At 51.7% G+C, this 72089-nt stretch overlaps 1 protein-coding gene across 1 annotated transcript; it reads right to left on the reverse strand.

The window, feature by feature from the left end:
- Nucleotides 1–3661: 3661 nt before the first annotated feature.
- LOC119449223 (uncharacterized) lies at nucleotides 3662–52856 on the reverse strand. The gene is made up of 5 exons (XM_037712402.1): nucleotides 52503–52856; nucleotides 52037–52391; nucleotides 49118–49894; nucleotides 47654–47896; nucleotides 3662–3729 (listed from the first exon to the last, which is right to left on the reverse strand). The coding sequence occupies exons 1-5, from the start codon at nucleotides 52854–52856 to the stop codon at nucleotides 3662–3664; spliced, it is 1797 nt and encodes a 598-aa protein (XP_037568330.1).
- Between the last annotated feature and the right edge of the window lie 19233 nt (nucleotides 52857–72089).

A 72089-nucleotide genomic window follows, 5' to 3' on the forward strand; every position in this document is an offset into this window, starting at 1 on the left:
ATGCTCCAAAACGACTCTCTGTCTTTCTTCCGCATCACTGCGCACTAGCGAAAGTGCCGAGCAGTCCCAAACACTACAGTACGTTAAATTCATATAAGCCGTCAGGTGTTACAAAAGCTGTCATTGGCCGATCGGCGTCAGCCATGGGTACTTGCCAATACCCTAAGCGCAGATCTAAAGATGAAAATAATTCTGCGCTTTGTAGACTGCCAATGACGTCGTCTATGCGCGGGAGAGGGTAGACGTTCTTGTGTGTGATCTTGTTGAGGCGCCGGTAGTCGACACAGAATCACACAGAACCATCTTTCTTCGTAACGAGGACCACAGGGGATGCCCATGGACTGTTGGAAGGTCGTATCACCTCGCGGCGAAAAATGTCGTCGACTTGTTCGTTGATTATACGACGCTCTGCAGGAGATACACGATACGGGCGTTGCCGCAATGGCGGTTGGGGCCAGTGTCGATGCGGTGAATAACAGTTGATGTCCGGCCTAGGGAAGATTGCCCGACATCGAAAGAAGAACGAAATTCTTTTAAGAGGCACACTAGTTGAGATCGCTGGACCGGCGTAAGGTCACGGCAATTGAAGAACCAAACACATCACTGGACGGCCCCTCACAGGCAGACATAGCAGTGATCGCATTAGAACTAGCACAGTAATTTTCGTTGGGCACGTCCATAACTTGCACGTCTTCAATCGCTTCGACATTGCCTAGACATTCCCCTCGGAGCAGCATGACAGGATATGGGTACGGGTTGCAAACGAAAATGGTGCTGTAGCCCTGCTTGATGTCCACTGTCGCAAAAGGTAGCAGCAGGCCTGTCCGAGTAAGGAAGCGGTCAGATGGAGACAGCAGCGCAACAGCGTCTGAGATTCCGCTGCAGTACATGGGCACGACTGCTGACGCGCGGGGAGGAACGTGGGTGTCGTCGTTGGCAATTAGCTTCCTCGACAGGGAAGTATTGTCGGTGAACGGCAAATCTAACAGCGGCGAGAGTTCCATCTCGGCCCGTGCGCAATGGATAACGGCATTGTGGCGCGAGAGGAAATCCCAGCCGAGGATAACATCGTGAGAACACGAGGTGAGGATGATGGATTCTATGGCGTACAGAACGTCATCATAACAACACGAGCAGTGCAAGCCGCTAAGGGGAGAATATGCTGAGCACTGGCTGTGCGGAGGGACAGTCCAGAAAGGGTCGTCGTGACTGTCCGAAGTAGGCGGCAAAGCTTTGCGTCCATAACACATACGGCGGCTCCTGTGTCCACGAGTGCAGATGCGCGAACACCGTCAAGAAACACTTCGATCACATCTGAAGGACTGCGTTGAGGACTTTCACGTTTCAACGGCGCCACAGCCCTTGCTCCTCGGAATGCGACGATTAGTTTTCCTCGTCCCGAGTTACGGGACGGGGTCGCATCGGTGACACTGAGCGACGGCGTGGAGACGGTGAACTGTGGGTGGTTGGCTTCGGGCGCAAAGTCGGTGACATAGCCGAATGGGGGTCGTAATATGGACGGTTGAACTAGCTTGTCACGGCTGATGCGGCGCCAGGCGGCTGAGCGCGATCACAATAACGAGCGACGTGACCGCCATAGCCACACGCAAAACGTATCGGCCGGTTGTCGAGAGTCCGCCATCGGTTCGCTGGGGCAGGTGCAATTCATGTAAGAGGTCGCGTTGTACAGGACTGATGCTGGTATGACGGCATGGCGTACTGCGGTCGGGGCCTAGCCGCAACGTCGCCATAACGGAGAGGCACACTCGGAGAGAGTGGCTGAGTCCTCGCGACGACTTCAGCGTAGCTGAGTGGTGCAACCGTCGGGACATGTTGGGGCGTCGCGACGACATCGGCGTAGTTTAGTGGAGCGACCGCAGGACGATGTTGATGCTGGTCTGGCAAGACCTCGGCGATTTCCTGCTCGATCACGGAACGGAGCGTGGGCATAACATTCGTTGTGGGCTGGTGCACATGCGGCGGCTGAGCGAAGGTTAGCAAGGAGAGCTGGCGTGCAACTTCCTCCCGAACGAACGCTTTCACTTCTGTCAGCAGTGCTGTCTGGTCGGAGATGGTGGCCAAACCAGCAATGTGTTCGTCACGCGATGAAGGGCGACGTGTCAAGGAGCGCTGCCTTCGTAGCTCCTCGTAGCTTTCGCATAGAGTTACGATGTCTGTCACGGACTGAGGATTTTTCGCAATTAGCATGTTGAACGCATCGTCTTCAATCCCTTTCATCACATTTCTTATTTTGTCGGATTCTGACATCGTCACGTTGACTCGTTTGCACAAGTCCAGAACATCTTCAATGTAGCTGGTAAATGATTCACCCGGCTGCTGTGCACGTTCTCGCAAACACGATTCTGCTCGCAGCTTGCGCACCGCAGGGCGACCAAACACCACCACCAAAGAAGTCTTGAACGAGGACCACGTCGGAAAATCGGTCTCATGGTTGCTGTGCCAGACTACACCCGCGAGATAGAAGATAACATTGCTTAGCTTTGATGGGGCGTCCCATTTGTTGTGACCGCTTACCCTCTCATACGTTGTCAGCCAGTCCTCTACATCGGTTTCGTTCGCACCGCTGAAGATGGCAGGGTCCCTGTGGCGAGGCACACCAGGGCACATGACAGACTGAGGAGGGGCTTGCTGGGATGGGGTAGGTGGCACTTGCTGGGATGCGTCTTCTGGCATGGTTGAGCGAAGGGTACGGGATCGAAGCTCCAGGATTCACGCTGTAGGCAGAAGCACTCTCCACCACTTGTAAATGCGTTTATTAGGCACCAGCCTTTTGAACCAACCGTTAGTTCAAGGCCTGAGCTCTCAGCACGAGCGGCATTTCTCGAGAGAGCGCAGGAGGGATCGACCCACTAGAAAGGGCTGGAGAGCATGACCCACTATAGCGTTCGTATCTTTCGCTACATCACAAACAACTGGTGCCGCCGGATATCATCGCACTGCAAAAGACAGGGACACTCCCCACACTTCCAGGATATGAGGTTTTTGATGGCCCGGAGGAAGGGAAGGTGGCCATTCTTGTAAACAAGACTCTAACAGTCATTGGCTATGGCACTATACCTAATACCAATGTTGACCATGTTATTCACGAGCTGCTCCTGCAAGGAAACAAGAAAATAAACACCAAGCACAGCATGTCCGTGCTGAATGTCCACAGCCGGCCTAGGCAATGGAACATGGATCTTCAGACTATCATTAGCGAAGCCTGCCGTATCACACGCGACAACCAAATCGTCATACTAGGCGACTTCAACGCACACCATGACAAGTGGGGCTAAAGGAAAATATATGCCAAAGGCAGGCAATTAGCGACGGCTATAGATGATTTTCAGTTAGACTTGCCTAATGACCCGCTAGCACCCACGCGACTCGGAAACAGCATATGCCAAGACACCAGTCCCGACCTCACTCTAGTTCGGGGCAAGGCGACGTACAATTGGGAAAACATGCAAGAGACACTGGGCAGCGACCACTACATCATCAGAACGCAACTCACGGAGTGCGCCAAATGTCGCCCCATCGGGCACGCAAGGATCACAGACTGGAACGCCTTTCGCAAAGAAAGAACCTTGACTCTCGAACGATTTGGACTGCACAACTTACACAACTGAGAGACAAGTGGACCAATAGCATAGCCAGAACATTACAGAATCCAGAAGTTGACGGCCATCTTCTTCACCTTTGGGAGGCACGTCGGAGCCTCATCAAGAGCTGGAAGACCCAGAAGCACAATCGCACGTTAAAGCTTAATATCGCCGGTCTCAAAATCGAGGCGGAAAACTATGCGGTGCAACTTACCCGCCTTAATTGGGCTCAATTTAGCGACACTACAAAAATCGCTGGGCATGGCCTGGACCTGGCATATCCTTAAGTCACTCATCGACCCCACAAGAACGAAAAATGAAACGAACAAAGCAGTAGTAAGACTCATCCACACCTACCCAGGCACTGAAGATGAACTCCTGGAGCAAATTCGATGCAAATGCTTTGGCTCCACCACCCCTCCTCCCTATCATGGTTCGTACAAGGGGTGCCCAAATCACACCCTCGACAGCCCCATTACGGTTGATGATGTCTATGCCGCTATCCGCAATTGCACTCGCAACACGGCCACCGGTGCTGATCATGTCAACTATGGCCTCGTCAGGAACCTCAGCGATGCAGCAGTGCAGGACCTCACAACGTTCCTCAACGCACACTGGGAACAAGGTACCGTCCCGCCCGAATCGAAGTATGCAGACATTCTTATCCCGAAACCAGGCAAGGCTCTTCAGATCGAGAATATTCGACCTATCTCTCTGACCTCGTACCTCGGCAAACTTTATGAGAGAGTGATTACCACCCGCCTCCAGAACTACTTAGAAGACCAATCACTCCTTCCTAATACCATGTTTCGTTTCCAAGCGCGCTTATCAACCCAAGATGTTCTTCTCCAAATCAAAGAGGAAGTCATCGAGACAATACCCCAACACGGGGCACACATCCTCTTGACCCTGAACGTAAAAGGCGCTTTTGACAATGTTAGTCATCAGGCTGTCCTCGACGGACTCGCTGAACTCAACTGCGGCCATCGAACCTGCGAATGCGTGAAGACCTTCCTTTCCAATCGCACTGCGCCAATAGGGCTGGGCGCACTTCGATCTGCCTCACTAAGCGTCCCAAACAAAAGAACCCCGCAGGGGTCTGTCATCTCCCCGCTTCTTTCAAATCGCATTGCGACAATAGGGCTGGGCACACTTCGATCTGCCTCACTAAGCGTCCCCAACAAAGGAACCCCGCAGGGGTGTATCATCTCCCCGCTGCTTTTCAATGTAGCTATATGCCTAGCATGGTAACTCCAACAATTTGAGGGAGTCCACCATGCGCTTTATGCGGATGACATCACGCTATGGACTACACAAGGCTTCCTCGGAGAAAAAGAAGCCAAGCTGCAACAAGCTGCCACATGCGTGGAGGACTATGTATGTAAATTTGGCCCGGCCTGCTCCACAGAGAAGTCGGAGCTCATTTGCATCTGGCACAGAAAGAGCAACAAACCCAACACCCAAGATCCCGGGCCTCGACTACGAATTATACTGGCCGGACAAGAAATACCGGAGAAAGCTCTCGTTCGCATCCTGGGCATGTGGGTGCAATCGTACCGTCAAAACAACCACACCCTCACCACCCTTCGCACCACCGCTCTAAAGGTCGCTCGTATGATTGCGCGCGTCACCAACCGTCGCTATGGCATGCGAGAGGAGGATACGCTGAAACTCGCCCGCAGCCTCGTGGTCAGCAGAGTGACTTACAGCCTCCCCGATCAGCACGTCACAAAAGGGGAAAAAGATCAGGTAGACGATTTGCTACGACGGGCGTACAAGGCAGCCCTTAAGCTCCCTCTAGGAACCCCCAACAACAAACTCTTATGCCTTGGCGTCCATAACACGTTTGAAGATTTACGGGAAGAACAACTAGCCACTCAACTCTCCCGACTCAGATAAACTACCACCGGGAGCGACCTGCTGCGGCGCCTTGGGCATGTGGGCCCCCTTCTAGACATTGCTGAACAACATTGTATTCCACTTAACCTCCGGGCCAGTTACAAGGTATCCCCCGTACCCCGTAATATGGACCCGCAACATCATCATGGGCGATGGGAGGCCCGAGTTGAAGCTCTTCGTAAAGACTACTCAAATAGGATCAACACAACATATCTAGATGCAGCGGTGTATATATGGAAATCACAATAGAGCTGTAGCCGCAGTGGTCGACCATCGTCTTCGCGAAATCACCAGTGCATCCATTCACTGCACCTCCATCGATGGAGGCTGAAGAAACGGCCATCGCATTAGACATTGCCCACGGAGACAACCAGAGACGGTCGCTGAACATCCTTACGGATTCCCAGGCGGCCTGCCGAAATTTCCTGCATAGGCGAGTCGACCGAACAACAATGAGTATTCTCTTTGGCACTTCAGATCCTACCGACCCCTTAGATACACGAAATCCCCCCATCCGGCATAGCATAGTATGGACGCCGGGTCACGTGGGACTGGAAAGGAACCGGGAGGCAGACAGGGTGGCTCGAGGATACACAACAGACCGAGCACTCCATGATCCTGCCCCGGAGGAGCCTACACCGGTACCGTGCGACTATGCGGCCATTTGGAATTACTACAAGGGACTCAGGCGGATATACTCCCCTCATAAAAAACTAACAAAGGAGAAAGCTGTCAGCTGACGCTTAATCCGGACTGGCACGTACCCCAACTTACACATTCTTAACAAAATGCACCCAGCGGCATACTCCGCGCGTAGCCCATGGTGCTCTGAGAAGCGAACGCTTTTACACACCACCTGGACATGCCGGGCCATCCCCGGACTGCCCCCTATAGACAAAGTGAGTGTGGAGCGGTGGATGGAGCTGCTGGCCAGTGACAGCCTTGACGATCAACTCGGTTTGACCGACAGGGCGCGCAGAGCGGCAACTGCCTGTGGCGCCCTGGACTGAACGCAGCCACCTCCGCTTGAATGGGTCCCATGAACCAAGTGGGCCCCACACGACTAACCCCATTTATTCCGTCAAATAAATGTTTTTCTCCTCCTCATCCCGCTTTCGACGGGAGTTTCTCGAGTGGCACTTTGGCTTCGGCTGCGACGAAACGTCCACGTTGAAATCGCGAAGTGGAACGCAAGCGCCAATGGCGGGCGGATGCTGCTAATCATGACACCGAGCTAACTCGAGATATCGAACGCATATATATGCGACAACGGCGATCCGAGGAGCCGGCGTTGCGAGCAGTGCAGGTACGACGCAGAGAATGACGTCACTAACGGCGCTGCCAATGGCGCGCGCGCTTGGGTGCGACGAAGAAAACGACGTAACTGTAGGCGCAGCCAATGGAGACGTTTAGCGAAACATGGGACGAACCGTTTTTCGTTTCGCCTAGCCATATACAGTTTTCGCTGTGAAAACTTTATAGTGTAGCCAATAATTAGCCAGTTGCACCCGGAACTATATATCGCTGCGCAAGGATATTGCCTGTGTACGCCTTGTAAGCTTCAGCAGTGCTGACAACAGCTTGTGAGATGGAGTATAGTAACGATTCTGCGTTTTCGCAGCGTCTTCTGCACTTCGAAAACTATACATTGCCCGGAAATTTACGACAATGAAGGCATATTGACACGGGACCGTTACCCGAGCGCGCGCACGAGGACGCAACGAAAGGAAGACGATGAAGGCGCGCCTTGGCTCGTGTGTGGATTTCACCATATTGCCTGTTGTACGGGTGTATAGGCTCTTGTAGATACATATTTTACCTCACGCTTTCCTTGTTACATTTTGGTGGAGGTGCTGGGTAACACCACGACAACACGGAACTCCACAATGGACTCCTCGTGCGACCGAAGGCAATGGCGACGCAGACTGGACTACTGGATAGTCAACGTGAGTCATCTGCAGTTGCTTCGCCATCTGCAACAGCGTCGGTCATCTTAGCGCAAGTTCATGACCCCGGTACGTTTACCGGAACTGGCAATGTCGACGATGACGACTGGTTGAACTGTTACGAACGCGTCAGTGCCTCCAACCGCTTGGACCCGACGTTGATGCTGGCAAACCTTGTATTCTACCTGCAATGCACAGCTCGCGTGTGATACGGCACGGACGAAGCGGAGCTCACAAGCTGGGAACTTTGCACACAGAAGCTTCGGGATTTTTTCGGGCAGCCAGATGGTCGTCAGCGCGCCGCGAAATGAGAACTCGACTCTCTAGTGCACATTACTGCCGAATCCTACATCACCTACATTCAGGATATTTGGCCCTTTGTCGGAAGGTCGATGACAAGATGTCGGAAACGGACAAGATTGGCAACATATTGAAAGGAATCTCTGACGATGCTTTTAATTTATTCGTCTTCAGGAGCTGCACCGTAGTGGCTGACGTTAATGCAGAGTGTCGGCGGTTTGAGCAAAGCCAAGAGTCGCCGCATCCAGTCGAGGTTCGTCGGCGGGCACCTAACACCGCTGCTACTTCCTGCGAGGACTTCCCGCTGCCTCGCCAAGCTGCTCTAACAGGAGACGCAGTGCGCATCATTCGACGCGAGATAGAGGCCGCTTCACCTACTCTATTTCATAGCCGCAACTAGAGCACTGCAGACAGACAGACAGACAGACAGACAGACAATTAACTTTATTAAAAGTCCTGAGGAGCACCGCCCCGTTCGCGGCGGCAGCACAGCGGGCCGCTCCTACGTGGGGACGAGGGGTCGAGCCTCACCACCGCGTCGTGGGCCCTCTGGACGGCCCTTAGCTGGTGCAGTAGATCGGGGCTCCCTAGCTCGGAGATCCACTCTTCCTCGGTGATGCGTTGAGGGCCACGTAATGAGGGACACCGCCAGATCCTGTGCCCTAAATTCCTACGTTCGCCACAATCGGGGCATTCCGGTTCAAAAGCGTCCGTGTAAGAGCTGATAATTGATAGACTGGGATAAGACCTGGTTTGCAACATTCGGAGCATTGCTACCTGCGGCCTGGAGAGTTTCTCGTGCGGAAGAGAAAACGTTCGCCTGCCCAGCTGATAGTGCTTAGTTACCTCGTTGAATGTGAATAAAGCGTCTCTATAGACCTCGCGACCAGTCTCCGAGGTACCACGTCCGTCCAACCTGGCGCACGGGGGTGTGCGCGACCTCGTTGAGGTTAGTTACAGAGGACAAGTGCGACCCGAGGTGAGCGGGAAATCGGGTGATTGTCTGTGAGGAAATGGCCTTATCGCCTAGGATGCGAACGACTTCAGGCAAAACGGAACCTGACGCAAAGGCCCTGATGGCCGCGCGAGGATTGGTGTAAATTTGATGTCTACTGTGGTCAAGTGAAGCGAGAGCCACCGCGGCCTGCTCGGATCTAGCCGGGGTGGTATACCTGAAAGATGCAGAGTTTTGAACTGCGCCACTGTGATACACCATGACGGCCGAGATGTTTGCCGATCGGCCGTACTGCGCGGCGTCCACGAAGCACGCAGAGTGCGGGTCGTCGCGAACTTGTTTTAGTAAGGCCTTGCCTCTGGCCCTTCGCCTGCCCGCATTAGAAGACAGCCTGGCAGTCTCAGCCGTGTGCTGCGCCTCGATGATTTCCTCTAACGTGTTGTGAACTCCAAGCTGCATGAGCCTCTCTGTGCTGGAATTCATCGGAATGCCCAGCACGCGCTTGATGCTTTTGCGAATTAGAGGACTGCACGGGCCGATTTTACGTTAGCGTGACCGCCCGAGCCTGACGAAAAGCTTTAGGGCGTGACCCGGGCGCAGCTCGGACCCGCACGCGTATTTCCAATTGCTAGTAGGTACAGCGTTTGACCGCTGGCGCCACGCTGCGCCGCTCGCGCGTACCATGTTTCTAGCCGCCGCCGTTGGGACGGAGGAGGCGTTGACGGAGAAAACGCTGGGCTGGTGGTGACTAGCCTGCTGTTGGGATCGGTGGTATTATTGCGATAGCAATTATATGGACACTCAAAAGCAGATTTCTGCCGTCGGCGTCGCCGTCGCCGTGAGGTTCCGTATGACGTCAATGGAGATGAAATCGTCGCCGCGCGCCGAACGCTGTATGCGCGAGTGAAAGGGCGCGAGGGACGCGCTTTCACGGGGAGTGAACGCACAGCGGAGAACAAACGCGCGTTCTGCGCTGTGCTCCCTTAAGGGCTGCAGAATTAGGCGTCTCTTTCCTCCTCTACAATCACCATATATGTAGAGCAAACGTGCCTTCTTCCGACGCACGAAAGGCCGTGGGGGGGGGGGAGGGGGAGGGAAGGGAGGCGACGTTTACCTGCGGCACCAAGTGCCTATTTATATCAGAGGCTCCGACAACAGTCACCAACGCCGCACGCATTTTGAGCGAACGCGGTCAAAACGCCGACGGCGTCGACAACAGTTCTGCGTGTTGCCGGTGCTGCTGCATGTCCAAGTTTATACAGCTGATAAAGCTGCTATCATTACTCCGTATAGCTAGCTCTCTTCAAATTTGCTATCGCAATTGATGCTTCGCCTTTCAGGTGAAACTGCGACAACTTTTTATAAACGCATCACTGTTTTGATGATCCAAATATAATCTCACTATCAGGGAGGGAGCTGTCTACCTGACTGGAGCAGTATTTTTTTAATTGGGTGTTGCTACGCTGCGCTCCGCAACACCCCAACGACCGCCGCTTCGCGTCGGTGCCCGGCTCCACGGCTGCCGCCGTGGCACCGGGGTTCAAGCGACCGCGCTGGCAAACAGAGAGGAAAAAAAGAAAAGCGTGATATTAAGAAAAACAATTCTAGCCCAGGCGGGATTCTAACCGGCGTACGCATGATCCCAAAGCGAGCGCCCTAGCCACTCAGCCATACAGCCACGCTTCCAAGGGTTGCATTCATGCGAACCATATGATTGCGTTCGAGCGCCCTCGGCGAAAGAAACCACCTAGAAACGTGGTACGCGCGAGCGGCGCAGCGTGGCGCCAGCGGTCAAACGCTGTACCTACTAGCAATCCCTACCTACGGACGTAGTCTACGTTATCCGCCCAGCCCGGCCCGCCACCCCTTTGCCTTAGGCCCGATCCCGTCCCGAACCCGGCCCGAGACCGAAAAAGACATGTTTTTCAGAGTCGAGACGCGCGATGATAACTCGCTACACGTTACATGCACACTACCAGAAAGTCCGAGCCCGGCCCGGGCCCCAGGTAAAAAAGCACATGCCGTGCCCGAGCCCGACCCGAGCCCGTGAAAAAACTGCCCTACATGGACGGGCCGGGCCGGGCCCAGGCTTTCGGGTAAGCCCGAGCCCGTGCAGTGCTCTAGCCGCAACCACGAATCACGACCAAGCATTGCGCTAATTCAAGCGATTGTGCGCCAGGAGTTGGAGGACGCTGGTGTTAGGTCTGTTTGTGCATTCAGTCGTGCGGTCCGTGGACCGATCGCCCATTCGACCCCGGGAGCCCACTTATCGCCGATATCGCGACCCAGCAAAGTGGCGTATTGTGACGTCACAGTAAGGGCGGACCTTTATTGAGCCCGAGAGACGACATGGCGAAGAAGGGCGGCCTCCACAACCAGCCTGAACAGCCTTCGATACAGTCCACGCTGATAATGACACACCCGCACGCGCGATGAAGATGAGGGGCACCCGCATGATGATGATAATGTACAGATTATGAAGAAGTGCACAATAAATGTCCACACTAATTTCCCTCGCGCGAAAGCGGCCATCCTGTCCGCTGCCCAAAGGTACGGGAAACGCCGCGTGAAGGGCTTCATACGAGAAACGTGGACCACTTCGGTAGAGCGGCAACGGCGGTCAGTTGAGGAAACAACAGGGGTCACTCGATAATTAACTGGGGAAGTCAGTTCTAGGACCGTGTAGGGGCCAATAAACTGACACTGAAACTTCTCGCACAACCCAGGAGTGCGAACTGGTGTCCAGAGCAGCACTTCATCGCCAGGCTGGTAAAATACTACGCGATGATATGCGTCATAATGATCCTTGCGGTCCCGCTGTCTGGCTGCGGTGTTGACGCGGGCACGCTGGCGACAATGGACGAGACGGGAAACATATTCTTCGCAGGAAGATCGAGATGAACTGACAGGGGCAGAGAAGAAAGAAACATCGAGAAAGGAACTGGGTGAACGGCCATAAACAAGGTAGAATGGCGAGTAACCGGTTGTGCGTTGAACGGCGGTGTTATACGCGAAGGTGACGAATGGCAAAATTGTGTCCCAGTTTCTCTGAACGGGTTGAATATAGGCCGCTATCATGTCAGAGAGCGTACGATGAAACCGCTCAGTAAGCCGTTGGTCTGAGGATGATAACTTGATGTAGTCTTGTGAGTGGTGCCAGAGGCTTTGAGCACTTCGCCTACCAGTTGGGAAAGGAATGTCTTTCCGCGGTCGCTCAGAAGGACACGAGGGGCGCCGTGGCGCAGGATTATGGATTGAAGAATGAAGGCAGCGACTTCGGAAGCCGATGTTGAACTTACACAAACTGTTTCGGCATAGCGCGTCAGGTGGTCGACGGCTGTCACTATCCATCGACTACCGGCGGGAGTCATGGGAAGTGGCCCATAGAGATCGATGCCAACAACCTCAAATGGTTCCGCAGGACATGAGACTGGTAGTAGTTGCCCGGCAGGAGCTGATGTTGGACGTTTGCGACGCTGACAAATGGCGCAGGAAGCGACGTATCTCGCCACACTGGTAGACAGGCCAGGGCAGTAGAAGCTACTTCTTATGCGGTCGTAAGTTTTCTGGATGCCAAGGTGGCCAGCAGTCAAATCGTCATGAAAGGCCTGAAGGACACGCGCACGAAGGCAACGAGGTAGCACGGGCAACCAGCGTCGTCCATCAGGATGGTGGATATGGCGGTATAGCACGGAGTTTTCCAACTTAAATAGTGTCAGCTCTCGACGAAGCCGGGCGTTAGGCGGGCGCGAAGCTCCACGAAGGTGGTCTATAATACGGCGACAGTACGAGTCAGCGAGTTGTTGAGACGAAAATGATTCATGGTCGTGCGAAGTGAGATGATCAAGAGTGGCGAAGGACAAAACCGCCGTAGAAGAGACGTCAGTGAGTGCGTTACTGGAGGTGGTGGCGGAACCATTGACGAGTGCGGCTGTAGGAAGCGGGCAGCGAGAAAGAGCGTCTGCGTCTTGGTGCTTCTTACCAGACTTGTAGATTATTTCAAAGTCATATTCTTGCAGACGAAGAATCCAGCGATCAAGACGCCCTGACAAGTTCTTGAGTGTGGAAAGCCAGCATAAGGCGTGGTGATCCGTCACGATGGTAAAATGGCGACTGTAAAGACAAGGGCGAAATTTCTGGACGGACCAAACGACAGTGAGGCACTCCTGCTCGGTGATGGTATAGTTCTTCTCGGCAGGTGTGAGCACGCGGCTGGCATACGCAACGACTCTCTCACGCGAAGAGTTGTCTCACTGGAGGAGCACAGCACCGATGCCATGGCCGCTAGCATCCGTGTGCAAGAGTGTGGGTGCAGTCTCATCAAAATGACACAGGACAGGATCAGATGTGAGGGCGCCCTTTAGCTGGTCAAAGTCAGATTCACATTCAGGTGACCACACGAAGGGAGCACCAGAATGAAGAAAGTGGTGTAAAGGTGCAGCTATAGAGGCGAAATCGCGAATAAATCGGCGAAAATAGGAAGTGATGCCGAGGAAACTGCGTAGGTCCTTGGTCTTTCCTGGACGAGGAAAGTGAAGCACCGCCGAAATCTTGTCAGGATCAGGTTGAATACCATCCTTGCTTACAATATGACCTAAGACCTTGATCATCTTGCTTGCAAAATGACACTTTTTGGTGCTGAGCTGAAGACCAGCGTTTGCTATGCACGTGAGAACCTCGTCGAGACGTTGCAGGTGCTGTGCAAATGTCGACGAGAAAATAACGATATCATCCAGATAGCACAAGCAGGTCTTCCACTTCAGGCCACGCAGAACGGTGTCAATCATGCGCTCAAAAGTTGCGGGAGCATTGCAGAGGCCGAAGGGCATGACGTTGAACTCGTAAAGACCATCTGGGGTTGCAAACGCTGTTTTTCTTTGTCGGCTTCGTGCATCGAAATTTACCAGTAACCTGAACGCAGATGAAGACTGGAGAAGTACTCGGCACCTTGCAGGGAATCGAGGGCATCGTCAATGCGAGGCATGGGGTACACATCCTTGCGCGTGATCTTGTTGAGCGCTCAGTAATCTACACAGAAACGCACGCAGCCATCTTTTTTTCGGACCAAAACAATAGGAGACGACCAAGGGCTAGCAGAGGGGCGAATTATCTCACGCTGCAGCATGTCGGCGACGTTTTGCTGAATAATTTTGCGCTCAGCTAGAGACGCGATACGGCCGGCGACGCACGATGGATCTGCCGTCTGTCTCAATCCGATGCACTGTGACGGTCGTCTGTCCCAATGTCGAAGAATGGGCGTCAAATGAACCTTCATGCTTCTTCAACAAGGCAAGGAGCTGTTGCGTCTGCGAAGGGGTCAAGTCCAAACTTATTACAGCAGCAAGAGCGGAGGTAGAGGCAGAATGTCCAGCAGGAGGGATTTCAGAGGGAGCAGCCTTGAGGGGAACGACAGAGAGAGGCTCTGAATCAGCAACGCAAGCCAAAGTGGTGCCTTTAGGAAGTAGAATTTTCTAAGGTGTTGTGTTCCTTGCTGAGAGAAGCGCAAAACCATTATCAAACCTAACTAGGCCTGAAACAATGGCTATCCCTTTTGTGAGCCAACGCGCACAAGGTGACATTACCACATGGCCATGGTCGATGACGTCGGACGTGATGGTCAGAATTTGCTGACAGCCTGGAGGTAGCTCGGTATCTTTTGCAGCGAGTAGACGAAGTGGCTGGTACGGTTCATCGCCGAGCGAATAGTCGGTGTCGGTCATATGTACGACACCTTGCCCACAACATAAAGCAGCAGAAGCAGAGGCAAGGAAATCCCATCCTAAAATGAGCTGGTGGGAGCAGGGCGACAGCACAGCAAATTGTATGTAGTGGACTCCGCCATCGATGAATACACGCACTGTACAAAACGCGGAAGGGCGGATTGTTTTCCCTTGAACTGCAACGAGCGCGGGTCCATCATAAGGCGTCGTAACTTTCCTGAGACGCCTACACAAATCGGAATGCATAACAGATAAAGTCGCACCGGTGTCCACCAAAGCTTCAACGTGCACACGTTCAACAAACACGGACATCATATTACAAGGTCGCGCTGGAGGAATTGTAGTCCTATCGGTGAATTCAGTTTTTCCTCCGAAAACTGCATTACTTAGTTTTCCGGGCGGCGGTCAGAGGTGAATGGGGCAGGCCGAAGCGGTGACGAGGAGTGGCGGAAGGGCGAAGGTGATCGGCGTCTGGTGCTGCGGTAACCATTCGGCGTTTTGGTCGTTGGGGGCGAAGATGGGGAACGGCGCGGAGGGGAAGCGTAACGACGGCTTTGGTAAGAGGCCCCACCAGAATACGCATCGCGTTCACACAGGTCGTACCCGCGACGCTCATCTTGCTGGCGCTTGCGGCAAAAGCGTGATATATGGCCGCGATAACCACAGTAATAACAGGTAGGACGAGACGGTCGCCAAGGCGGGTAGTAAGGGGCGCTCGGTGCGCTGTGAGATAGTGCGGTCAGATGGGGCGATGATGGCTCAAGTGGTCATGAGGGGGCATTGGCCGGAGGAGCGACACAAACCTGCGCGTATGTGGGTAGGGGCAACGTTGGACGTACACTAGTTGGAGGCGCGGAAGCAACCTGCGCGTATGTTGGTAAGGTGCGAGGGGCCGGAGGGTCCACATTCGCAGAGCAGGTCATTGACGAAAGTTCCTTTCTGATGACGTCGCGCAATGCTGCACCAGAAGGCTGAGCAGGAATCAATGCTGCACCAGAAGGCTGAGCAGGAATCAACGGAGATGACAAGCCAAGTGAGTGCAGTTCTTCGCGTATGATCGCCCGGATCATCATACGCAAGTCAGGGTCTGCCGCAGAACGGTGTTCGCTGAAGTCCGGCTTCAAGCGTACGGACTCGAGCTCGTCGAGGCGCTGGCACGTCAAGACGATGTCAGCGACGGTAGCCGGGTTCTTGACGGCGAGAGCGTTGAAGGCCACAGTCCCAATACCTTTAATAATGTGGTGTATCCTGTCTGACTCAGCCATGGCAACATTGACACGGCGACAGAGTGCAAGCACATCCTCGATGTACGATGTGTAGGACTCGCCGGAGTGTTGTTTGCGAGCATGCAGAGTTTTCTTCGCAAGGGCGGAGCGAACCGCCGGCGTTCCAAAAACTTGCCGAAGCTGCTGCTTGAAGTTTATCCAATCGGTGAAATCAATCTCATGGTTCAAAAACCAGGTCTTCGCCACACTGGTCAGGTAGAACGAGACATGGCGGAGCTTGTGGGGATCATCCCACCCATTAGCAGAGCTTACGCGCTCGTAATCATCCAGCCAGACCAGCGAACAGATGGGGATCACGCTGGTGGCCGCTGATGATCACAGAAGGTGCGGCTGGTGGAGGCGGGATGGTTAGGGTAGAAGCGCCAGGCTGCTCGTCCTGCGACATGCTGACGGACAGTGGGCACAAGCGGCGAACCGAACGGAGCTCCAGGGAGTAGGCCAGGGGCGTAGAGGACGAGGAACCAAGAAGCATCTCCACCACTTGTGACGTCACAGTAAGAGCGGACCTTTATTGAGCCCGAGAGACGACACAGCGAAGAAGGGCGGCGTCCACAACCAGCCTGAACAGCCTTCGACACAGTCCACGCTGATGATGACGCGCCCGCACGCGCGATGAAGATAAGGGGCACACGCATGATGATGATAATGTACAGATGATGAAGAAGTGCACAATAAATGTCCACAGTATACATGATGACAGGGCTATCCGCTTCAACTGCAGAGGGATTGGCCACATTGCTCGCCACTGCCGCAATAGGACATATCCACCGCGTCGGTCCTTCCTGGCCAACAGCCGCCAGGATTCCAGACACCCAACATTTGGGGAGGGCTCTCAAGTGCATCATAATGACGCAACCTTGCCCGCACGGAGTTCCAGCCGTTCCCCGTCGCCACGTAATCGTCGGTCACGCCCCCCAGGGCCCCCACTACTTCGTCGGTCCCCATCGCCCAATTCCGCTGGATGCTTCTCGGCAAACTAAAACATGCAGCACCCGGAGTTGCCTCTGCATCGTCTGTCCGACCTGCAAATCCTCTTTTGACCGTCCCCACAACTGGAAACCTCTTGGACGTTGAAGTAGACGGTGTGAAAGTGTTGGCGCTAATTGACACAGGCGCACATATATAACTAATGAGGTTGTAACGAATAAGTGCCGGTTAGCCAGGTGCATCTCCGGTGTATGAAGCACGACGAAGAAGTGCCAATCAGTCAGGCGCATCACCAGCGCTTTTACGCACGGGGCTTGTCCTGACTGCTCGCAGGGTTTTGACTGCCGCACCGAGTTCGACCTCTCAATCCTGTCAATAAACACCTTGACATTTGGTGGACGTGCAGGCTACGACTCCATCAACGCTGGAACTTCGAAGCCGAACCCTTCAATCATCTCGGCCAATGCCGGACGATCCAGCCCAGCCTTCTCGAACCATGCCTGACGATCCTGCAGTCACGGCACCAACTGTCATCTGTCCTGGCGTGCAGCGTCAGCGGGATCCTGCGATTTTTGCGGGTACCGGTGATCAGGACGTTGAGGACTGGCTCGCCTCGTACGACAAAGTCAGCAGGCACAACCACTGGGACGATAGGGAAAAGCTCAACAACGTAATTTTCTACTTGAGCAACGTTGCACATTCGTGGTATCGTAACCACGAATCCGACATCTCGACATGGTTGGCGTTCAAGACCAACTTCACTGAACTCTTTGGTCGTCCTGCTGTACGTAAACTTCAGGCCGAACAACGCCTGCGCCGAAGCGCCCAGCAACCAGGGGAGAATTTCACCAGCTATATCAAAGACGTCGTTAATCTGTGCAACAGAGTCGACGCAACGATGCCAGACGCCAATAAGATCCGGCGTATCCTCAAGGGAATTGAGGACGACGCCTTCCAGATGTTGGTCGCCCGGAACCCGACCACAGTGTCTGTCGTCATTGCGCTGGGTCAAAGTTACGCCGAACTTCGAAGGCAGCGAGTTGTCACACGACATCCGCCTTCAGAATTCGCCCCTGTCTCAGGTCTGACGCTAGGTGCTGACGAGTCGCCTCTAGTGCACCAGATAGAGGAGTTCGTGCGAGAAGAAGTTGCTGGGCAGCTTTCTATGGTGCCCTTTACGAACGCGCAACCATACTCCCCACTGACAGAGCTAGGGGTTACAGACCGTCATGAAGGAGCAAGTCGCTGAGTTCCTGCCAGCTGCTATTCAACCGCCTCCAGTCGCGGCGCCCTTGACATACGCTGACATCGTTGCAAGGCCGCCGTTCGCTCCACGTCCACCCCTCCAAGCTGTTGCGCGACCGCCCCCGATTTCCTCCTCGCCGCCTGCACCATGGCTACTACGCCAGCCAAATCCTTGGCGCACAGCCGACAACCTCCCAATTTGCTACCATTCTGGTATTCCGGGACACGTTGCCCGCTTTTGTCGACGCCTTTTGCAGCCTACGTATGATTACCGCCGACCCATGAACAGTTACGCCCCTCGACAACTGCAATCCCCTGTGCCGCCAGATGAAACCCCTGTTCCCTACACTACTCGTCGTTCGCCATCCCCACGCCGCCGTTCCATCTCACCGATGAGACGCCGGCCAAGCTCTCTGCCTCAGGGAAACTAAGTGTCGCTGTTCCCGAGGCGAGAACTGCGTCCCCTTCGCTTTGCCCAAGGCCTCGAAATCACCCCTGCAACGTAATTGAGGTATACGTCGAAGGGATTCCAACATTCGCACTGGTCGATACGGGCGCAGCAATCTCGGTGTTACGTGCAGGACTTTGCCGACGAATAGAAAAAGTAACAACGTCGCTTTCCGGACTGTATTTGAGTACTCCGAGCGCATAGCCTGTCGAACCTTTGGGAGCCTGCACTTCACGTGTTGTAATCGTGGAGTCTCTCCACGTCATTGAGTTCGTTGTCCTGCCTTCCTGCTCCCACGATGTCATTCTAGGCTGGGATTTCCTTTCTTCTAACAATGCCATCATTGACTGCACCCGCGCCGAAGTGGAGTTGTCTTTTCCTTCCGCTGCAGCCATGGACCCAGATCCTGTGACGCCTACAAAAATGCTTGTGGCCGAAGTTACCGATATCCCTTTTCAGTCCGCCGCCGTCGTCTCTCTATCTTGCGTATCTGCACGTGACGCAACCGTCTTATTCACGCCATGTGACTTGTTCGCCCGTCGTCATTCCCTTCCGTTGCCCTTTGCCGTCATCGCCATCAGTGCTGGCCATGGTGTGATGTGTGTGTGCAATGTGTCTTTCCTGCCGGTTACTTTGCATCGCGGGGAGTGCCTCGGTTACGCTCAAATTGTCGATTCTTTAATGCTCTTCGATGCTCCCGACGCCGCGCTCGACAATGCGACTAGACCGCCGTTGGAGTGCTTCCATCCGCAATCTCCGGTGATTTGACAACCACACAACGCGCGAAACTTGTCAGCCTGCTACGCGAATTTACCGCCTCCTTCGACTTCCATCAACATTCTCTCGGCCGCACCACCACAGTGTCGCACAGCATCGATACCGGTTCGCACGCCCCACTCCGGCAGCGTCCTTACCTTGTCTCAGCTTCTGAACGCCGCTTCATTGACGAAGAAGTGAGCGATATGCTTCGGCGTGGCGTGATTCAGCCGTCCCATAGCCCGTGGGCATCGCCTATTGTCCTCGTAAAAAAGAAAGATGGTTCTATTCGCTTCTGCGTTGATTACAGACGTCTTAACAAAATTACGCGCAAAGACGTATATCCCCTACCGCGTATAGACGATGCTCTTGACTGTTTGCAAGGTGCCGAGTTCTGTTCCTCTTTGGACTTGCGGTCTGGATATTGGCAAGTCCCCATGGCAGAGGCTGACCGCTCCAAAACCGCCTTCGTTGCACCGGACGGATTATACGAATTTAATGTCATGCCATTCGGCCTATGTAATGCGCCCGCTACGTTCGAGCGTATGATGGACAGTATCTTCCGCGGTCTGAAGTGGCACAGGTGTTTGTGCTACCTAGATAATGTCGTTGTCTTCTCACCTGATTTCTCGACTCACCTCAAACGACTAAGAGAGGTATTAAGCTGTCTGACTAAGGCTGGCCTGCAACTTAACATCAAAAAAGATTCTTTGCTGCTCGTAAGATTACCATCTTAGGCCACGTCCTATCCAAAGAAGGCGTGCTTCCGGATCCTGCAAAACTCCGTGCAGTTGCCGAGTTCCCCAAGCCCACTAATCTGAGGACACTACGCAGTTTCGTCGGCCTCTGCTCCTATTTTCGCCGCTTTATGAAGAACTTCGCCATGATAATCGCCCCTTTGACTCAACTGCTGGCTGGAGACAACGCCCTATCCGCCTGGTCGAAAGCATACGATGACGCGTTCACGACCCTTCGCCATCTGCTCACCTCTCCTCCTATTCTGCGGCATTTTGACCCCCAACTGAAGTCCATACAGATGCTAGTGGAGTCGGCCTTGGGGCGGTTCTTGCCCAACGCAAAAGTGGTCTCGAGGAATACGTCGTTGCTTATGCTAGCCGCACGCTGACAAAGTCGGAGCTAAACTACTCTGTTAGAGAAAAGGAGTGTTTAGCCATACTCAGGGCCCTTACGAAATTTCGACCTTATTTATACGGCCGCCAATTTGATGTCGTAACGGACCACCATGCGCTGTGCTGGCTCTCCTCATTAAAAGACCCCTCTGGCCGCCTCGCACGCTGGGCACTCCGTTTACAAGAGTACGACATCCGGGTTGTGTACCTCTCTGGACGCAAGCACACCGATGCCGACGCTCTCTCCCGCTCGCCCATATTACCTGACCCTGATCCTGACAGTCTTTGCCCACTCAACTTTGTCCTCTCAGCACTTGCCATCGATGACATGCGCTATGAGCAGAGCAAAGACCCGTGGATTTCTTCGCTTTTGGAGTTTCTCTCTGATCCTACCAATGTTACGGCGTCTAGGACTCTACGGCGGCAGGCGCATCACTTTGTTATTCGCGACCAACTCCTCTACCGTCGCAATTATCTCCCCGAGGGTCGGCAATGGCTCCTAGTAATACCGCGTCATCTTCGGGCTGATTTATGCGCATCGTTTCACACTGATCCCCAATGTGCACACGGTGGCGTGTTAAAGACCTACACCCGCCTTAGGCTCCGGTATTGGCATGTACAAGTTCGTTCGCAGGTACGTCCGCTGCTGCCTTGACTGCCAGCGCCGAAAGTCGGTCCCTACTTCCACTGCCGCACCCTTGCAGCCGCTTCCTTGCCCATCCCGTCCTTTTGATCGGGTCGGAATCGACCTTTATGGCCCGCTTCCTTCTACTGGTGCTGGCAACCGCTGGATTATCGTTGCAGTGGATCACCTCACACGCTATGGAGAAACCGCAGCACTTCCATCTGCAACTGCCCAAGATGTTGCATCCTTCATACTGCGGCATTTTGTTCTTCGTCACGGAGCCCCTCGGGAACTTAGAGATCGAGGCCGCGCATTTCTATCTGAAGTCGTGACGTCGCTTCTGAAGGAGTGTCACACCATCCACAGGACCACTAGCGCATACCATCCACAGACGAACGGGCGGACGGAGCGTTTCAACCGTACTCTTGGCGACATGCTCGCCATGTACGTCGCTTCCGACCATTCCAACTGGGACACTGTGCTTCCGTTCGTCACGTTCGCCTATAATACTGCCACTCAAGCTACCACTCGTTTTTCTCCGTTTTTCTTACTCTACGGCCGTGAACCTTCCTGCACCATCGATACCATGCTACCCTACCAGCCTGATTCATCGGAATGTGTTCCTGTCTCTCAACCTGCGCAGCATGCTGAAGAATGCAGACAACTCGCCCGTTGTCTTACCACCGCAGATCAGACACAACAGAAGCTTCGTCGTGGTGGCTATGACCCCCGCATGATGGACTCCCATCTTCAGGGCCTGAAATGGTCCACTTGCCTATGCTACCTCGACGATGTCGTTGTGTTTTCATCTACTTTTTCATGTCACTTGCAGCATCTGTCAGTGGTTCACGATGTGTTCTGGAGAGCTGACCTGCAGTCGAACTCCTCCAAATGCAATTTCCGTAGCCGTGAAATTACAATCCTTGGGCACCTTGTTCACGCTGCAGGTATCAGGCCAGACCCCGACAAGCTTCGTGCAGTGGTCGATTTCCTGGTAACACGTTTCATCCATGACTTTCGCAGCTTTGTTGGTCTCTGCTCGTATTTTCGTCGTTTCGTGAGAGATTTTACAACTACCGCCCAGCTACTTACTGAACTTCTTAAGAAAGACGTAACTTTCTCCTGGGGTCCATCACAGGCTTCACCTTTTACCACGCTGATAACCCTGCTTACGACACCCCCTATTCTGACTCACTTTGATGACTCCGCCCCTACGGAGGTCCGCACCGATGAAAGCAGTCATGGCATAGGTGCTGTTTTAGCACAACAGCAGCATGGACACGGCCGAATGATAGCTTACGCTAGCCGTCTTCTTTCGAGATCCGAGAAGAACTACTCCATCACCGAGAGGGAATGTCCCGCTTTTGTCTGGGCCATTGCAAAAATTCTACCCTACCACTACGGCCGACAGTTCTCTGTTGTCACTGACCACCGTGCACTTTGTTGGCTTTCATCCCTGAAAGATCCAACCGGCAGCCTCGGTCGCTAGGCTTTGTGGCTTCAGGAGTACTTCTATTCCGTGGCAGGTTGCAAAGTAAGTGGCGAAACCGCGAAGTCTCTGAGGTGATGTGGTGCAGATCGAAGATGGCTTCGACCTCGGCGAACCAAACCTGCAGATTCTGGCGTCAGAACGTGGGCAGGCGGAGCTGTAGAGCTGCGACGTCCCGTGGGCACGAGGTAGCGTCAGGCGGAAGGTTACCTGAGGTCGGGAGGTTGCTGGGGTCGGTCATCTCTTAGGCCGGAGTCACCACTGTCGTGAACCGAGGGGTCGCAGCGGAGCGCCAGAACAAGAGGACCAGCTCAGCAGGCTTTCAGAACGGACGTGCCGTGCTTGCGCCGCTGGCACGCGCCGCCCAACTTTATTTTTCTCGTCAGTCGCAGCCGGCCCCAAGGCGCCGGCCGAGAGCACTGACCTTAGCGTCCCCGCTTAGCAGCGTCGGTGGGCGCTACACCGTTATCTACAAGTCTGGTCGATTACATCAGGATGCGGACTGTCTATCCCGTCACCCGGTGGACCCACCCGACTGTGACTCCAGCGAAACTACAACAGCCTGTGTAATGCAGGTCTCGCACCTCAGTCATATTGGACATGAACAAAGGCGTGATGTCGCACTGCAGCAACTTATTGCGATAAGTTGCTGATTGCAGCGGATTTCTGCTGTCCCCGTTGCCGTCGCCGGGAGGTTCCGTATAAAGTATAAGGGCGATAATATCGTCGCCGCGCGCCGTATGTGCGAGTGAAAGCGCGCGGGGGACGCGCGCTATCACGGAGAGCGAACGCACGGCGGAGAGCAAACGCAACTTCCGTCGCGCGAAAGGCCGTGGGGATACGTATGGGAGGCCGGGAGGGGGGGCGACGCTGTGCTGTGGCACCAAATGCATATCTTGCAACCGAGCGCAAGGAGAATTGGCCACTCCCACGCGAAAGGAGGAAAGCGGGAAGGCAGCGCGCGAGGGAGGGGGCGGCAGCTTTTACTCTGCCAACAACTGCGCTTGTACTTTGCGCCGATGCGGGCTGTCGCGCGCACCGTATCTTGAAAGCGATCTCCACACGGCTCTGACCTTTGTATGCACTGTGCATTCGCTGCTCAGTTTCCGTAGAAGCGATAGAACGCGCGAACCTTCGCTCGCTGCGGCGGCTGTGCTTGCTGCCAGCGTTTTGACAGTGGTTGTCTGTGGTCATCCAGTGTGATCTATTCACGTTTGCTTGTAGCGCTGACACCACGCTTGTTAATTCAGTGAGTAAGCGAATGTGTCCAAGTTTATGCAGCCGATAAAACTGCTATCCCTACTCCAAATACCTCCTACTAATTTGCTATCGCAATTGATGTTTCGCCTTTCGGGTGAAACTGCGAATTTTTTTTGTACTGGCTGGAGTCTTCGCATGCAGATCCGACCTCAGCACGTTTTTCCTCCGGGACGGAACACTGTACCGTCGCATTATGTTCCCTGACGGCCCCGAGCTCCTGCTTGTTATTCGGGAACAGCTGCGGCCGACCGTCATTGCTCATCTTCATGTAATAAACAAAGTCACAAGAACGTGTAAATCCACAAGCACGAAGATCAGACGAATCCATGTACTTCCCATCATTCCCATGGTGGCTGAACGATTGCAACGCCAGAGTATGTGGCCCCGTATAGGAAGTTACCGCACATGGTTTGGTCATATAGGTGTTCTGTGGTTTGGCTTTCGCGTCGGATTAGCCTATGGTGTCTCGTCGCCTACGGATTACGGCTTCAGCGTGCATCAGCAGTGCATCGCTTACTGCTTCGCTTGCGATGGCACCACCTAAGGCAACTGCTGCGCTTAGCGGCGCACAAAGGCAACGACGTCACCGGGCTAATCTCGCTTTGCTCCGGCGAGAGACCCTCCAACATGAAGCAGAACGCCTTAGGGTGTTCGCGGCGCACGGTGCGTACTCTGCCACTCACATTCCTGTCACTGAGCGCGTCGCAGCTCTACTAGCTCACCTAGCCACTGCGGAGCCGGCTCAGAATGCTCGCACCTTCGCCAAAGCCACTCGCCAGCAGGTCGCCGCGCGCCGAGCCGACCTGCAACACGGTCGCCGACTCGCAAATCATGCGCCTTTCGCTGCGGCGGACCGTGAGTTCACGAAGCAAACATGCAACAGCTTCGGTGGAAACATGTTTCACTTTCGTGTTCTACCGATTTCTATGAAAGAGGGATCAACCAATTTTTTTTTCAAGTCTGATGTGTATCTGTTTCTTGCTTGTGCACAAAAGCCTGCCGCCTGAGGCTAGGTATGATAATTATTATTTGTAGTACCAGCGCTCAAGGGAACAAAACTTTGTGATTGGCTGTTAGTCCGTAAGGACGTCCAAAAATCTATTTATGCAGGCCAAATTGGTCACAGGGAACCCGGACCACAAGGGGAAATTTTCAAGAATATTATAAGTAGGCTGGGGCGCATACAGGAATTCTCAAGTGATGATTGGTAGTTTTCTGTTACCATTGAAAATAAAACCGTACATTCATTGCATTTTGCCGGTACAAATCTATGGGGCAGGAACTTGGAGAACAAGAAATGAGCTTCACAAGAAACTAAGGACTGCATGACGAGCAATGGCAGGAAAAATGATAGGCGCAACGTTAAGAAACAGGAAGACAGTAGTGTGGTTTAGAAAGCAAGAAGGCGTTAGCTAATATTCTATTAATATATAGTTAAATAGATTTGTGCAGACCCCACGCACTGTGGGAATCGACGTTATGCGAAGCATGTTGCATACAGTTGGCTATGCAGCATTGCTTGGGGTTCCGCAATCCATTACCAGATTGCCCAATGTACTTCTGTAAATGCAGTACTTGTGCGTGTGACACAATTACAGTGAACTAGAATTAATGCAAGAGCGCATGTGTATGACGACAGCAGCCAGACATCGACGACGATAACGACGATGCATGATATCTATGTAAGATCGAATTCATGTGAACAAGCGGCATACAAGTGCAAAATGGATAAGCAGCGCAGAAACTACATGTTGACTGACGGCCACACGTGGTACTACTTGCAGAACACAAACGAGTCACTTGACTGCGAAACTGTAGCACAGCATAAAGTCGGTGTCCTTTTATAGCCATTCGGACGAGTGGCGTGGTGTACTTCTTGACTAGGCCGAGTCGCGATGATGCTGCCATATATACTGGAATTCTGTGCAGCACTGTCGTACGCGAACAATATATGTGCCCCAGGAAACAGCAGGCGTCGATGTTTAATTAAGCGGCCTGGAAACACCGAGAAGGGGCGTGAAAATCTGGTACAAGCTTTGAGAGGGACGAGGAGGGGCGCGTCGCTGTCCGGCGTTCGTAAATCAACGCTCGTGGCAAAGTTGCTTTTCAATCGCTGTTTGAACGTATGCAACCACCACACGGTGTTCTGCTGCCTAGATGCTGGTATCTTCTGACGGGCCTGCCAGCTGGCTGTAGTGCAAGTAGCAGGTAAGAATCGGACGAGTGGGAATCCGAAGCTCGAATGACAATGCAGCCACCATCACGGCATGACGAACAAAAGCATATAGCAATCGTCCCAAGTTAGTAGACAGCTTGGTCCACTGGACCCGCCGTGGTTGATTAGTGGCTATGGTGTTGGGCTGCTAATCACGAGGTCGCGGGATCAAATCCCGGCCTCGGCGGCCACATTCCAATGGGGGCGAAATGCGAAAACCCTCGTGTACTGAGATTTAGGTGCACGTTAAAGAACCCCAAGTGGTCCCAATCATTCCGGAGTCGCCCACTACGGCGTGCCTCATAATCAGATCGTGGTTTTGGCACGTAAAACTCCACAATATAATTTTAATTTTGCCCATTGAATCGACATAGGTTTTGTCGTAGTAATAATGTCATGCCATGCATGCATGTATGCATGTCATGGATGTGTAATTCTTGTCCTGCATGGTTTTGTCGTAACAATAATGTCATGGCGTGCATGCATGTCATGAATGTGTCGTTCTTGTCCTGCATGGCATAGCATTCATAACTCCGTGACATTTTGCAGCATCCCCGGCCTAGCCGCCGGATTTTCCGCTTCAGAAGCTATGTAATGGTTTCGCATTAAATGTCGAATGTTGCCTTCAGGACGACGCCAAGATCCAGTGCTCCAGTTCAAAGACGAGGACCAGCGACTACGGCAGTGACGGACAATGTCTCCAATGCGAGGGCTGGTGAATCATATAGGTCGGTCGTCTGCCGTCCTCCAGTCAGCCGGGTTTTGGTAGCGCGGCGTGTAGACTAGTTTCTGGGTGGCATTGGTAGAAGTAAGTTCCGGTGCACCGATAGAACATACGGATGAAAACGCAGGTTCACGAACTCCTGGTGGATGACTGCTTGTATGAGCGGCATGGTGGGCAGGTTAGCTGACTGAACGTCTGGAATAACGGCCATAAAAGCTCTTTCTTCAAGTTCGCAGCGGACAATCCGAGTTACATCTTCTGACGCTGTAGACTGCGCAGACATTGGTGTGTCTTCGCATGATGATGTGGCTACGGTGTTGGACAGCCGTGGACACTATCTGGTGATGCGGTAACTCTTCGCTTGTTCAAAATGTTGGCAATCTTTAACAAGAGCGTCGACCGTGGTACAGTCCTTAAAGACAAGTAGAATTAGCGCGTCGTCAGCTATACGCTTCAAAAGATGAGAAAGCGTGTCAGATTTAGTCATTTTCATGTCAACTTTTCGACAATGGCCCAGCACGTACTTTACGTAATAAATGTACGATTAAGTGGAAGTCTGGACGTGGAACCCCAGCTATATTTAGCAGCCTACTGAAGACCAAACGGCCTTCTGAACAACTCCCGAAGCTTCGCCTTGCAAGTGTGCCAACTTGTCAGATCCTCTTCATGCGTCTAGCGCCACACGCGTCCCGTTTATTCCAGGTAGAATATCACATTCGCTAACATCAGCGTGGGGTCCCACCTGTTGTGGTCGCTGACGTACTTATATATTTTGATCCATTCTTCCACATCGAAGTCATCCGTGCCAGAAAAGAGTTCCGGGGTCCCGTGCGTGCAAAATAATCATAGTAGCCTGTGGCTGCTGCGCCGTCGTCGCTTCATCAGTCAGCGCGGAGCAACTAAGACGTTGACCGCTTCAAAGTTCCGTGCTTGGTTGACGGAACGGGCAGGCAGGGCAGGTCTACCCAGTACCTCCACCAAAATAGATGTTGCGGGAATAGCTGCATATTTACAAAGAACTACCATATACAAGGTCACAACAGCCACAAGCAGCGGCGTCGAATGCAAGGCTCTCGCGCATCTCTGGTCACGTCGTTGCTGTCGTCGGCGTCCGACCAAGAATAGCGAGCAGCTCTTGCACGGTCTCGTGGCAATATGTAGCCAACTTGGTACTATACCTGGAATCCGGAATTACTCCGCTAGTCAAGCTTCCAATTGCTTACAGTTAGTAAGTTATGAATAGCGAATTCCAATGGCAGATTCGGAGTACTTCCGGGGCAGCTTTTCCTGCTCTTTTTTGGAGCAACACTGTTCCACTGGCAGATCGAGAGCATCGCATGAGTGTTCCAATGGCAGGTTGAGAGCACTCGCGGAGGCGAGATCACTGCGCGGAGCAGCCTAAACTGCTCTGCAAGAATCGGCGGAGCGGAACAGAACTCTCGACTGACGCATTTGCTGTTTCTACCCAGCACGCCTCTTATTCACACTGGGACGCCGGTATCGACGCACGCAATCGACGCCGCTATTTCGCATCGCGTGCTTTTACTCGCGCTGCTTGCGAGCGCCGACGACGACGAGAGAGGATGCACAATGAATCGCAAAAGGGCACGTCGTGTGCGTTTATTAGGCTTCCTGTGCGTCGTAGTTTCAACTGCTCCTCTACGTGCTATCTTCGAAAGCGTTTCCTTTTCTTCACAGACGCCGACAGTTGCATGAGCACAGCCGCAATGCGACATTAAGCAATTTGTAACAGTTCCTTATTAACTGCGAAGCAGTTCATTACGAATATTTCCCACTTTGAGTATCTTTCTAGCCGCCTACGTCTGGGTGCTCGCATGGTCGTTTCGCTAACTTGGTAGATACCAAAATTGGCATAGTATTGTGGTGTCGCGGCGCGGAGGGCCGCTAGCCCGAAAGCGACAAACACGGACACGTGAACGCCGCCGTGGGCTACCGACGACTAACTCTCTTTATTGCACAGTGCACTTATATACATGACATTATCACAGGCTACAGATCACAGCGCTATCTCTTATGGCGTCACACAACCAATACCAATATACAACATATTCCCTCTCTTCTTTTTTCCAGCGGAGCTGTTTAAGCTCTTGGTTGTGCCGCGTAGTGTGAACAAAAAATGCTGCTGGCGATGCAACCACCTCGCGAAGCGGCGTGTGCTTCGCCTCCTCTCGGTATCATGCACGTGCTACAGTGCCTATAATAATATTCTAGGCACTGTACACATGCTGCCTTGACATGGGACGTTACAGAGAGGGAAGGAGAGCATGAGCGCGGCGCGCCCTATGCTCGGGAGAGACAAAGAGAAAATGAGAGAGAGAGAGAGAGAAGGAAATTGTAGCAGCACCAACGAGGCAACGCGCAGAGCTGCTGTCGACGCCGTCCGCGTTTCCCCGTTTCCGCGCGTTCGCGCCGAACGCGCGCGGTGCAGCAGGTGCCTCTGGCGGCGGCTCGGCCGGTATAGACCAGCCACGCCCCGGCAAGTGTGGAGGCGCAGCTTAGCCGTGACGTCACCGGGGAGATAAAGCTCGGAGCCGCCGCGACGGCCGCAAAACTCTCCTCGACTCTGTGGCAAGTACATGTACCCTTGACATGGGATGACCAAAGAAGATCCGGACACCCGAAGAAGCCACTCATCTCGAAGCGCGTCGCGCGGCCAAGCGGGAATCTGAGCCTCGGCGATGAGCCGATTCGGAATACCGTACCTAGCAGCACTTAGCATTTCCTAGCAAAACTTAGCCAAGCCTAGTAAAACTCAGAAGTAGCTAGGTCGGTGACCAGCTCCGCTGTTTACTCCAGCCTTGCATCACTAGTGCAAGCTGCCCACAATTTTTTTCATGGTTAGTAATGGTTAGTACATGTTAGTGAAGGATCATTTCATCTATACCCAACACATCAATGTAAGCATTCAAAATATACACACACAAATGTAGCAGTGCAACAGTGCAAATGAAACAATTACACATGACACTCCTTAAGGTCCACTCTAAACATAATCCAGATATCTTCGAGGCGGTCTTCTTGTCCCCGAGGGTGGTTCCCGACGAGGAAGGTGTTCAGGAGGAGGTCGAGAAGAGACAGCCTGTTGTGGTGACTCTTGCGATGCTGCACAAGGGTTGCACAAAACACTAGGCACCGTAATGAGAGGAGTACCGAGTGGCACTGGCTTTTGCCCACTGTCACCTCGCACCGATGACGGGTTGGGGGCTGTGCTGGCTCAGCGTGAACACCCGCCGGCGCAGGTGCCGCAGGTGCCTGAGTTTTAATGACTGGGTGAGGCTGGACGACTTGTGCAGGAACCTTGCTTAGTTTGGATGAGTTTCATGTTCTTTCATCGTCGAGGTAGAAAGAAGCTGGCCCCCGTTGGTCCACCACCTTCCGAGGACAACTGCATGAGAGGTCTCCCTTAATCGAGACTGTTGGTTTTTTTTCACGCGAACTGTGTCCCCTACTACAATGTTTGGTTTCTTGGCTGCTCGACGGGAATCAGTGTACATTTTGCTGTGCACTTGCTTTTGTGCAACCCTCTTGCGAAGCTGGCAAATTTCTTTAGCTGGGTCCGTGAAAAATGGTGAGAATGGGTGGCCTATGATGTCCAGCCGTGTCCGGGGTAGTCGTCCATGTAGGAGGAAGGCTGGTGCTACTCCCGTGGTTGCGTGAGGTGTGCACCGATAGACACCCAAATACTCCAGTGCTGCTTGTCGAAGGGGACGATGTTCTAACAAAGATATTTGTACAACGTCCTTGAAAACACAGTTAAACCTTTCAACTAGTCCGTTGGCTTGAGGGTAATACACTGACGAATGCATCAACCTGATGGCACGCTCATCTAAACGCTGTACAAGCTCTCGTGAGGAAAATTTGGCCACGTTGTCACTGACGATCTCGTCAGGGTATCCTTCTCGGGCAAAGATGGAGAGCGAAAAGTTAGTGACTGTCCTTGTTGAGACCTCATTGCAAAATTGTACTTCGGGCCACTTAGAGAAATAATCAACCAATGTAATGGTGAACTCGCAATCCTGCGGAGCTCTCTCCATGGGGCCAACAATGTCTATGGCGAATTTTGCCAAGGGCGCCTAGGAAGTGCAACTGTGTCATGAGTCGGACGCGCCAAGAAATTGGCGAGCCTGCCAGGATACGACCCAGTCACCGATACTCGGGAGTTGCAAAGATGGAGTGGGAACATTTGGCGGCGATAGCGAAAGATTTAAATATGTCGAAGGATGAGACGATGGCGTTTTTCGAGTATACGCAAAAAGGAAAAGAACACGAACGAGCACGCGAGGAGCATGAACGAGTGCGCGAACAGCACAAACGCGAGATGGAAATTTTAGAATTTAAGGTAAAGTTGGCAGAGATGAACGCCAGGTCTCGCGAGGGGTCGATTTCCCCCAGGTCGGCGTCATTCGACTCGACTTCGCCCAGGCCAAAACAGATTTGCTCCAGGAAATTGACGGCTCCGTTTGATGAGCATAGAGATGATTTAGATGCGTATTTGCATCGCTTTGAGAGAATAGCGGTCGGGCAAAGCCTAGTTGGTGAGGCTTTAAGTGTGTTCGGACGGATGCCCGCCGAAGAGAGTTTAGACTATGATAAGGCGAAGAACACTTTATTGCAAATATTCTAGCTAACCGCTGAGGGTTTTCGCGAAAAGTTAGGTCATGCAAAGCCGGAAGACGCGGAAACTGGAAAACAGTTTGCATGTAGATTGACAAAGTACTTTGAAAGATGGATGGAGTTGTCAGAGGCCAACAAGACATATGAAGGGGTGCGGGACAAGGTCATAGGAGAACACTTTCTCGCCAGATGCAGCGACAGTCTGGCGATATTCCTCAAGGAGAGGAAATTAAAAACAGTCGAGGAGATGGCTGCGCATTCAGATCAGTTCGTAGAGGCGCAGGGACTAAGGAATTTAGGAAAGAGTGGCAAGGACGCGCCGATGGCAGCAGTAGGGGAGACGAGGAATCGGGGTCCAATGAACAGGCAAGGGACGTCACAAAGATGTTTCCTTTGTAACCGGCTGGGACATATAGCAATGAACTGTCGGGTGAAGGATAATCGACGTGGTCCATCAGTGGTTTGCCAGCTATGTCAAAAGAGAGGTCATGGGGCGGACGAATGCAGAACAAGATACGTGGACAAAGCAGCATGTATGATGAAATGTAAAGAGGATGGGCCGAGAGAAAATAACATGCTCGTGGTGGAGGGAGAAGTACAAGGACACAGGGCCATAGTATTGAGGGACACTGGGGCTAACACCGTCTTAGTCAGGGAGAGTCTGGTACAATCTCCGAGAGCATGACCGGCTACTTCAAACCAGTCCTTTTGGCCGATAGATCCGTTAAGTATTGGCCAGAGGCGCAAATTCAAGTATCGACACCATTTTTTACGGGATTGGTCACAGCTAGGTATGTAGAAGGTCCTCTGTACGACCTGATTTTGGGGAATGTATCAGGGGTGAGAAGGGCGGATGACCCAGACCCTAACTGGAAGAGGACCGAGGATTTAGAGAAGAGGAAGAAGCCAGAAGCGCAAGAAGAGGAGACACCTGAGGTAGAGGTAGCAGCGGCAGTACAAACGCGAGCTAGGAGTAAGAATACTAAACCCTTAACACCATTACCGGTGACAAACATTAAGGGGTTGAGCATAACGGCGGCTGAAGTCAAGGAATTAAAGGAGAAAGACGACTCGTCACAGAGGGCCGTACAGAAGATAGGAGAAGTAGTACGAAGAAAAAGAAGTCGAAACTTGATGGAGTTTTTCAAAAAAACGGATTTATTATACCGGCGGCGTGTGTTCAATTCGGGAAGAGAGGTTCAGCAGTTGATGGTCCCGAAAAAACTGAGAGATAAAGTACTGAAGTTAGGGCATGATAATGTAATGGCAGGTCCCCAGAGGATAAAAGACGCGTTAGAAAATAACAGAAGATTTTGGATCGGGGTAGAGAGCGATCTGAGGAAATACGTTAGGTCCTGTGATATATGTCAAAAGATAATGGCTAAGGGGAAAAACGAGGAGAAGACTGGTGTTTGCGTTATTGCTGAAGGGAAGGACGCAGGCAGACTAGATAGCACCCGTGACGTCGTAAAGAAAAACCTCAAAAAGCTCGCGACTGGAGAGCCCTTGATTCAGGGTAACCGGGATAAGAGGATGGAGAACATCCCGATCGAGGTTCGTACACCCGAAGAGCAGAAGAGAATAGAGAATGAAGTAGCTTCACCTCGGAAAGATAGGAGGTCGATAAGTGACGTTGAGTCCAGGGAGCACCAGGCACTAGACATGAGGGGACATTGGGACTCCGAGAAAAAGGGCGAATGAGGTAGATACCCGAATTACCCTAGACGTGTAACGCGTAAGGGTAGGAAGGAGACTCGCAGGAGATGGAAAAGAAAACGGCGTAATAAAACGCAGGTGCACGAGAAGGGGTGGACGTCAAGGAAAAAAATGAAGTCAGAGTTCAGGCAGAGACCTTCCAAGCTGCACGAGAAATTCAAGAAATGTGCAGGAGGATCAAAGAATGAAACAGACTGGTAGTAGTCAAGTGTGGGAGCAGACATCATGAGTAGGAAATTGAGAATTGAGACTGTGGAATATAACGCGGACTGGGCTAAGGTAGATACACAGGTGTGGTGCATAAAGTTAACTCTTAAACGCGGTGAACAGTGCATCTGGTGAATTGTGCGCAACAGTGTGGTGTTGTGTGGTGCATCAAGACTTCACAAGAACCAGCACCAAGGTCACTGCGCAGATCGAGTCACAGTCATCACCCGAAAGCCACCTCCCCCCCCTTCCCCAGATCGGGAGCAAGCAGTTTTTTGAAGAAAAAAAATGTCACAGTTTCGCCCTAAGGGCGAAGCAATGAATGCGATAGCAACACAGCAATGTCATACGAACTAAGGTGAGCGGCTTTGGTAGCAATATGAATTGTAGTAAACATGAGCTGATTAAGTAAGCAGGTGTGCTGCGGCGTAAGTAGACCGACATGAAGAGAGACTCGATGACCACGAGAAGGCGCGTGTGAAACGGTGGTGTTGATGAGAAGCGCTTCCCGTGGGCAGCGCGTGCGAAGGGACACACCTGTAGCGCTGCACTGCCGATCCGGGCAGCATTGCGTGTGTAGCGTGCGTTGGAAAATGTGGCCCGACTATTACGAACTGAATGAACAAGCGTGGTGTGAGCGCGCACAAACACGAAGAGATCACACTGAATGACAGCAGACAACGACTGTCAAAACGCTGGCAGCAAGCATACGCTGCAGCGGGCGAAGGTACGTGCGGTCTATTGCTTCAACGGAAACTGAGCGGCGAATGCACTTAAAGGTCAGAGCCGTGTGGAGATAAGAGACGGTGCGAGCGAGCGACGAGCGCGGTTGTTGGCAGAGAAGTGCGCCCCCCCCCCCCTTGCTCCCTCCGGCGCTGGCTTCCTGCTTCCTTGCTTGCGCGTGGGAGATTGAGTGCGTTCGCTCTCCGTGATAGCGCGCGTCTCCGCACGCTTCCTCTCGGGCATACGGCGCGCGGCGAAGATTTTATCTATAGGGAACCTCACGGCGACGGCGACGGCGACGGCGACGCCGACGGCAGAAATCCGGTTTAAGTGTCCATATAATTGCTATCGCAATAAAAACTCTTCGAAACAGGGGCCCATGTCATGAGTCGGACGCCGGCGGTACACGCAAAAGAAGACGACGAAGATCGCGTAGCTTTCTAAACGGCGCGAGCACTCGAGGCACGCGAACCGAGGTGTCGTCGAGGCAGAAGCGAGGCGAAGCAGCATTACCGACGTGGCTCTTGGGCTGGAAGGTCGCTTCGTTAGAAATGCTCTGACGTCGGGAGAGCGGAGAACCCGGCCACGAAGCTCGTGACGCTGGCAAGGCCCAGGCGTAGCTGTAGACCTCGTGGACGTCCGGGCGAAGCTCCTGGGACCAGCTGCTGCTGTTCACGGTGATTCCGGTCCTCTTCACAAGAATCCCTCTTCCTTGGCCGAGCCCGATCAACCGATAATCCCCGGGACACCGGGCCGCCACGCAGATCGACGGAGGACGAAGAACGCTTCGTTAACCCTAACCGGGGAATTGACACGTCAGCGGCGGCTACCGGGGCACCAGCCACGTACTCGGTCAGGTCAATGGAACCGCGAGTCGTCGGAACTTACGGCATCAGCGACACCCCGTATGAATACGACGCGGACTCGACGCGAGGAACTTCAAGTCGACGGTCCGTAAGAACCCGCATTTCTACATTGCGGAACAGTTAGGCCGGGGCTAGGGTGGCCAGAGTTTGATGAGTCAGGGCTAAGACTAGCTTAGAGACTTTAAGACGGAGCTAGGCTCCGAAACCGAAATAGAGTATTTGTTGGTAATTTTGTATTTAGTCCAAGTTTTGTATTTTTCATTGAGCGAGCATCTTTGTTAAATTATGGCTTTAGTTTTGTGTGCCTCGTGCTTTTACCGTTCTTGTACATATTAAATCCTTGTTGGTTGTGCTGCCAGTCGTATCTCTCCTCCCTCGAGGGTAACGCCTGTGCGCAACCCTCCGGCTCCCAAAGAGTAGGTGACAAACTGCTTGCAATGGAGCTGGAGCCGTCTTCACACTCTTGTCTGCCATCTGACAGACGCTGCAATTTTGGATTGCGACTTCTGTTTGCTGATCCATGCCCGGTCACCAAAAGCGTTCGCGAGGTCGCGCTTTGATCCTGACGATTCCAGGATGAGCTTCATGCGCTGTGGAAATAACGTGATGCGTGAGGGTCTGTGGAACCACAAGTCGCTCTCCACGCGGAAGTAAGTTGTCGACCACTGACAAATCGTTGCGTAGCATGAAGTGCGGCTGCAGCTGGCTCGGGACGAGCTTGTTGTGGGGGCCATGACGACGTGACACATTCTTTGACTTTCTCCAGAGTGGCATCGTCACGGGTAGACTGCTCGAACTGATCCCTAGTGAGGCACAGCGACTAGACTAAGAACACAACTTCAGATGAGTTTTCTTCGGGTGGCGGAGTACATTCCGGCTTGGCAGCAACTGGCAGGCGTGACAGTGCATCTGCAACCTTGTTCTCTGAGCCCTTCCGGTATTCCACTGTGTAGTTGTAGCAAAGAAGTCATTCCGCCCACTTTTCAATGCGAAAAGGGCGCCGCGCTGTGCCCTTGTTAGAGAGCAATGCTACTAATGCCTGATGATAAGCTTGAAGAGTGAATGGTCGTTCCCACAAGTAGACATGCCACTGCTCGTACGCTCATACGCAGGCCGATGCTTCACGCTCGCTGGCGAAGTACTTCCTTTCTGCATCGGTTAGAGTCTGCGAAGCAAATGCAATGGTGCGAGTTTTCTGACAGTCTACTTGCTGTAAGACTGCACCCCTAGCCCGTATGCAGAAGCATCACTTCGTCAATAACCAGGAGAGCTGGGTCAAACATGCGTAACACTTTGTGGAAGGTTAGAAGTGTCTTCTATCTCTCAAAACTTGCTTGTGCGTCTGTGTCCTACTTAAAACGTACGTCCTTACGCAACAGTCAACGCATGGGCACCGCATCCTCGGCTAGCCTCGGGATGAAGTTTGCATAGTACTCGACGAGGCCCAAGAACGAACGGAGTGTGGCTGTTTCTGTTGGCCTGGCGGCGTGGACGATTGCACCAACCTTAGCTTGAAGGGGTGCTATGCTTTCAGCGCTGACACGATGTCTAAGGAAAGACAATTCTGTTGCATTCAAAACACACTTCTCATTCAGCTTCAGTCCTGCTTTCGTTATGCGATGCAGAACTTCTTCCAGGTTCTCCCAAAGTTCTTTCTCCGTCTTCTCGAAGACGATTATGTCGTCTATGTACTAAATGACTCCTTGGAGGCCTTGTAGGATTCTTGTCATTTGTGCAAGATTACTCGTAGCAGGCGCGGCGTCCATCATTATACTTTGAGAGGAAGCTTTAGCTCGGGCCCCTATCTAACTTCATGTAAAAGGAGAATTCGGTTATCTCGGCAACCGCTGTACCAAATTTGATGAGGTTTGTATCATTTAAGAGAAAAACGTATAATCTGGTGACTGTTAGTTCCAAATTTTTTAGGTCGTCAGTTTTTTTTAAACATTGGCAGAAATCTCAAAATTTTCAGAAAACGAAAAGTTTACAACTGTGAAACTCATAAATGAAAAATGATATCACAATTCTGTAAATTGTATATAATAGTCAATCTAACATAGGCGGCAAATTTTCATTTTTCCGGAGGGGGCTGGGGCCCGATCAGCTTTCCTAAACCTACCCATATATATATATATATATATATATATATATATATATATATATATATATATTGTAGTGAAGACGAATAAATGCCCGGCGCTGCAGCCACATCGCCAGTCATCCGTGCAGCGCGAGCTCGAGATTGCCTGAGCCGCTCTGGTTGAGACACGCTGCCAACGCTGCCCGCTGCTCTCTTGTACGGTGTTCACATTAGATTCTGGTGGAGGTGCTGCGGTTTCCCCCAACCTGGAATTACGCCCCCGAACTCTGCCATCCGTCATGCCTGACGACCCCAGCCCGACATCCCCACCGGTTACTCCAGCCATCGTATGTGCCGGTGCCCAGCGTCAGCGGGATCCTGACATCTACTGCGGCACCGATGAGAAAGACGTTGAAGATTGGCTGGAATCGTATGAACGCGCCAGCAACACTAACAAATGGGACGACACCCAGAAGCTCAACAACGCGATGTTCTATCTGTCGGGCGTCGCCAAGCTGTGGTTTCGAAACCACGAAGCCGATCTCCGCACATGGGCTCGCTTCAAAACCAGCATTGCAGACGTTTTCGGCCGCCCTGGCATGCGCAAGCTTCGCGCTGAACAACGCCTGCACAGCCGATCCCAGCAAACTGGTGAAACGTTCACCAGCTACATAGAGGACATCGTTGACCTCTGCCGGCGTGTCAACCCGACGATGGCGGAGGGGGACAAGGTACGTCACATCATGAAGGGCATTTCCGACGATGCCTTTCATATGCTGCTGTCAAAAAGCCCTGACACAGTTTCTCAGGTCATTGAGCTTTGCCAGAGTTTCGACGAGCTCTGCAGGCAGCGTCTTCTCACACGGCGCCCACCTGTATCCGATGAAAGCCTCGCGAGCGTGGCCGTGGCTCCTGACATGGACTCCCTGCTTTGCCAAATTAAAGAGTTCGTCCGTGCTGAGGTCGCTCGCCAGCTTTCGCTGCTGTCCTCAGCCACGTCACCACCCTCGTCTTTGCCGGCCAACCTTCGCCAGGTCATCCAAGAGCAAGTTTGCGCAGCTCTCCCTTCTGCCCGCGAGACTCCACCGGTGCCGACTCCCGTTGCTTTTCCCGAGGTGACTGCACCTCTTAGCTATGCCGAGGCTCTCGCACGGCCACCACCTCAGACCTTTGTGCCATTCCCATCAGCCGTGCCACTGCGTCCAGCCCCTCACTTCGTTCAGCCGCGGTATCCACACAGCAGTGGACAATGGCGCACTCCTGACAACCGCCCAATATGTTTTGCATGTGGTCTACCTGGCCACATTGCACGATTTTGCCGTCGCCGCCCAACATCCTACCGCCGTAGCTTCGACACCGAACCATACGGTTCACCATACCCGTCGTCCTCCGTGCCTCAGAACCCTGGCCAGATGTCTTCTTACTCGGACCACCGCCCTCTTGTTGACCGCCGTTCGCCATCGCCCCGACGTCGCTCGCTTTCACCGATGCGTCGTCGTCCTTCTACGCCGGAACGGGAAAACTAATCGCCGCAGTTCCAGAGGCGAGAACTGCGTCACCCACGAACAGACCAAGGCCTCTCCCTTCTCCGACTAATATTATTGATGTATATGTGGACGGCGTCGATGCACTCGCCCTCGTTGACACTGGTGCCGCAGTTTCGGTTATTAGTGCCACACTTTGCCGTTCGCTCAGGAAAGTTACGACGCCACTGTCAAACGTATCCCTTCGTACTGCCAGCGCAGACCGCATCACGCCTGCAGCTGCGTGTACTGCTCGTGTTGTGATCAACGGCCTCCTCTACATCGTCGAATTTTTGGTGCTGTGTTCTTGTTCCCATGAACTTATTTTGGGCTGGGACTTCCTTTCCGCTAATAAGGCCGTCATCGACTGTTCTCGTGCTGAGGTGGAATTTCAAACGCTGTGCGACGCCCCGCTCCTTGACGCTCGTGAACCTCACGATAAAGTTTTTGTTGCCGAAGACGTTACCATTCCACCGCACTCTTCTGCCCTAGCCACAGTGTCATGCAACCTTGTTGCTGATGCCAGCGCACTTTTTACGCCATCCGCCATTTTCGCTCGTCGCAAATGTTCCCCGCTGCCTTTCGCTGTTTTGGACGTTCATGCCGGCATCAGCAGATTGCTCGTCTCCAACCAATTGTCCTGTCCTCTCACTTTGCTTCGTGGGGAATGCGTTGGCCGCGTCCAGTGTGTCGACCCTGCTGCCATCATTGACATGCCAACTGGTTCCACCGCCACTCATGAGGTCGCCGGAATGACCTGTAACCCCGCGCAGGAGCCGACTTCGCCCGATGTTCTCCATAGCTCCATCGCCGACACGTTGACTGTTTCCCAACGCGCCCAGCTTCTACGCCTTCTCCACAAGTTCCGTTCGTCTTTCGACTGCCAGCATGTTCCCTTGGGCCGCACGTCAACTGTTTGTCATCGCATCGACACGGGTACTAGTGCGCCACTGCGACAAAGACCCTATCGTGTATCCGCGACAGAGCGCCGTGTCATCGATGACCAAGTAGCTGACATGCTGAAGCGCGGCGTCATTCAGCCTTCGGATAGCCCCTGGGCATCTCCCGTTGTTCTTGTTAAGAAGAAGGACGGATCGATTCGATTCTGTGTCGATTACCGTCGTCTTAGCAAAATAACTCGTAAAGATGTTTACCCCCTTCCGAGAATTGACGACGCCCTTGACTGTCTCCAAGGCGCGGAGTTCTTCTCTTCTATCGACTTACGTAGCGGCTATTGGCAAGTCCCCATGGCACCCGAAGACCAACCTAAAACGGCCTTTGTAACACCAGATGGCCTATATGAATTTCGTGTCATGCCTTTCGGGCTTTGCAACGCCCCAGCCACATTTGAGCGTATGATGGACAACCTGTTGCGTGGTCTCAAGTGGAAAACGTGCCTGTGCTACTTAGATGATGTGGTTATTTTTTCGCCCGATTTTCCCACCCATCTCTGTCGGCTGGAGGAAGTGTTACAGTACCTAACTGCCGCCGGCCTTCAGCTCAACCTGAAGAAATGCCACTTTGGCGCAAGTCAGCTCACCATCCTTGGCCATGTCGTATCTAAACACGGTATTCTTCCTGACGCCGCCAAGCTCCGTGCAGTTGCTGATTTTCCCAAACCTTCCTCCGTACCGGAACTTCGCAGCTTCCTTGGCCTCTGCTCTTACTTTCGCCGCTTCATTCGGAATTTTGCGTCCATCACCGCTCCCTTGAATCAGCTTCTACGGAGCGACTTGAACAATTACGCCTGGTCCCCTGCCTGTGACGATGCCTTCCAAGAGTTGCGTCGTCTATTAACATCGCCGCCTATACTGCGTCATTTCGACCCGAGTGCTCCGATCGAAGTACACACTGACGCCAGCGGTGTTGGGCTCGGTGCTGTGCTCGCGCAGCGCAAATCTGGTTTCGACGAGTACGTCGTTGCATACGCAAGCCGCGCCCTCACCAAAGCAGAGACAAATTATTCCGTTACGGAGAAAGAATGTTTGGCCATAATCTGGGCACTTGGTAAATTTCGACCCTACCTCTATGGCCGCCCCTTTGACGTAATTACAGACCACCATGCACTTTGTTGGCTGTCCACATTGAAGGACCCCTCAGGTCGATTAGCTCGCTGGGCTTTGCGGTTGCAAGATTTCGACGTGCGCGTTGTCTACAGGTCTGGCCGCCGCCACACCGACGCCGACGCGCTTTCCCGTTCGCCCGTGTCAACCGTAAGCGATGCCTGCCTCTCTGCCGTTGACCACGTACTTTCGTTCCCAGTAGGCTGCGACATGGCTTCGGAGCAACGCAAGGATGCCTGGATTAGTGCTCTTATCCGCTTCCTTTCTAACCCGTCGACTGTTCCTCCACCTTCTCGAGCTTTGCGCCGTCAAGCTTCACACTTCGAAATGCGGGATGGACTTCTCTATCGCCGGAATTACGTCTCCGACGTCCGCAAGTGGTTGCTCGTCATACCGCGACATCTTCGTGGTGAAATATGTTCTGCCTTCCACACTGACCTGCAGTGTGCACACGCGGGTGTCTTCAAGACGTACACCCGGCTTCGCTCCAGGTTTTATTGGCGTGGCATGTACATCTTTGTATGCAAGTACATTCGGTCGTGCCCTCAGTGCCAACGCCGCAAGGTTCCTTCTCAGCATGTCTCTGGTCCACTACAGCCAATCCCGTGTCCTGCCAGGCCCTTCGATCGCATTGGGATTGACCTCTATGGACCCCTTCCGAGCACGGCTTCCGGAAACCGCTGGATAGTCGTCGCCATCGACCACTTGACGCGCTACGCAGAAACAGCCGCTCTGCCTGCTGCCACAGCTCGTGATATCGCATCCTTCCTACTGACAAACTTTATTCTCCGTCACGGTGCACCTCGCGAACTTTTGAGCGATAGAGGACGTATGTTCCTCTCTGAAGTCGTAAACGCGCTCCTTACTGAATGTCGCATCGTTCATCGCACCACCACCGCCTACCATCCTCAAACTAACGGTCTGACGGAAAGATTTAACCGCACCCTTGGCGACATGCTCTCCAAATACGTCGCCTCTGATCACACTGATTGGGACCTCATTCTGCCATTCATCACGTTCGCCTACAACACTGCACCACAGGCGACCACAAACTTTTCCCCATTCTTCCTCTTGTACGGCCGCGAACCTTCGACTACCCTCGACACCATTCTTCCGTACAGACCCGATTCATCCGAATGTACACCCATCTCTGAAGTTGCCCGCCACGCCGAGGAATGCCGTCAACTCGCCCGTTCCTTTACAGCCGTCGACCAATGGCAACAAAAATCTCGACGTGACGATGATCACACGCATTATCACTTTCTTCCGGACTCCCTTGTGTGGCTTTGGGTTCCTGCCGTTCCTGCTGGCCTCTCATCCAAGCTTGTATCAAAATATCAAGGACCCTACCGTGTTGTAGCGCAGACATCGCCTGTGAACTATATTGTCGAGCCTGTCACGCCACCTACGGACCAACGCTGTCGTGGTCGTGAAACCGTCCACGTACAACGCCTGAAGCCGTATTACGACCCCTTGATTCTATGCTCACCATGAGTCGCCAGGATGGCTCCTTTTCCGATGGGGGGGTGATTGTAGTGAAGACGAATGCCCGGCGCTGCAGCCACATCGCCAGTCATCCGTGCAGCGCGAGCTCGAGATTGCCTGAGCCGCTCTGGTTGAGACACGCTGCCAACGCTGCCCGCTGCTCCCTTGTACTGTGTTCACATTAGAATATATATATATATATATATATATATATATATATATATATCATAATCATTTTCTCGGGTTGGTATTCGTGGGCTGTCTCGCGCTGTGTGACAATACAAGAGCTCTGCCTTCGTCTCGGGCGTCGTCTCACAATATATATATATATATATATATATATATATATATATATATGCCCTCTGCTAACAATTTTATATTTGTAGCTTTACGGCGAAAGCAATTAAATCGACTGTTCATGCAAATTGTCGCGGTTGTCATCGCCGTGATGTTCCGCATGAAATCCAAAAGCCGCATGAGCGGCCCATACCCTGTGGGTGCGGGAAAAAGCACGTAACAGTGAGCCGAAAAGGTTGGCGGCTTGATGGGCATTATTTCCCACGCGCTCAATATTCGGCTTAGTTGTAGGTCACGTAATCATACGCGAATGGGAAGGAGAGCACGCGTCTTCTCCTCTAGCCCTGCCGTAGCTGTGAATGACTGTGCGCGGCTGACGCTTATGGGGCCCGCGTGCCATATCTAATAGTTGGTAATCATTGGTGGGTGCAATGATAAAAGGTGATCAGGGATGGCTGTTAACTTCATGCGTGCTGACTTCCTTGCTGGGCTGTCTTTCTGCGCCCCTAGTGTTGCAGATTTAAGAGACACAGGTCATCGCAGATCACTCACAGAGGCCGTCAGTAGTGGACATAAAAATAGGCAGATTGTGATGATGAATCTAATTTTCAGAGTTGCGGTGAATCGCGCGGCTGTACGAACCGTTCGCCTCCGCTGCCAGCGTTCTTCACAATGCTTGCGTTTTGAAAGTGAGTGCTCGAGGTCATCCAGTGAGGTATTTACAGGTTTACATGGTCCGTGCTTACTATGTCCACTATGCTTACTATTTTACTTTTAGGTGAATGTTTACTACAATTTATATGGCCACTTTAACTCGCGTAGGGGCCACACTTTTGTGTCGCGATTTTGACGAGCCTTTCATGGGACAGGGCTATTAGACCTCATTTTTCCAACTACGAGTATGAAATCCGCCGTAAACCTCCGCGATCGACTCTTCTCGACATCCAGTAGCGACGCGCGAAAGTACGCTGCGCTCGACAATTCGCTGTTAAGCCCCATCAGAATCAGCGCACGGAACGCGATTTCTTCTCGGTTGGATGTCTTTCTTTTTTAAATATTGGCTGTCAAGTTATGGGTGCGGCCCTTACACGGGTGCGATCCTTACACGGATTTACACGGTAAGAATCTTCCTTCGTGTAATTGTCTTCTACTTCGCTATCACTAATACTGCTTCGCCTTCCCGGCCAAACTGCACTCTTTTTAATTTTTTTAGTACTTTGAGTCCGTGTATAAGCGCTGATGCGCATGACTTCTAGACTTCTATATATTCTGATTTTGAGTGAATCCGGCTTGGCATCATTTCGGACACAGAGTGAATTCTACATACAAGATGTTTCAGCGAACAGTTTCCAAAAATTTTAAAGGTGGCCTGTGGCAGATAGTACAATTCTTGTTCATGAGCTCGTCTACTCGAAGATGCGGGCATTACTTGCACAAAAAAAATTGAAATGCATAATCGACAAATTAACAAAATTAACCAATTAAGTTTTTAGCTAATTACCTTATGGCCCATGTTGCAATTTAGAAATTCTAGCCGTGGAGTGCGGATCCACTTTGAACTAAACCTTAGGCTGACACCAGTGTCGAGATATTAATTCTCTAACTTTGCGGAGAAATACATTGGCGTGCCAGTCACTTTCTAAACAAAACGTCGTTTTATGCACCAAAGCACAAAAGTATGAAAAGAACAAATTATGGGATTTTACGTGCCAAAACCACGATCTGATTATGAGGCACGCCGTAGTGGAGGACTCTGGAATAATTTAGACCACTTGAGGTCCTTTAACGTGCACAGAAATCTAAGTATACGGGTGTTCTAGCAAATGCCGCCGCAATGGCCGGAATTGGATCCCGCGACCTCATGCTTAGCAGTCCCACACCATAGCTACTAAACAACCATGGCGGGTAAGCGCAAGAGTAACTGGAACGCCAATGCATTTCTCCGCAATGTTCGGGAATTAATATCTCGAAACTGGTGCCATACTGAGAATTAATACCTAGTGCATCCGCCTTGCGAATTCCACGGCTAGAATTTGTAAATTGCAACACGGGTCATAAGTTAAATGTTAAAAACCTAATTGGTGATTTTTTTAATTAGTCGATTATGCATTTCAATTTTTTGTGCAAGTAATGTCCACCACTTCGAGTAGACCAGCTCATGAACTAGAATTGTGCTATCTGCCACAGGCAACCTTTAAAAAGTTTTTGAATGTGTTTGCTGAAACACCCCGTATTCATGGCCTCTGCATGCAAGAGGCGATGTTTCCATCCCTAATGCGTAAATGTTGTAAATAATTAGAAGAGCTTTTTTTTCTTTTATTTTATCGCCAGTCGTTAGCATTCCCTACTGGAAAGAGAATCAATATTGAGACACATATCACTCACGTGCTTTTCACACGCCGTTGATAGAAGACTCTGCTGAAGGGGTCACTGAAGTCTGCAGGTTTTTGTCAGGGTCAAAACAGCACGCCAAGTAATTTGAAGTGAGGTAGTGAGGTGAACACACATCAACATATTCCTTTTCTAGGTATAGGCTATCTATTGAGTTCGCTACCTTGTTCTCTTTAAAAAATATAATAAACTTTGTCCTTTGTATATATTTAAATACATTGTGTCTTCCTCAGTGGAATTTTTTTTTTAATGTTAAAGTGAGGAAACACGGATGAGGTAGCCGCCGGTGCTTCTAATGCGCTTGTCCTCCTATTGTCAGGATTTGCCGAAATAAAGCGAAAGTATAAATTCGAAGCCGTGCACGTCCGTGCGAACAATGGTGCCGTAAGCTTTTAGCCACAACAAAAGTGAAAATGTGGAGGCGCCGCAAAAGAATCCTCACATTGTGTGGATAACAGAACTCCGGTAATGACATTTTAGGGGCGGGAGGGGGGGGGGGGCTCAGCCCCCCCCCGTAGTCGGCGCCTATGCAATCTAAAGAGAGAAAATTGATATATTACACATGAATGTAAAAAAAAATGGTAGTAATATGGAAATACAGCTTTTGTAGAATCCTGATAGACAACGTAAAGAATTCACTAAGGTATAAATTGACGTAACGCATTTGTCTGCTTTGAATGATCTAATGGATGCCGTTTACAGAACCGCGATAGCTGTTCTTGATGCAGAGCGAATAATTTGTAAACTTCGTGCTTCTATTTTTACGAAAATTCTTTTTAAAAAACTTCACGCTCTAAATGGAAATTCCGCCTCCAACAGTCTCTAGAATTCGACTTTCTCTTTCAAATGCAACAAATTTCATTAGAAGCTATGCGAAGAAGATTGTATCACTTCTCATCATTCCGCGCCAAACGGGAATGTCATCGTCATCCTAACGATCACCAGTCAACGAAACGTCACAGAGGTAATTTTAGACAGCTTTGCCAAACCTGAATACGCACACAATAAAGGAAACGTACGCCGACGTAAACATGCCTTTTATACAATATTAGAGATTCCAGTTAAAATCAAGGCGGTTTCATTGCAGAACTTCATTACCGCCCAAAACTCCCGCCTAAAAATCCCGCCAGAAACGTGCTGTAATTAAACACGACAGGTGTCAAAGTGGCAGTGACTACTTACGTGAGCAAAGAAGATGTGGAAGGCAGTCTGCGCTCCGCAGTTCATGAACGAACATGCGTCAGAACTTGACGGCTGGTCCTGACAAAAATAACGGTGAATGTAACGGCTGCTTCAAAAGCTACGCAATCTCGAGGGAAGCTGTGCGGGGGGCTCAGTCAGCTCGGCTGCTCAGACTAGAGTGTACTAGGATACCGTCGAGTGGGACGAGCGGCTGGGGCGGCGCATGCTTTGCAGTGAGGCGCCCGATGTGGAAAAATACTGTGGCGGCGCTGCGATCGAAGTGGATTGGGCCGCATCAAGATCGCGCCGTTGGAAACTGCTGACGGTAGAACTCGGCAGGGTCATTCGTACTACTTGGCGCGCTGATATTTGCGTTCAGACCGCTCAAATTGCGTTCATAATTGCATATGACATGTATTTATGCCTTAAGAATGACTTGCTTTCTCTTCTTTATTTTATTTTATTTTATTTTTAATGCCACTCGGTGATGCGCGTGCATTGCGGCCGCAGTGTCGGCTTTCATTCTACTATGTTATTGTACGGTGCCCTTCAGAGAACAAATATTTTTCTCGTTCTTCAAGCAGCATGTATCTCTCGTGTGTATTGTTGCGCATATAGTTTTCCATCAGTAGGTCTTGCGAAACGCCGAGGAAGAAACATATGTAGCCTTCCTGCTTGTCGCTTCAAACAAGTAAAGCATATCTGCCCCATCCGGTGCCTTGTACTCAGAATTACGGGAAGCATTGTTATAGATTAAAAAAGGAGAAAACTTCAGCGCAACATTCCATTCAAGTTTTCGCCTCCCTCGCGTAACAGAATACGGAGTAATTGGTACGGGGTCATTTATTGCGGTAGGACCTCGAGCGCCGAAAACAGTTTTGGTTAGTCATTCTATATGCTCATCTTTGGCCGTATAAGCCGTACGTGGAAATTTTTTCCCCTGTCAATACTTCAAAAAAAAACAAAAAAGAAGGAAAGAAAGAAAGCTGGCGCGGTAGCCTAATTAGTGGCTATATAGTGGATACGGCTTTGGGCTGCTAAACTCCATGGAACTCACGGGTTCAATCCAGGTCGCCGAATTCGACGGGAGCGAAATAGAAAAACACTCGTGTACTTCTATTTAGGTGCGCGTTAAAGAAACCCAGGTAGTGAAAACTAAACCTCATACTCATATCGTGGTTTTGCCACGTAGACCCAAGAATTTATTTAAATTAAAAAAGAATGAGAAAAGTTTATCGAGGCGGCTATGGCATACCTCACATACACGTAGAGATATGTGCAGATCTGTTGAGTTCGTTGAAGATAAGTATGATACCACATGGGACACACAGTTTTAATGGGTTGCAAACATGGTAAGAATGTCAAAAAAAGTTTTCCTTGACTGAACCAAGTTAGCAGATTTACAGTCTGCCCCCAAGCGGGGGCGTTTATATTGAAGACAGCGAGGAACTTCTTAAGGAGAACTTATTATCAACCGTGCGTTAATTCTCTCAGGAACTGCGCAACAGCCACGACTCCCCGGCAGAACAATCATTCGGAATAACAGTCCTCACTTGCATCAGTCACTCACCTTTGAGACTTCAATGGTGCTGTTATGCGTTACATTCGAACGGAAACGACTATTTGGCGTCAATAACACTTGCGTATATATATATATATATATATATATATATATATATATATATATATATATATATATATAGTAGTAGTAGTAGACCTTTATTCAGCCCAATATTACAGGCCGAGCATTTCAACCGCCTGGGCGGCAAGTCTACGCTGTTCTTCTTCCCCATCAGCGCCAAGCCAGTCGAGCCAGGTGGTGATGGAAAGGGAAGGTGGAGGATATGAATGCGATTGCTGAGCAGCGGGGCAGTGGAAAAGGCAATGAGCTAGGTCCGCATATGTAGAGGGGCAGTTGGGACAGCTGAGGTCGACTCGATAACGATAAAGAAACAGACGGGAGGGGGTAATCAATGGATTCATTTGGATATGCCGCAGAAGGCGAGCCTCCGGCACAGTGAGTGATGGATGAGGGGGAGGGTAGAGGCGCTTGTCGAGACGGAGCTGGAAGTAGACTTCCTTGATGGTGCGGCGCAGGGAGAGTCTCCCACCGTCCTCCGAGGGCTTGGGCCAGGGGATCAACGGTGCCCGGTTAGAAGCGTCACGGGCGAGCTGATGGGCCAGCTCATTGCCGTTAATCCCTGAATGCCCAGGGACCCAGCGAAGGAAAACGGTGGAAGGCTGCAGTGCAGAGACAGCTCGTTCGACCTCCTGTTGGAGTGAATGGGGTAGTGTGCGGTTCTGTATGTGGTGGATGGCGGCTTGGGAATCGGAGTATATTGTGTACTCTGGGAGAGAGGGAAGGGATGCAAATGATTGTAGGGCATGGGCAATGGCAAGGACCTCGAGAGAGAGTGCATCCGGAGGGTGTAGGAACGGCCCGCTGGTGTGGGTTTCAGGTGCTGGGAGGTGGGGATGGTAGATAGCGTAGCCGCAGGAACCTCGAGGAGCCACGAAAGAGGCATCCGTGTAGGCTACTCCTTGGGTAGTAAAGGGGGGGACATGGTGCTGCGCTGCCGCGTGACGACGACCGGCATGCAAGACGGGAGACATATTGGACGGGAGGGGGAGGATACGAAGGTTGGGAGCCGGGGTGGATATAGGAGAGGTAAATGTGGAAACGGGAATGGGGGATATACCCGCCTGGGCCAGTAACCACTGACCCTGACGGGTAAGGGAAAGCCGGGCAACCTGGGAGTCACGGTGGAGAGAAAGAAGAGAACGGAGAGGATGGAAGAGGCCTGTGGCAAAGACCTTAGCAGTGGAGGTAGTATTAGGGAGATTGAGAGCTGCCTTGTAGAGGCCTAAGAGGGCGGTTTCAAGGGTGTTAAGTTGAGTGTTCGTGAAGGAAACGTAAGGTACAAAGTACAGGAACTTGTTGAGGGCGAGCGCATGGGCGACACGACACGCATGAGCCTCGTGGAGGCCTGAGCGCCGAGTGACCACACGCCGCAGGAGGTGAGTTACTGAGTGGCAGGTCGTTACAGCGTGGTGGAGGGCATGCGCATTCTTGGCTGCATGCAAAGGGAAGCCAAGAACTTTGCATTGGGAGACGATAGGAATGGGAGAGCCAGAAAGATGGAGGCAGATGAGGGCGTTGTGGGAGCGCTGATATGCGGAGTGGTTGAGAAGGAGAAGCTCGGATTTCTCCGGAGCAGGTGACAGGCCAGCTGTGGTGAGAAAGGAGCCGATGAGATCTAGCCCACGTTGCAGGGTGTCCTGTACGTGGCCGGGAGAGCCAGACTAGCACCAGAGAGTGATGTCGTCGGCATAAAAGATGTGGTGGAGGTCAGGAATTTGGGCTAGCTGGGAGGCGAGAGGGGTCATAGCAATATTGAAAAGGGTAGGAGAGAGAACAGCACCTTGAGGAGTGCCACGGGTGAGGACGTGGGGGTCAGACAGGTGAGTGTCAACTCGAAAGCGAGCCACTCGGTTAGAGAGGAAGGAGCGGATATAAGAGTACAAGCGGTTGCCGCATCCCAGGGAGGAAAGTTGAGACAGGATGTGATCGTGGCACACACCGTCGAAGGCCTTGCGGACATCAACAGTCACAAGAGCGTGGATCTGGCTGGGAGTGGGCGAGAAGAAGGTATGCTGGAGGATCAGGAACATGTCCTGTGCACAGACGCGTCGTCGGAAGCCGATAAGAGAATGGGGGAAGAACTCTCTCACCTCAAGAAAATCAGAGAGGCGAGTCAGAGCCATTCGCTCAAGGGTCTTGCCAACGCACGACGTCAGGGAGATAGGGCGAAGGTTAGAGAGGGAGGGAGGTTTGCCCGGCTTTGGAATCATAGAAATGAGGGAGGATGTCCAGGAGCTCGGCAGGCAGCCGCTGTCCCAGGCCTTATTGAAAGTCTGGAGAATGAATTCCTTGGCGTGGTCAGGAAGGTTTCGGAGTGTGGTGTATGTTATGGCGTCCTCACCGGGAGCGGAGCGAGAAGCATTAGAAGCCAGGGCAGCCTCGAGCTCCCGGAGAGTGAAAGGGCGGTCCAGGTCTAGGTTAGGATCGCCCGAGTAGGCTGGGTAGGAAGGTGTAAGAGGGGGCGGGAGATACAGAGAGGCGAGCTTGTCAAAGACCTCGGAGGGAGTCCCCTGAGTGAGGGCTTTGGCTAAAGTGGGAGCAAGGGCAGACTTAGTACCTAAGAGAGATTTAAAAAGAGACCATGTGGATCGCGAGTGCAATGCGGAGTCGAGGCCGTCGCAGAGCGTACTCCAACGAGCATACTCGAGGGATGCTCCGTGGGCGACTATCTCGGCCCGCAGAGCAGCAATCCGGGAGTAAAGTTGGGCATTTTGGGGTTGGGAGCGGAAGGAGCGTTGGAGACGTTTACGGCGACGCCATAAACGGAGAAAGTGGGGATCCGGGTCTGGGATCGGGTGACGTGAGCGAACGCGACGGCTACTGGCCGACACCGCTGCGGAGATGCACGACGTCCAGTCGTCGTAAGATTCAAAGGACACGGAAAGAAGATTAGTGCGAAATGCCTGCCAGTCAGTGTGAGTGACTTGGTGCCAGCGAGGGATGTGGGAAAGAGTGGTGGTAATATGAATGAGAAAGTGGTCACTGAGAAGGGTTTCGGCTGTGACCTGCCAGTGAAAGGAAAGGGCGCCCCGAGAGAAGGTAAGGTCGGGTGTCGTGGAGCGCTGTGAGAAAGTGCCCGCTCGAGTAGGGGAACCATGATTATTAAGAAGAGTGAGGTGGCGTTCCTGGGCAAGACAATGGAGAAGGCGGCCGGGTTTGAGGGTCTGGGGGTAGCCCCAGAGTGTGTGAGGAGCGTTGAAGTCGCCCCCAAGGAGGAGATGGGTGGTGGATGGAAGAGAATGAAGGAACTTGCCCAGGGCCGTGAATAAAGAGCATGTGACAGGGGGATTGTAGAAAGATATAAGGGCGAGTGAGATGCGGGACGACGGTTGGTAATAGACCACACCAACTAAATATTTAAGGAGGCTAGAGGGGATGTCAAGTGGCTCGACGAGAACGTCGTTGCGCACATAAAAGGACGCAAGCGGCGTCCCCGTCGTGGCGTGGTAGGCGCGGTAGCCTGGGACGGTGCGGGCCGTCCGAGTCTCCTGGAGAAGGAGAAGATGGGGTAGGGAGGGGCGGGTGAGGAGATACTGATGGAGGGGGGTCTTATTATGGCGAAGGTTTCGGCAGTTCCACTGCACAATCTCGAAGTCTGTTCCACGCGCCATCTAAGATAGGGTAGTTGTTGAGGTGTTTGTGGGGGCGCGTCCCTTCTTTTTGGCTGGGGGGAGAGACCCCTGCAGGGAGTGCAGCATAAAGGTGAAGGATTCCAATTGCTTGGATTGCGCTTGGAGGGTGGTGAGAATCTGTATAATCGAAGTTTCTAGTTGAACCAAGCGACTGTGGTGTGCGGTGGTGGTGGTTTCGATCAAGTCAGCCAATGGGGCGACCTGGGCATTGGAGGACGGGGTTATGAGCGTAGAAATGTGCTCATTAAGCTTGGTCAGCTGGGATGTTAGAGAGGAAGTGGTTGTCTGGAGGGTTTGTGTCAATGTGTGGATTTGCTGTTGTAATTCATGGGAGATGCGCTGTTGCTCGCGCTGGTGGCGCTCCAGCATTGTGAGCCGGAGATCGAAGGAGCGGCTCTGTTCAACCAAGGACGGAGAGGGTATAGTTGCGGAAGAAAGGGATGCCGATGCCGAGGACCCTTTCACTGTAGCAGCGTAGGATCCTGGTGGTGATGAGGTCGGAGGTGCGGTGGATTCATGATGAGCGGAGGAGGAGGCGGAGGAAGGGGTGGCCTGCGTGGCCCGGCGCAGAGCTGTGCGACGGAGAAACGCGGCTTTAGCACATTCGCGTTGCTTAGCAAGGAGGAAAGGGCAGGTGGGATCGAGAGAGGAATGAGTGTTTACTTGGCAGTAAATGCACCAGGGTTGGGCGCATACGTGAGCGGTAGAATCCGCGGGCAGAGGAGCAGCACAGCGGCGGCACTTGGCCGGAACGCTGTGTTGAGGGCATTGGTGGGCACGGTGTCCCAGAGCAAGACAACGAGTGCATGTGGGGGGTTTAGGCTTATGAGGACGGCATCGGAAAGCGACGCGTTTAAAATATACGAAGTGGGGGATGACGGTGCCAGCAAAGGTTATCAGCACCGATTCCGTGGTGCCCATCATACGAGCAGCGAGAATATCAGTCGTGAATGATTCAAGGTCATGCATGAGCTGAGCAGGAGTGAAGTGACTGCCGACGTTATGAATGACGCCTAGGCATGAGGTGGGAGGATTAGGGGCATAAGTTTTGACGGATATTGGCTTACCGTTGAGCTGGAGATGCGTGAGAGAGAGAAGGAGGTGGGCGGTGAGAGGGGATTGCGTTTTCAGGAATACAAGACTCTGAGCTGGCTTGGCCTTAAGGGTGATCTCTGCACTGGTTTTGGAGGAGAGATGTGCGGCGGAGATGATTGCGGCGAGCAAGTCATATAGAGGCAGCTTGGGAGTGAGGGTACCGGGGGGAAGTTGGATTCCAACAGAGATGAGCTCGGTGCGGGGTCGGGCGGTGGAGGCAGGTTTACGGCTGGTACCGACGGTGCTCCAGGTGCTTTCCGGGGTTGGCGTATTATGGTTGTTTTCTGGGGACGCCGTGAAATCCATCTCTGCCGACGAGTCGTCAGCCTGGGACGCGGTGGACGAAGGAAAATTGGGAGTATCATTGGCGGACATAGAGTTTGCATTGGCCAGCATTGGCCAGCATATATATATATATATATATATATACAAGAATACAAGACTCTGAGCTGGCTTGGCCTGAAGGGTGATCTCTGCACTGGTTTTGGAGGAGAGATGTGCGGCGGAGATGATTGCGGCGAGCAAGTCATATAGAGGCAGCTTGGGAGTGAGGGTACCGGGGGGAAGTTGGATTCCAACAGAGATGAGCTCGGTGCGGGGTCGGGCGGTGGAGGCAGGTTTACGGCTGGTACCGACGGTGCTCCAGGTGCTTTCCGGGGTTGGCGTATTATGGTTGTTTTCTGGGGACGCCGTGAAATCCATCTCTGCCGACGAGTCGTCAGCCTGGGACGCGGTGGGCGAAGGAAAATTGGGAGTATCATTGGCGGACATAGAGTTTGCATTGGCCAGCATTGGCCAGCATATATATATATATATATATATATATATATATATATACTATGAACATCATTTCTGCGAATGAGAGATTTATGTGCAGTATTCACTAATAAGTGTGTTGGTTGCTGCAAACGCGTGCGCTTATTCTGGTCGGGAGTTCTCAGTTTTTCAATTAGTGCATTTAGAATATTTGTTATTTTTTCCCTTCCACATATATCGTGAATATATGTATATGTACTCTTTGATTTAATTGCCTAGAAATACATTCGCCATGCTTCGCGCCATGCAGTTAACAAACCTGGCTTATTTCACTCTAATATTGTTTTCTTCGATAATTGTCCCTGATCAATATCCACCAACAAGAACTGCGCGTAAAATGACACGATATCAATAATAAAATGTTCTTACGTAGCTTCATGTTGCAGAAATACGAGTTACGTTCAGAAGACAGTGGTAAAAACAGCAGTTCACTTGGTTAAAACTATATTGGGTACCGGCCTTCAAGAGTCATTCGCGCACCAAAGCAACTAAAACATTAAAAGAAATGTACTGCGCAGACGTTCTGCGAGAAAAACTGGGCGTCCGCCAGTGTCCGCGTAGCGAACGCGCGCTCGCTAGCAGGCGACGCGCTTGACAACGACAGCAAAATTAAAGACGTCGCGTTGTATAATCCATGCCTCAAATATATACGTTTGGCAAAATGGTGTAAAGATAATTTTGAAGTTGAAATAAAGCGCTATTTTAAGAGCGTTCTGTGCGCAATCGCCCTCGGCGCCCGCCGCGAAAGTACGTTGAATATGCCGCGGAGCGCGTCTCCGCCCCAATCCAGTTCGCTCGCAGCGCCCTCGCATTATTTTTCCACACGCGGCGCCTCAGCTGGAAAGCGCCGTTCGGGCCACTCGACCATTGTCTAGTACACTCTACTGCGACGGCGCAAGTAGAGTGGACTAGACAATGGTCATATTCTAGTACACTCTAGGCGCAAGCGATGACGCCGATTAGGCGTCAAACCACTCCTCGCTTTGTCAGGTAGCCGCTATGATACTTCGCGGCGCTGCATCCTCTTGCGACTTAAACACAAGCTGCTGCATTGCAGAAAAATACTTATTGTGGCTTCGTACACGGTACCTGAAGCACAGAAATGCTAGCTAATTTACCTAAAAAATGTGGTTGATCCCTCTTATATAGGAATCGGTATAGAACACGAAAGTGAAACGTGTCTTCACAGAAGTAGTGTAATGTTTATTGCACATTGATATATAATGTCTATTGGTGTTTTGTGGCTAAAGCGCCCTTAGGCGTTGATGCACCCACGCTGACGCCTGGTGGCACGTCTCCTCCATCACGACTACCAACGTCGATGACCATGAGCAACCGTCGTGCATATGGAAGCTGCACTACGCTGCACACGCTAGCACAACGCGAAAGACGAAGCACGTAACTGACACACTAATACAACGCGCAAGACAAAGCACGTAACTGAATCGTCACCGAGTTAAATCAGCGCGTACAGCGCGTCGTAATTGCAGCCTCCGCGATCAACTTCAGAAACATTTTCAGAGCTAATTGCGGAGGCCACGCTCCGCTGTGCTGAGCACGGTGAACGCCACCTAGGTGGCGTTGGTAGTGCTTCTTGATGCCAGCGTCCCTTCGAATGCTGGCATCGAGGCGTCGTAGTGCTGAGACCACCGAAGCGTTCACTGTCGGTGCGCGTTAGTGTCATAATGCAGTACTTCTCTTTTCTGCTCGTAGGCGGCGGCACCGCCCCGAGCAAGAGCGCGGGTACACGGAGGAGTGTTAGATATATAAGGCGCGTCTGTGTAGCTCTCTGCAAATGCGTTTGTGGCGCAATGGGTTAAACGCTCGGCGATCTATCGTCGCGGACCGAGAGGTCGTGGGTTCGATTTCCAAATTTTGCATGTTTGTGGAACTTTTTCTTCTGGTTTCTTTCTTTGTATTATGTTCTATGACGTATTTCCGTGACGGAAATACGTCAGTGAAGTCTTGGTGGACCCCGGCATAAAACACTTTCGTGTTAAAAAGTACAAAATGCCACCGCTACCATAATGCTAGCGCCACCTTATAAGGATAATTTGAAATAACAAAAGTCGAGCTTTTTAATGCCTCATTCTTGGCGCTTTGCGGTAGCTAGGTAGGTTCCTAATAAAAAAAGTGATGGGCAACCTATAGTGGAATCGAACCTCTGCCGTGGAGCACAGCAGCCGGTGCTCTAGCGACTTGACTACGGCGTCTTTTTCTTACTTTCGGTAAAAGAGAAACACGTTAACCAGACAGACAAAGCGAAAACTGCGACAAACAATATCAAAACATTTTACAGTTTGAACCCTCAGTCCAGCTTGGCTGACATTGTCGTTTAAAATTCTCTGAGCGTTCTCAAGGAATCTACCCTCGACAGCCACTCAGGAACACAGCAATGATGCGTTCTAAATTTTTCTTCAAAGAAAAATGGCAATATTCGCCAGGAGGGCCAGATCGCGTTGAAGTGTATCGAGGAGTGTTCAACAATTTCCTCGCGTCGATGGCCAAATCAACGTTCTGCTCAGTTTCCGGGGAAGTTCAGAAACTGCGACATGCGGAATGCGGTGACTTGTAATCCATGATGCAAGCCATGCTTGAAATTCCACACAACCGGCTTTACATGGCGCCGGTCAGTCTCGTGCCTCGCTTATACTTCATCGACTTCTTCTCGGGCGCCGTGCAGGCGATAGTCATGCCGCTGTAATGTCGTGCTCCCATTTGATCGACCTTCTGACTGCCTATCCACGCTGTCAATTACGCTGCGACACCCTCCTCACTTATCCAAGATGTTTACTTGCACACCGTCGATGACACGTTTACGCCAGCCTAGCACAATAAGGTCTGTGAATAGCTTGAACGTTTCCGTGCCTTTGTCGACCTTGGCGCAAAACAGGCACGAAAACCGTGTGCGAGCTTCTCTAGGCCGCACAACAGCATTTGTTCACGGTATTAACGCCAGTCACCTGATGCGCTGCGCCAGTTTCCATACTGAGTTGCAATAATTGAACGCCATATCATTGATGACCACGTTAACGACATGCCGTAACCTGTTGTGATCCAGCCCTCCCACAGTCCTTGACAGTGTTGCGGAATGGGCGCCCACATTCTATTCCAATTCCATTCTGGGGAAGTAGAGCTTGCCCCAATACCATTCCTTTCAATTCCTCGGAATGAAAAAAAACTTAGCCCATTCCCACTCCGGGAATGGCCAGGCAGTTGAATTCCATTCCTGTAATTCCTCAACGTAGGAAAGGCATCTTGATAGTTTTATCGAGTTACCGATGAACGCACCATAAAGCTGATGTCACCAGATGCGTTAAGAACTGCAACAATACGCAAAACACGTTCCCAAGGTCGAGGGATATTGCCACCTGGTGTTTTGAGCCAGCCAACAATCATCATTGGGTGCCCAGCAAGAACGGAGAAGACGACGAAGTCGAAGATCCCGCGCCAGCTGGAGAACCGTCTCCCTTCGTGTCTGGCATTCTTCGTGTCTGGCTGCTGGTACTGTTGCTTGCGCTTGCCTTAGCGCGTGACAAACTGGTGGAGGTGCTGGGTAATCTAATCTATGCACCAAACCCCTCCGAGCAGCAGGAGCTCCAGTCCCGTACCGGTGGTTACGCCTGTACACCGCGCCAGCAGAAGGATCCGTGGACAAGCCCCTGAGTTTGGACTCCTCCCAGAGACAATGGCAGCTCCGACCACCCCAACCGGTATGGAAGGTACTACGCCGATTCATTGTACGCTACTCAATCCGCGAACACCGAATCCCTTCCACGGTGCCATGCATGAGGATGTTGAAGATTGGCTGGTGCACTATGAACGTGTTGCCGCGTTCAACAAGTGGGACGATGTAGACAAACTGAAAAACGAATATTTCAGCCTTAACGATGGCGCACGTGTTTGGTATGAGAACCGTGCAGATACCCTAACTTCATGGGAAGAATTCAAACGCCGTCTTTTTGAGACCTATGCGAGCCCTGATCGCCGAGAACGAGCTGAGCGTGATCTCCAGTCCCGTATTCAAATGCCGAACGAAGGTGTCGCAATGTATGTCGAGGACATGACGCGTCTCTTTCGACGAGCCGACCCCAGCATGTCAGAAGAAAAGAAGGTGCGGTACCTGATGCGCGGAGTGAAAGAGCAGCTGTTCGGTGGTCTCGTACGCAGTCCTCCCAAGACTGTGTCAGAATTTCTTTCCGAGGCCGTCACCATGGAACAGACTCTTCGGCAGCGGGCAACATCATACGAACGCCAAGTGAACGCTGCCTCACCTACGGACTTCTTCGGAGCTCTCGGGGGCCACGTCGATTTCTTCCGAGAGCTCATCCGTTCCGTCATCCGCGAAGAACTCCAGAAACTGTCGGTACCTTCACAGCCGACGCTCAGCTCTTTGTCCAGCGTTGTCCGTGACGAAGTCCAGCATGCGCTAAGAGAACCACCCTTCAACACGGAAGCTCAACCGGTAAGAACAGCCCCCGTATGTCATATTCGCAAGCTTTGCGGCAACCTGCACCACCTTCCTCCCCGTTTCGCACCGCGTCCCCGGCCATACTACCGCCCGACCAAGCGGCCTCGTATTACCACGACAACCGACAGGAGGCCCCAAGAAAATCAGACGTGTGGCGGGCACCTGATCGCCGTCCCCTTTGCTTTCACTGTGGCGAAGCTGGGCATGTCTACCGACAGTGCTCATATCGAGAGCTCGGACTACGCGGATTCCCAACAAACTCGCCGCGACCTAGGTTCTGCCAGCGTCCCCCTGCAATTGAAGAATACGTTGCCCAGCAGCGCGGATCCTCATCAGCTCGACACCAGTCACGCTCCCCTTCGCCGCGGCGGTTTTCTCCGACTCGCCGTACATATTCGAGCGTGGTGCAGGGTCGGTCGCCCAGCCCGCGCCGGGAAAACTAACCACAGCGACCTTCGGGGGCGAGGCCGCTCAGTCTGGACGTGCTCAAGGACCCCTGCTGACGCGTACGCGGATCGACGATACATCGACGACGACAGTACCTGCTGATTACGGAAGAAAAATTTCCTTGGACATTCCTGTATTGCTCGACGATCGTGAATTGACTGCTTTAGTGGACACTGGAGCGGATTATTCAATAATCAGCGAAAACCTGGCCACCCTTCTAAAGAAAGTGACGACGCCTTGGAATCGAACGCCAGTTCGTACAGCTAGCTGGCGGGCACATTGTCACACCACTCGGCATGTGCACGGCACGAATAGAGATTCGCGGCTCTACATTTGTTGCCAGCTTGAGCATTCTCCCTCAGTGTTCTCGAGACCTAATCATCGGCATGGACTTTCTCAGGGAGCACGGAGCTATCATCGACATTCGCCAACGCCTCGTCACTTTCTCGACAAAGAGCGCCGCAGCGACGACCAACACCATCCACCCTCGAGCACCTCTTAATGTTACCGACGACGCTGTCACGTTACCACCGCGTGCAAGTGTCGTGGTTCAAGTGGCATGTGACAGGCTCTTACACGGTGAAGCGGTCGCAGAAAGCAATCACTCGCTCCTGCTTTCTCAAGGTGTTTGCGTAGCAAGAAGCCTTATTGATCTTCATGATGGCCACTCTGACGTTCTTGTCACGAACTTCAGCTACGAACACCGCCACCTTTTCCCCGGTACTGTCATCGCCTACGCCGACCCAATCGCCGATGTCACTGAATGTTTTGTTTCCGAGGCAATTGACACTGCTGAAGCACCTTTACGCAACGTCGACATTAGTCCAACGCTTCCTGAAGACAACAAACAACCCTTGCGCGAGCTGTTACTCGAGTTTCACTCTTGCTTTGCACGGTCGTCGAAGATACGTCAAACGGCGATTACGAAACACCGTATCATCACCTATGACGCCGCGCACCCCATACGGCAACAGCCTTATCGTGTCTCCCAAACCGAACGACATGCCATTCAAACGCAGGTGAAGGAAATGCTTCAAGACGGCGTAATACAGCCTTCATGCAGCCCCTGGTCATCGCCAGTCGTGCTTGTTAAAAAGAAAGATGGCACGCTTCGGTTTTGTGTTGACTACCGGAAGCTAAACAACGTCACAAAGAAAGACGTGTACCCGTTGCCTCGTGTCGACGATTCTCTGGACAGGCTGAGGCGTGCAAAGTATTTCTCCTCTATCGATCTGAAAAGTGGCTACTGGCAAATTGAAGTGGATGAGCGGGACCGCGAAAAAACTGCCTTTGTTACTCCGGACGGCCTTTACGAATTTCGAGTACTCCCTTTCGGCCTCTGTTCCGCTCCAGCCACATTCCAGCGAATGATGGATACCGTTCTCGCTGACCTCAAATGGAAAAGCTGCCTCGTCTATCTCGATGATGTCGTTGTCTTTTCGGAATCTTTTGACGAGCACCTTCGACGCCTTCGGAATGTCCTCGAAGCCATTCGATCGGCTGGCCTTACCCTCAAGCCAGAGAAATGCCATTTTGGTTACGAGGAACTGAAGTTTCTCGGACACGTCGTGAGCGCGGCAGGTGTTCGGCCCGATCCCGAGAAGACTGCTGCCGTAGCTGCTTTTCCAGCTCCAACAGACAAGAAAAGTGTCAGACGATTTTTGGGCTTGTGCGCATATTATCGACGCTTCATTGAAAATTTTTCGAAGATTGCAGAGCCGCTATTTCGCCTTACGCGTGACGACGTGCCATTCCTCTGGACTGATGAACAACAGACCGCCTTTGCGGAGCTACAACGTCGATTGTCTTCTCCTCCCGTGCTTGGTCATTTCGATGAGGACGCCGACACAGAAGTACGCACTGACGCCAGCAATATCGGTCTCGGAGCTATCCTGGTGCAAAGGCAAGACGGGACTGAACGAGTTATAGCCTACGCGAGCCGCACTCTGTCACGCGCCGAGTCCAATTATTCCACCACAGAGAAGGAGTGCCTCGCGGTCATTTGGGCTACTACAAAGTTTAGGCCGTATCTCCGTTTTTAAAGTTGTGACTGATCATCACGCTTTATGCTGGTTGGCCAACCTTCGAGACCCTTCTGGACGATTAGCGCGTTGGAGTCTACGACTCCAGGAATTTAACATCACCATCGTATACAAGTCAGGCAGAAAACATGATGCTGACACGCTATCACGAGCACCTGTTGAATCTGAGAATCCTGACGAGGAAGATGACAGCGCCTTCCTGGGAGCCCTCAGCGGGCCGGATCTGCTCGCTAAACAGCGATCGGACACTGAGTTAAGGCCCATCATCTATCACTTAGAAGGCGGCATCGCGTCCATTCCTCGCTCGATTTCGCGACGGTTGTCGTCGTTTTGCCTACGAGAGGGCATCTTATACAAAAGAAACACAGGTGCCGGCGACAAACCACATCTTCTAGTAGTGCCTCAAGCCCTTCGCGACGACATTCTATTAGCCTGCCACGACGAGCCGACATCTGGTCACTTGGGCTACTCAAGGACTCTGGACAGGGTACGAAAGCTGTACTACTGGCCTAGACTGACTGCTTGCGTCAAACGCTACGTGAAAGGATGTCGTGAATGCCAGCGCCGCAAGTCACCCCCTTCAAGCCTGCAGGCCTTCTACAACCCATCGACCCTCCGCGTACGCCGTTTGATCAAGTTGGAATGGACCTTCTTGGCCCTTTTCCCTTGTCTTCCTCCGGCAATAAGTGGATCATTGTCGCAACTGATTACTTGACGCGTTATGCTGAGACGAAGGCACTACCACGCGGGACAGCATCTGAGGTTGCCCAGTTTTTTATGCATCACATTGTGCTTCGGCATGGCGCACCGTCATTCATCATCACTGACCGAGGGACCGCATTTACGGCGAAGCTCCTGGACGACATCTTCAAGTTGAGTTATACGAGTCATCGAAAGGCCACTGCATACCACCCTCAGACTAACGGCTTGACAGAAAGACTAAACAAAACACTGGCAGACATGATATCTATGTACGTGGATGTGCAACACAAAACGTGGGACGAAATCCTGCCGTACGTAACGTTTGCGTACAACACTGCCACGCAGGAAACTACACGATTCACGCCGTTTCGTCTCGTTTATGGTCGAGATGTCCAAACTATGCTCGACGCCATGATTCCGTATGACGACATCGATGAGCTCGACCAGTTAGCTCCCGACGTCGAGGAGTACATTCAGCGCGCCGAGGAAGCACGTCAACTGGCCCGTGTGCACATAAGACAGCAGCAGTCTACAGATGCAATAAGGTACAATCTCCACCATCGACAAGTTACCTATGAGCCCGGCGACCAAGTTTGGGTTTGGACCCCCATTAGACGGCGAGGCCTCAGCGAGAAACTCCTGAGCAAGTACTTCGGACCGTACACAGTGCTAAGGCGTGTTAGCGACGTGAACTATGAAGTGATTCCTGACGGAGACCTGCCATCGTCCAAGCGCCGATTACCCCGTGCAGAGATTGTACATGTCGTCCGCCTCAAGCCGTATTTTACACGGTGATGTTCACATAGCGTACTGTTGAACAAATTTTTTGCTGTAGTCGCATCGTCCTCCGAAGAACTCCGAAGCGAATTGTTTTTCCCGACCACAAAACACATTTTTTGCCTAGTGTGCTAGCACGTTTACATTTTTTTTTGTGCGTCTTACCTCATTTGTGTACTTTTCATGTACGTCTTCTGTTTGAGCATCGAGTCGATGCTTCATTGGGAGGGGGAATAATGCCACCTGGTGTTTTGAGCCAGCCAACAATCATCATTGGGTGCCCAGCAAGAACGGAGAAGACGACGAAGTCGAAGATCCCGCGCCAGCTGGAGAACCGTCTCCCTTCGTGTCTGGCATTCTTCGTGTCTGGCTGCTGGTACTGTTGCTTGCGCTTGCCTTAGCGCGTGACAATATTCCCTTGGTGACATATTGTTACGAACAGTTGTGAAGAAATGGCTTTATTTTACAGGAGATGGACGATGATCGGAGCATGATCGTAGCGCAGTCCGGCCTCTCGAGCTCTTCGTTCTCTTCGTCGTCTCTTCTCTCTTTTTGAGCCTGCCTTTCGTATCCGCTACATTTCCCCGCAAGCAGACGAAGCCCGTGGGGCGAGTCAGGATGGACAAGCACGGTAGAAAGGCTTCAGGCGAGCAATATGAATCAACTGAGTTCTGCTTGATCGCCGACCATTGCACAGGAGGCGAGCTATTACGTAATTGAGCTCGCTCAGGCGGTCCACAACTACAAATGGGCCTGAATATTGTGACAAGAGCTTTTGGCACAATTCACGCTTGCGTTGCGGTGTCCAAAGAAGGACCAAGTCACCTTTTTTGAACGATACTTGTACGTGACGGTCGTCGTATCGCTCTTTCGAACGACTTTGCGAGGCCAGAGTACGAAGACGAGCTATTTGACGGGCTTCTTCGGCGAGACACAAAGTCTTCGATACAGAATCGTCATTGTGCAGAACGAAGGGTAAGAAAGTGTCCAGAGGGCTTCGCGGTAACTTTACCTGCAGGAGGTAAAGTGGGCTATAGTTCGTGGTTTCGTGTTTCGCCGTGTTATATGCGTAAGTGATGAAGGGTAGCACGTCGTCCCAGTTGTTATGATTGGAGGAGACGTACATCGCAAGCATGTTGGTCAGCGTTCTGTTTGTCCTTTCAACGAGGCCATTGGTCTGTGGATGATACGGCGTGGAATGCCTGAACTGTGAAGTGCACAAACGAAGTAACTCTTCAATGGCATCTGCAGTGACCTGGCGACCGCAGTCGCTGATGATGACAAGTGGTGGGCCATGACGAAGGACCACGGAACGCAGCAGGAAGACCGCCACGCAAGCAGCGGTGGAAGAGGGCATGGCTGCAGTTTCGGCATACCGTGTAAGATGGTGGACGCAGACAATTATCCAACGGTTCTTGTTGTCGGATAACGGGAATGGACCCAAAAGGTCAATGCCTACTTGCTCGAAAGTGCGACAGTGCCGAATGATATAGGCGACGGAAGCCAGAGTGTCTTTTGCGATGAGGAAACTGTAAACATCCTCAGCAATTCCTTTTAGGATGTGCCCGACTTTGTCTTCCCCAGACATTCCAGAATCTACCATCCTACACAGTTTTATTACTGCCTCAAGGTAGGTCGTGCAGGTTTCGCCTGGCACTTGCGCGCGTTGCAGTAGCGTCTGTTCTGCCCTTTTTCGTCGCCGAGTCGCTGAATCGCTCTTTAATTTCAGAAACAAACCTGCCCCATGTCGTTAACGTTTCCTCGTGATTGTAGAACCACATCAACGCAGTATCCGTTAGAAAGAACACGACATTCGACAGCTGAGAAGCGCTGTTCCACTTGTTGGCGGCACTCACCCGGTGATAATGGATGAGCCATTCCTCGACGTCTTCGTCCAGTCTTCCGGCGAAGGGACGCGCATCTCTCAGTTGCTCAACGGAACTGGTCGGCGCACCAGTTGGAATGGGCCGTTGTTCGTCTGCGTCGTAGGACATATTCAACTCCGGTGTATTCGGTGGGAGTCCAGCAAGGCGACGGTTCCGACGAAGAACTTGTAGTTCAGCCTCCGTCTTCGGGTGTCGATTACCCAGCACCTTCTACCACAACTGTTACGAACAGTTGTGAAGAAATGGTTTTATTTTACAGGAGATGGAAGATGATCAGAGCGTGATCATAGCGCAGTCCGGCCTCTCGAGCTCTTCGTTCTCTTCGTCGTCTCTTCTTTCTTGTTGTGCCTGCCTTGCGTATCCGTTACAATATCTCATGCAGTATACAACCACCCTACTAATTCCCATAGGGGCAGTTCTCCCGCTACCTATAGTATTTGCATGGTCAGCATGTTTTAACGGCTTGTCGTGTTTTAATACCGTTTAAGCTCAAATGTGTTAATGCTAAAACGACGACACAGCGTATTTTTATACTGACAAAAGTAGCGTTCAAGAAGACCTTATATTCGCTAAGCAGTTCTGTCACGCGTCTGGAGCGATCGTGAATATGGAGAAAACTAAGATTTGGTTAATGGGGAACAGAACCCTCCAGGCCTGCTGGTATTAGTTGGAACAGTGCACCGCTCGAGTACCTTGTCGTGCCTTTGCATCAAATACGGAAAACTCGGCCGCACTGCTCGTCACCACTGAAAGCGAGTACGATGTGAGACGGCGCACAAGCTGGTATGCGAACGCTTGCCGTGAACACAAGTATCGCGCCAGCGTCCATGCGCATCACAAGTAGAGAAGCGCTTTTTCGAATATGCGTCCGCGTCGCCGACGGCGACGGAAGCAAAAAAAAAACATGTCGCAGTTTCGCCCGATAGGCGAAGCATCAATTGCGATAGCAAATCAGTAGACAGCTATTCCTAGTAGGGATAGTAGTTTTATTGACTGCATAAACTTGGACACATTCGCTTTTTAACTGAATTAACAAGCGTGGTGTCAGCGCGCACAAGCAAACATGAACAGATCACACTGAATGACCGCAGACAACGACTGTCAAAACGCTGGCAGCAAGCGCAGCCGCCGCAGCGGGCGAAGGTTCGCGTGGTCTATCGCTTCAACGGAAACTGAGCGGCGAATGCACAGCGCATACAAAGGTCAGAGCCGTGTGGAGATAAGAGACGGTGCGGGCGACCACCACAGCCGGGCAAAGTACAAGCGCGGTTGTTGGCAGAGTTGAAGCTGCCCCCCCCCCTTCTCTCCCGCGTTGCCTTCCCGCTTTCTTGCTTTCGCGTGGGAGATTGAGAGGCCAGTTCCCCTTGCGCCCGGTTCCAAGATACGCATTTGGTGCCGCAGCACAGCGTCGCGCCGCCTCCCTCCCTCCCATACCCCCACGGTCTTTCGCGCGACGGTCGCGTTTGCTTTCCGCCGTGCGTTCGCTCTCCGTGATAGCGCGCGTCCCCCGCGCGCTTTCACTCGCGCATACGGCGCGCGGCGACGATTTTATCGCCCTCGGACTTTATACGGAACTTCACGGCGACGGCGACGCCGACGGCAGAAATCCGGTTGAAGTGTCCATATAATTGCTATCGCAATAAAACAAAGTGAAGGGTGGGGAGACAGCAGGCGGCTGGGGCGAAGGCGCCACCGAGGAGGTAAAAAAATCGCAAGGCGTAAGGGGGACGGGGGGGGGGGGAGGAGTGTGCCACCGCCGTAGTTCCGTACAACGGATACCAACGGCATAGAGCCGCGGTTACGCGAAGAATCGAGACAAACTTCGGAGCAACTCAGTCTATATGGACCGAATTGTGGTAGGCGCGTTGCTTATATATAGTGCCGTGCTTGTAATCAGCCAAGCCATCTCAAAAATAGTGCTTTGTGGTTAAATTCGAGGCTCTCACTTATTAATGTTTGAACGTAGGTTGGTTGGTTATTCGGCATATTTTGTCAAAAAACAGCGCGTACACGAAAAAGCGCTCCATTTTCGGAAAAACACTCAATTCCCCTCCCATTCCGGGCAAAAGGCGCTTAATTCCATTCCCATTCCATTCCTCCAAGCGTTGGCGCCATTCAACTCCCATTTCATTCCGAGGTTGAGAAAATGTGGAACGATTTCGGAGTCATTTTGAATTCCGGAGTGGTAACTCCGCAACACTCCTTGAGCATCTCGGTCATGCTGATGCGGAGAAAGGACGGTTAAATAATATTTTTCGTCGATTATAGCCGACTAAAGAAGATTGCGCGCAAGGGTGTCCATTGCCTACCGCGGATTAACGACGCACTGAACTGCCTACAAGGAGCCTCCTCTCCTCGCTATATCTGAGTATTGGCATTTGCCGAAGGCTGCAGCCGACCGCCAAATAACATCTTTCTTGGTCCCTGACTGCTTATATAAATTTAATGCAAAGCCCTTCGGCCTTTGCAACGGCGCCTGCTTCATTAGAAAGAATGACGGACAAAGTTCTCAGGGGCCGTAAACGTGTCCTTATTATGTACACGAGATTGTGGTCTTTTCTAGGGTTTTAGCGTGGAAGCTTGGGCGTGTTGGTGATTCATTGGCAAAAACACAGCGCAAAAGAGACACGGACACGAGAGAGCGACACGCACACAGCGCTGACTTGCAACAGTTTATTTATGAGGACATGAGGGAAGAAATATATATGGCACTGCCATGCGCAACATGTGAATAATTAGCAAAATACTGCAGCATCATTTCGAATGATGATAATGATAGCCACGTGCTAACAATGCATACTGGCTGTTTGTCATTCAAATGTTGAGATATGCGATTTCCCGAGATGAAAGTGCAATAGAAGGTGAACTGACGCACGAGCTATCAAATTTCCTTATGAAATCTGCCTCAATGATTTCACGTGTCAGCTGCGAATTATGCCTAGCCAGCACTTCGCTTTTGTCAAAGTAGGGCTTACACCCATGATCACGGCAATGAATGCCCAGTTGACCCTGTATCGTGTTGTACTCGTTATTATGGTGCTCCCTGAGATGATCGTTTATGCACCTGCCGGTCTGTCCCACGTACTTTTTTCCACAGGAGAGAGGAATCATGTACACCGCGCCAGTGGTGAAGGACACTAACCGATTCCTGTGTTTCACAGTACAACGCCCACGCCTGGTTTGCGAACCAAACCTACAAAGTTTCGATAGTTTTCCGGAGCGGAAAAAACCACCGCTACACCAGCCCGTTGCCCTACTCTCTTCAGTTTGTGGGATACATCATGTATATAGGGAAGTACTGCAAGTTATTTCTTTTCCACTGGCGGACGTGGTGCACGATTCTTTTCACCCAGCTTGATTTGCTTACAAAGTTTTTCCGCGACTGCTGATATTAAAGCCTTCGTGTATCCGGCAGATAACAAGCGGTCAGCCTGCGCATCAAAACTTATTTGCATTGAATGGGGACATGACCTTCTGAGGGCATTGACCAGGCACACATTAATGATTCCTCTTTTAACTAATTTCGAATGTGCTGACTTGAAAGAGAGAAGCGGTTTCCCGCTCCTCGGTTCAAAGGACCAGCACAAGTGTCTACTGGACAAGCACAGCTTCACGTCCAAAAACCTTAGAGAGTTATTTTCAGGTAGCTCATGCGTCAGCTCTAACGGATGCAGGTTTTGCCTGAATACATCTAACACTTTCCCTGCAGCCTGCTCAAACACCTCCTCAGGACATTCGATAAGAACTAAAAAATCATCTACATATCTGCAGACTTTAGCGACTAAGGACATATCAAGACAAGTCTGAATGGTGCAGTCTTTTTTTGCGAGTTTTTGTGTCACACGGCCGCTAGGTTGCGATTAAATTTAAAAAAAAGAAAAAAATTCAGAGCCCTTTCAGTATTGTAAAGATGGAACACAGCGTAGCTGTGACTATGGTGGGTCTGCTGTAGTCAATATTGCCCCCACGATGAGAATAAGCGTATCGTCGTTGGGCATCACCCAACCGAGCATGTCTATCATGAACGTTTCAATGTCTTTCGTAGGCGTTTCAGAGGGAACGTCCACAGTCGCGATTACCGCACCGTCAAAGCATTTTATTAAAACGTGCTAACGTGGTCGCCAGGGTGACCTACGTCCCGTAATGAAGAAGCAAACGTAAGATCCGACGAAAGCCGCGGCATAACGTACACTTCTTTACAATCCTAAGTTTGAAAACGCCGCCAACCCGGAGTTCTCCTACGACACCACGATGTGGCGCGGAGGAGGGACGGAGGCGGAGACATCAGCCAGATGTCTGGGGTGATATCTGTGGAGAAGAATTTGAGAATTTAGGATTAAAATTTAGCGTTAGAAAATCAGGTTTTATGGTATTGAATGAAAACAGTGAACATACAGTGTTGATACAGGGCCAGGAAAAACCTCGGGTAAAATAATACAAATACCTTGGTATATGGATAAACGAAGGCGATAGATATCTGGAGACACAGGAAAAAACAATAGCAAAAGGGATAAGAAATGCGGCCATAATGAAACGCAGAGCGCTATGGGGATACAACAGGTACAAGGTGCTCCGCGTGGTATGTGGAAAGGTGTAATGGTTCCAGGGCTAACATTTGGAAATGTGGTTGTTTGCTTGAAGTCGGGGGTATAATCAAGACTGGATGGCAACCAAAGGCCAGTGGGACGCCTCGCGTTGGGCGCCCACGGGAAGACTACTAATGAAGCTGTGCAGGGTGATATGGGCTGGACAAATTTTGAAGTAAGGGAGGCTCAGAGTAAAATTGATTTTGAAGAACGACTGAGGAAAATGGAAGAAAGTTGATGGGGTGCAAGAGGTGTTCAGCTATTTGTACAGGCAAAACATTGACTCACAGTAGAGGAAAAGAACTAGGAAGCCTATCAGCAAATATGCGACCAGTATGGCCAGCAACACGGCAACAAAGAACGCCAAACACAAAGTGAGGGAGACTGAGACAAGGTTATGGGTGGCGGCAATGGAAAAGAAACCTGCTATTGCTAACTACCTCAAAGCAAAAAACGAAATCAGGAAAGAAGCAATGTATGATAACTCAAAAGGAAGCTCCTTACTTTTCGAAGCGAGATCAGGATGCCTTAGAACGCGTAGTTATAAAGCGAGCTAAACCAAGGACGAAGGCGCATGTGTTTGCTGTGGTAAAGCTAGAGAAACGATGGAACATGTTTTATTAGAATGTCAAGAAATTTACCCAGCTGCAAGTCTAGGCTCCTCTGACCTCCTTGAAGCCCTTGGGTTCAGGGATAGCAGGGGCAAAGTAAACATGTCCGCTATAGAGATTAGTAAGAGGCGTTTGGAGGTATGGTGGCAGAAAAGTAGGGAGACGAAAAACAATGGAGACGTGCAGAAACAGAGTTCCCAGTAATGGTTCAAGAAGGTTGATGCTTGGAATTCTTTGTATTTGTGTGTTTCTCAAAAATGAAGATAGGACATTAGGCAAAATAATAAGAGCTTGGTGGCGGAACCCATCACCCCGTTTCAAAGGGGACGCTTATAACACCCATCGACCCAGACAGCTTAAAACCCCTGAATGTCTAAAAGTCGCACCAACCACTTCCCTCATCCTCAGTCCCACGGTACCGCTCGGCGCGGCCAGCGCAATCTCGACAGTGACGCCGCCCAATGTCTACCTGCCGTAGCAGGCGATGGCGCGGTACCAGAGGAATTCCGCGGAAAACTTCGTTCGAGACCTGCGGAGCAGTTTTTGAGGTGAGATTTTGCTTCGTCAATCAGTAACTGGCCTTAGTAATGCCGTTTTGGAAGCAGCAAAGCGACGATGCGAGACGGCGCATTACCAAGTGTGCAGCAAGGTTTTGCGCTCGTCGGATGGTAAACAAAAAAAGCCTTTTGCCCTTGCTTTGTCGGTTGCGGCAACTGAAGGCGCAGCAGTACGCCATGACAATGAAGTTCTTCGTCCTAACACGTTTGATCCGTTTGCGCGTACAGCCCTTTAGTCGCACAGGTCGGACAATGGCGGTCGGAGCGCGCTGGAAAGAAAAAAAAATATACAAAAGTGCAACGCGTCCTTTAACGTGACACGGATTGGCCAATGGGGGAGCGGAGGAGGCTGGGCGACAGGAGACGGCGAGGAGGCAATGCCGGGGCGAGCGCGGTGGCGGCAAGATCTAAGAATGGCACCACTTTGGGAAGTTAAAGCGGTTTTAGGGACGTTTGGTGGCGCAACCCACCACCCCGTTTCAAAGGGGACGCTCATAGCATCCATCCATCCATCCATTCATCCAGAAAAGGAGAGCCGCCAGCATAGCCTCGCTAGCCTCCTAGCAGGGCTAAACTCTACTCAGAGGGGACCGCGGCACAAAAGAAGGCCGAGTGGCGCAAGAGAAGAGAGATAGCGGGGGCTCAGCTGGCCGGGAGGGAGGAGGGGCCGTGCGCTCAAAAAGATGACGACGCTCGAGCCAATGCTGATGATGACAGTTTTTTTTCTACACGCGGACACGAACCTGGGAAAACTAGCGTTTAGCAGCTTCGCTGTAAAGAAGAAAACATTTTGGCACTCGCAAACTTGCAATCCTATGGCAGGTCATCTTGAAAGAGGGCATTCTACCAAATTCGGCCAAACTTCGCGCCGTTGTCGAGTACCCCCAGAACACTCTCCGAAAGAGCTCCGGTGCTTCATCGGTTCCTGTTCATATTTTCGGCGCCGCTCTGCAGTGACGCAGCTTTTTGCCGGTGTCACTGACATCTCGACTTGGACTCCTGTGTGTGACAACTCATTTGCGAATTTTTCATCTTGTCAGAGAAGTGGTCTTGTGTTTCTCTGCGTTCTTCCATGCGTGAGATTGCTCAAGTTCGCATAAGAGCGCAGGAATAATTTTATATAAGCACAGAACTCGGACGTCGAAACCGTAGCTTGACAATATAGCATCGATGTGAAGGCAATGCTGCGGCCGGAGTGCAAATACATGCTACATCACGCCACCATGACTGCTAAGACTGCTAACAATGTGACCATCTGGTTTTAAATACCAGTGAGCCTCTTTAGCCTCCTAACCACCAATGGCTGGAAGGGGAGGAGACCACATGGTCACGCGGGGTAACAATTTATTCGCCGAAGGCATCTATCTTGCTCCGCCCTTAAAGGGGCGAACGTGCCTTCTCTCCTGGGCAAGTGGTCAAGCGGCAAGCGGGCAAGAGGTCTAGCGAGCTGCTCAAGAAGAGGCAACCACGTGGAAATACATGAAAGGGAAAGGTTGCCTTGTATCTGATGGCTTTCAGAAGGCTGAAATAGACAGGTGCGGCTGCTATTCCCAGTCACTACCTCGTGAAGTCACAACAGATAATTCACGGGAGACGGGTAATGCGTCGCGGAGTCACCACATCTGGTGATTTCGGGTGGCAGCATTCACAATCCCTTCTACTGTCAGGAAATGTATTCACAAAGGGGCTGCAGAATTACACCCCGTGACGTATCAGCAACAGATGCCGTGCAGTTCCACGATCAGAATAGCAGCGCACGTTGGCAACAGGAGCGCTAGTGGCGACATTTGGGAATAATTTGTGCAAATACAATTCAAGACAATTTTTTTTTCTTGTATTGATTCACTCGTGTCGGCGTCGGTGTTGATAGAGAGCTATTTGGGGCAAGGAGTTACGGAGTCGCCATCTGCCGGAAGCGCCTCGCTTGCGTAGTATGAGGGATAACGCTCATAGGTTTGGCTGTCGGCGCTCAATAAAAACACCACGCGGGAGTCCTCCTGGCCATTTTTGGAAGTACTCTCCAAAGGAGGAAAGTTTCTTGCTGTCAAAATAATAATCTTGGGAAAACAGAAAGCGCAGAATAGTTTATAGGCGATATCTCTTTGCCGAATACGTACAGTGAACGCCCATTGCGCGTAGTCGCAGTGATGGAGTCCGCCGAACCGGCCTCGCGTGAAAAGTAGGCAATCGTTGAGAGCAGACTATGTGAAATATGTTCTTATATATAGTGTGCTGTCTGTATAACCAAATTGAGCATAACAGAATGAAGCCTGAATGCAGCGATCGCACGGGTTCGGAGCGACCGATTGCGCGTCTGCATACACGTATGCGCACAGTGTTCAGCTTTCGCTGGGATCGCGCATTCGCACCGTGCTGGGAGCTTTAGGCCGCAGCATATGAGCGTTTGACAGTACACAAGCAACCGTTGTTGCGTTGACGCCATCAGAGAGGTAATCATTTCGTTACAACTAGGGACTTCGACGCTATACGGCGACTCGTGATGTGCCATCGTGATAATTGAATCTTTTTTTTTCTTCTAAATTCTTGGACGTTTCAATATCGTTATTTCTCAAGTTGCGTCGCACTGTATGTTTATCGGTCTTCTCAGCGAGGAATTTCTCGCTGCTTCTTTTTGTTAATCCAGTACATTCATTGTTTAGTGCTAACACAAACACGAGCATATGCCATGCTTTTTTTATGTGCTTCTTGCCGTTCCCTTTCCATTCTGGTGAATTTGCAAGCACCTATATACCATCAACAAGTTCATACACCAAATCTTTATGACATTAACCGGGTAGCGCGCGCGGGTGAACTCCTCAGTGCGCGCTTTCTGCTACTCACCGAACATCGCAGCCCCAACGCCGTAGCAGAAATTTTCCTCGCGGAAGTGCTTGCTACACACCCGAGTTGTAGCTGACGGCTGCTTGCCGGTTCTAAGTTTCGCCATCCCAGCTACACGCAGCTTCTTGGCCTTCGGGTACGTGTGAAGGCTGACATCGGGCTCCGTTGCGTACGCGTCCGGCACTGCGGTACCGAGCAATAGCCTACCATGTCGAACACCTTCAAATGCAGCAACTACCTATCATAGTGCCTTCAAATGTTGTCAAGCAGACATCCAAAGCGGGAAAAC

Source organism: Dermacentor silvarum, chromosome 4 (assembly GCF_013339745.2).
Source record: "Dermacentor silvarum isolate Dsil-2018 chromosome 4, BIME_Dsil_1.4, whole genome shotgun sequence".
Taxonomy (NCBI): Eukaryota; Metazoa; Arthropoda; class Arachnida; order Ixodida; family Ixodidae; genus Dermacentor; species Dermacentor silvarum.

Excerpts from the sequence above, each read along its gene's own strand:
- LOC119449223 (XM_037712402.1), bottom strand. The coding sequence starts at position 52,856 with ATGCTGGCCAATGCAAACTCTATGTCCGCCAATGATACTCCCAATTTT. Across the intron at positions 49,895-52,036 it reads CACGCATCTCCAGCTCAACG|GTACTAAGTCTGCCCTTGCT; the intron begins GTAAGCCAATAT and ends AATCTCTCTTAG. Across the intron at positions 47,897-49,117 it reads CACCCGTGGCACTCCTCAAG|GGATTAACGGCAATGAGCTG; the intron begins GTGCTGTTCTCT and ends CTGGGCATTCAG.